General features: G+C 39.3%; 5 protein-coding genes and 1 long non-coding RNA gene across 6 annotated transcripts; 3 read left to right on the plus strand and 3 right to left on the minus strand.

Annotated features, from left to right (window-relative positions):
• Window positions 1-4821: 4821 nt before the first annotated feature.
• LOC135937068 (prolyl endopeptidase-like) lies at window positions 4822-8716 on the minus strand. The gene is made up of 11 exons (XM_065480148.1): window positions 8427-8716; window positions 8093-8280; window positions 7956-8038; window positions 7755-7897; window positions 7541-7703; window positions 6927-7127; window positions 6683-6868; window positions 6368-6630; window positions 5510-5990; window positions 5161-5217; window positions 4822-4887 (listed from the first exon to the last, which is right to left on the minus strand). The coding sequence occupies exons 1-11, from the start codon at window positions 8714-8716 to the stop codon at window positions 4822-4824; spliced, it is 2121 nt and encodes a 706-aa protein (XP_065336220.1).
• Window positions 8717-11797: 3081 nt separating this feature from the next.
• Window positions 11798-15600, minus strand: LOC135936179 (prolyl endopeptidase-like). Its single transcript, XM_065478904.1, has 11 exons — window positions 15311-15600; window positions 15061-15248; window positions 14924-15006; window positions 14711-14853; window positions 14492-14654; window positions 13899-14099; window positions 13659-13844; window positions 13344-13606; window positions 12511-12991; window positions 12140-12208; window positions 11798-11863 (listed from the first exon to the last, which is right to left on the minus strand). Exons 1-11 carry the CDS (start codon window positions 15598-15600, stop codon window positions 11798-11800), a joined length of 2133 nt encoding a protein of 710 aa, XP_065334976.1.
• A 21184-nt stretch (window positions 15601-36784) lies between these two features.
• Window positions 36785-38080, plus strand: LOC135936200 (uncharacterized). Its single transcript, XR_010574292.1, has 4 exons — window positions 36785-36986; window positions 37041-37258; window positions 37361-37439; window positions 37515-38080. It is a non-coding gene; the product is annotated as an uncharacterized LOC135936200 (long non-coding RNA).
• Window positions 38081-39628: 1548 nt separating this feature from the next.
• On the plus strand, window positions 39629-42214 carry LOC135937388 (putative ankyrin repeat protein RF_0381). The gene has a single exon (XM_065480539.1). It carries the CDS (start codon window positions 39629-39631, stop codon window positions 42212-42214), a length of 2586 nt encoding a protein of 861 aa, XP_065336611.1.
• A 10525-nt stretch (window positions 42215-52739) lies between these two features.
• LOC135937389 (RCC1 and BTB domain-containing protein 1-like) lies at window positions 52740-53910 on the plus strand. Its single transcript, XM_065480541.1, has 7 exons — window positions 52740-52762; window positions 52859-52947; window positions 53007-53194; window positions 53254-53378; window positions 53425-53522; window positions 53580-53710; window positions 53770-53910. The coding sequence occupies exons 1-7, from the start codon at window positions 52740-52742 to the stop codon at window positions 53908-53910; spliced, it is 795 nt and encodes a 264-aa protein (XP_065336613.1).
• A 12516-nt stretch (window positions 53911-66426) lies between these two features.
• On the minus strand, window positions 66427-67547 carry LOC135937390 (protein yellow-like). The gene is made up of 2 exons (XM_065480542.1): window positions 67236-67547; window positions 66427-67014 (listed from the first exon to the last, which is right to left on the minus strand). The coding sequence occupies exons 1-2, from the start codon at window positions 67545-67547 to the stop codon at window positions 66427-66429; spliced, it is 900 nt and encodes a 299-aa protein (XP_065336614.1).
• Window positions 67548-71200: the final 3653 nt, after the last annotated feature.

Consider the following 71200-nt stretch of genomic DNA (forward strand, 5'->3'; position numbering starts at 1 on the left):
TGCTGAAAGGCTTACGGAATTAAAAGTAAGAAATGGATTCCTTTATAGTGACATGACTAATAATTTAAGCAACCACTTATTTAGAAATTAATTATCAATTTATTGTTTTAGATTAATTCCTCTGCTGACATGGAGGATATTGAAGAAATGGATGAGTTTCCGCTCCTTCCACAAATAAAATACGCATGGATTGATTGCGGCAAAAAATCGGCGCACGTCTTAAGGTGTTTCATGAAAAGAAACGGAGAGAGACTTCAGGAGTTGACTCTAGAGAATATTGACAGAAAGGAGAACATGACCTTTGGCGAAATCTTCAGTCTCTGCCCTAATCTTCAGGCATTGCAAATAGACTTGTGCACTTTGGTTGGGAATGATGCACCTGTCGATGCGATGCATCAGTTGAAACGATTCGGATGGTGCTCTCGAGAAATTCAGTAAGAAATTAATTGTAAAATATTTATCATTTAATCAGAAACAATCAAACATTTTTTTATTATCCTGGTTGGTATTTTATGCTTATTACACACGAGGGGGCATGATTTTTTGAATTTGTCAGCCAACTTTAATTCGTAACCCTGGAATTCCTTTTGTTAGATTTTTCATTTTTCACTTTAATTTTAAAAAAGTTTCTTTTTGCTTTTGTTTTTAATTTGAAGTACATGTAATTTAATCTAAACAATAGAAAAATCACGAAACGAAGGCAGGCAGGACCCATGTTGAAATTTCAAGATGTATTTACACATTTTTCGTTCTTTTACCTCGTATTAATTTCGATTCATTGCAGAGAATCATTTGATAAAGCCGCTTTTTCGAGCATTTTGTCTGCACCGCTGCTGGAATACGTCAAACTGGACCATCCCAATATTGACTTCAGCGACAACGCCGCCGTCATTGCTCGGATTGAAAGACGCGAAATTTTGCGGAATCTGAAGAATTTTCAAATGTATGGTATTGGTAACGCGAGACTCATGTTCATTGATAACGATGATAGCATTGAAAACTTTTTAAACTACTTCAAAAGTTACACAGAGTTACAAAGCGCTATTCTAAGAGCACTTGCTGCTTAATCATCGATTGCATATTTTTAATATTAAAATAAAAATGTTGTCCCAATTATAAATATTAATGTACATTTATATGAAATTACCTCATCTTTCCTTTTTATGCAATTTATACAAATGATTAAAGATATTTCAGTTAGGGAAGACCGAATAAGATTTAATAATATTTTGCTGAACACATTGCAACTGACCAAAGCGCTCATTGCCTGAGTTTCTTCTCTTCTTTACCTGGGATGCCCTAACAACCTTTTCCAGGGTACCCTGACCTGAGATCCGCTCTCAGGCCGATTATTGAAGTTTTTCAGGGGATTTAGAGCACATTGGGTATCCTCGGTGGCAATTTTTCACCCTTGCCTGTCACCGACCTTGCTCAGGTTGCGCGACCTGAGATCCGGTCCAGGACTGTTTTAAGTCCTTCGAATTAAATACCAAAGGAGTGCAAGGATAAAAATTAGAAGCTGCTCAACATTATGACTTCATTTTACACGGATTTATTTTCCAGGCAATTTTGTGTCTCAAAAATTTGACAGGAAAATTCCGATTTGAAAATAAATAGTATTTATGTGTGTTTCTTCTGAGCCTCCAATCGTATTTTGTAACATTCAACGAGCATATTATATAATTTTTAAGATAACTGTCTATTGTTTTGAGTTTTGTTATTTGAAGGTCACGGGAAACCTTATAAAATGTGCCAACAGCTATGACATTAAATTTAGATTTCTAACAAAAAAATGGCCCATAATTTTTGCTCTTCTTCTAGAATGGTTCTCGGAATGTTACATATTATAAATCACAAAAAGCAAAATCATGTGTCGTTCTTCTGACAAAAAGTAATCTAAAATTGATTTCAACCCAGGACCGATTTCATGCGAGTAAAAAAGTGTGTTAATTATTTTTAAAGCAAAATTTAATAGACGAACATATCTATATTTTGCAAAATTTTTGATCAATTTGAGTATTTCATTATCCCTCATACTCTTAATAAGACACTAATTAAAACCTCAAGGCCATGCTTCGACTAAAATACTTATTTTTTTTATTTCTATCAAAAATATGTCCCACAGTTCAATTTGTACAGGTCGGAATGTTGCATCAAAAAAGTATTTAATTATACAAACAGCCAAAATGAATTTCATCCCTGTTACAAAATGAGAAGTAATTTCAACCCAGGACCAATTTCTTGCGAGAAAAAAGTTGTTAACAAACACACACCAGTCCAGCTGTTGGGGTTGTGGAAAGTCTTTTTCAGCTTCAAAACAATCCATATGTCGGCTCTGCCGCGGAAAACTGGAAAATAATTACACAACACTTTCAAACAATTGTTCGTCTCTGCAATCGTTCAAATCACCTCAAAACTTGCCAACTTTTCGTAAAATCGCAGCGTGCTGAAGGAAGGAAGGAAGGAACTGAATTGAAAGTGAAAGGCCATTTGATTGCGTAAAGAGAAGCAGTCACGTGATTGGCTGGGGATAAAAACTCCTCAACTAATCGAATCCTCACCTATTTGCAAATACTTTAACAATTTTCAATTTTTGGCGCGAAAGGCTTTAAATGTTTGCTTGGCAGATCAACAATTAAATTATTTTGAATAAATAATATTTTTTCGTTATTTTTCCTCAACACACTTTTCAGGAGTTTATTCTTTTGGTGCGAATCAAAATAATAAACCAATGCGCAAAATTGTAATTTTGGCTTTATTTTGAAAACAATATTTTAACTGGAAATTAACAGTGTCCTCTTGATTTAACTTTTATTTCATCAATTTCAATATTAAAATGTTATTTATTCTTTTTTAAACATTCCAAATGCGTGTTTTCATTTTGAACGCGTTAAGACCGATACAATTCTTCAAAATGTATTATTTTACTGAACCCGAGCGAGCTCTAATCCTCTTACCCAACATCTGGCTCGATCCATTCACCTGCCTCTCTTCCCTCTTCTTCACTTTATTCTCGCTCTCGCCGTTCTTTCAATGCTGGACAATAACCTTTTATTTCCCTCGAAATCGACCTTGCAGCCCCTAGCCAGCAGATTGAATGAGCGTATTTGATGCTCAGCTTGTCTCGTAAATCTCTCTCTGAGCTGCAAACGAATGCAGTGCAGCAGAAAAAATGTGTTAAATGAAATTGACTTCTGTGATATTTTAACGATTAAATGCAGTGATTTAGTCGGGGTAAATTTATACGGTGCCTTAAAAATCATCTTGTCTTTATGATGAGTTTTAAGCGTTTGGAAATTTTCCAGTTTTTCCCAGTTTCGAACGAAAGTGAATGGGACGAAGAATTCCGGAAGTCATTAACGCTCGAATGCATCCGCTACCTGCCCAATTTAAAGGTTGTGGGAGATCCCAAGTATTGTGTGGACATGTTGCCAACTTGCTTGTGCTATGAATCCATGGCAACAACAGACCAAAGCAAACTGAGATACTTGGTGCTCCGCGTGGACAGAAAAATTCTCTAAATTCCCTGACGTCGAATATTTGCATGTGCGTTAAAGAATTTTGGCTGTTACTTGAATATAGAAAAGTAAAATTGTTTTATTGCAGATCAACTGGGTGAACCAAAATCAACCACATTTAGGATTTGATGTGCCCGAACTGTTGGAATTTGAGCATCTAACTATCCTCACTATGAGTGGCTTGGCTACAAAGTATTCTGTCTACATTAAGCGATTCCTTAAGGCCTACGGAGAGCGCATGACACGCCTGACTCTCGCATTTAAATCGCATCCGATAGATTTCGTCTGGCTTTTTAACATGATTTGCTGCAGCTCTTTTGACAATCTTAAACTGCTAGCTATGACCAACTTAGACGTCGAACCCTTTACGGTGACGATGAAGGAAGGAAGGCGCGGGAATTGCCAGCTGGACTGCGTGGTGCATCAACATTTTCGTGAATTCTCTTGTGAATCGCTGAAAGAGCTCAAGTTGGAGTTCGCTTCCGAGCAGTCGTGAGTAAATTTTGTTGACTCACTGCATAATTATACTAAAACGAATATTACACAGCTCTAATTCATGCAACGTATGTTCATCTCTCCAAAATCCTGTCGGTGCCGAATCTGGAGAAAGTGAGTCTGATCAGAGTTCCTACCACTCTTGATGAATTATGGGAAACGATGCTTTTAGTCACAAAGCGTGCTATCCTGGAATTCCTCAGCTGCCTGAAATATTTTCTCCACACGATTGAAAATGATATTTTCTAACAAAAAAAATGTAAAGTGCATTCACAAATATATCGATTAATAATCTTCCTTTTTTGCAAAGGTAAACCTGTTCAAATGGTCTTGCAAATCAAAATTATTTATTGCTTCCGTCAGGCGTTGTTAAGGTGGCAAAACTTGAAAACACTAAAACATTCAAGTTGGTAGAGTGTCCTTTTATAAACATAGTATTCCTCATCCGTCCAGCCTTGCAAATATTCCTTTTGAAAGGCCTTTTAGTAATATAAGGTTAATTATCTCACATTGTCGCCGATTTTGTGTGCAGGCGTTTCTGAAGTTTATATCAATGTATTTGGGAACATAAATCTGGGACGCTTTTTTGCGATCCCTTAGATTTCCTGTTCTTGCGCTGGAGTAATTAAATAGTTCTTTTACACGAAATACTAATGCCCTCGTTAACTTTCATCGCTATCATTTTTTTAAGGAGGCAGCCGATCGCTAAATCAGCATAGCAGTTTTAGTTGAGCTCAATTCATTTTTATTTTCTTCCTTGCATGTTTTATGTTACATAATTAACAAGAAGAGGAAAGCTAATTGTAACTCAGAAAACGCACTGGATGTTCAGAGAACGCCCGATGAATGAGAGAATATCCGTCTGCTCTGCAATCTGAAAGAGGATTTTTAAATTTAAAAAATTGGATGGGTCCATATCAAGAAATTATAGAAATCTTAAACTTTTACTTGTAAAAGTTTTGAGGCGTTTTTCAAGTTTTAAACTGTCATTGGCGTAATAATTTTTGAATTTTAGCACCTCAATTGAAATTTGATGAAGCAATTAATCTGTAATCGCAGTAAAAATAGTAAATAAACCGTGGCGCCATTTTTTTCTACTTCAAACACGAATTGGATTTGTTTAAAATTAAAAAGATTTGGGTCTCACCCGTTTAGCAATGGGTGTGCCGCCGCCATGTCCAGCCTTGATGAGCAGCGGATTCGTCTGAAACAGATACAAAAGAAAAATATCCGATTTCAATGCTGTAGGTTTTGGTTTTCAACACGTCAAAAGCAAAAAGATTAAGTAAAGTGGTAGGATTGAGTCTGAAATTGCAGCGGAAGGGCCTTAAATTTAAATTTATTACAGAAATATACGGTGGTGCCATCTGTTTGAGGGTTTACACAACTGATAAATCACCTGGAACTGCTCATCGACATTCCTGTCCCGAAAAAAAACCTGATTCTCATATAACCACTAATATTTCTGTTCAGGATCTCTCCCGAACAACACTCACCTGGGAAGGGTGGTTGCGCAGGGTGTGCTGCAGCTGGGCGATGAACTTGAGAGAGTGGAGGGACACGACGCGGTCGTCGTGGTCGGCGGTGAGAAGCAGCGTGGCCGGATATTGCCTCGGAACATCTTCTTTCGGCGGCACCTTGACGTTGTGCAGCGGCGAGATGGCCAGCAAGTTGGGGAAGTGATCAGGGTCGTCAGGGCTGCCGTATTCGGACATCCACGTGTGGCCGATGGTGAACTTGTGGAAGCGCAGCAAGTCGAGCACGCCGACATTAGAGATGACGGTGCCGAAGAGCTCCGGCCGCTGGTTCATGCACGCTGCCACCAGCAGGCCGCCGTTCGAGTCACCCTGGATCGTCAGACGGGGGCTGCTCGTGTAGCCCTCCGAGATCAGGTACTCGGCCGCGGCCTGGAAGTCGTCCATACCGTTCTGCTTGTTCAACAGTCGGCCAGCGTTGTGCCACGACTCACCGTACTCTCTGGAACAAACAGTTGTTGGTTTTAGATTAAATATATGCCCTAAATATTGTTCAAATCTATCTTTCTAAGGTGTATCATGTTGGAAACACCGGTTCTCGTTCGATCATCGAAGTTAAGCATCTTTGAGTGCTGCATAACTCTACACTGACTTGCTACTTGCTGGTTTGCCCCTTTCCAGCATGCGTGATTTGGCTTCACGCGACGTACATATGTCTAGCGTTTCAAAAAGTCCTTGGTGCGGAGGCAAGTAGCCCGTCAGTGGGCTGGGTCCCTGTGCGACCTGGTGCGCCCATGTTATCCATTCGCACCTGGGTTTCAGCATTCGTGCCCTTCCTGGTCCTTGGACAGGGATAAAAAGAGCAAAAAATTTACTCACCCTCCGCCTCTGATGTTGGCGAAGACAAAGACTCCGTTGAAATGCTGCAAGAAGACCAGTCTCATGGCGCTGAAGCAGGGCGTTAGGCTGACGTTGAAGCCGCCGTATCCATACATCAAGCATGGACTGCTGCCGTCCTTCTTCAAGTCCTTCTTGCGCACGATGAACATGGGCACCTTGGTGCCGTCCTTGCTCGAGAAGAACACCTGCTCCGCCATGTAGGACAAGGCGTCGAAGTCCTTCAGCTCGGTTTTTATGTACAGCTGAAATTGTAAAATAATTATTTAAAGCATTTTTCTCAAAATAACTCCGTACCACAGGCTCAATGACAGGCTTTGACATGTCACACATGTAAAACACCCCCGGCGTCAGGAACGAGGAGAAGCTGAAAAAAAACTCTGGGTACTTCCTATTTTCCGAAACGCTGGTCACCTTGCCGAGGTCCAAGGGCAGCTGCGTGATCAGATTTCCGGTGGCTAAATCTCGGATTTGCAGCACACTCTGCATTAAAAGGTATCAATTAATATTAATTTAAAAATAAAATAAACAGAGGTTGAACCGTGACGTCGTGGATGTAGTGAACGACGAGTTTGTCTTTGTTCGAGAGGACGGCCCAGTCGAGCACGTCCTTCGGGTGCTCAGCCACCAGGGTCCTCCACTGGTCCATGTTCGGATTTTCCAGGTCGATGGTAACCAAACGGTAGTTGGGCGCGTCCTTGTTTGTCTGGAAGATGAACTTGGACCCCACGTTTGTCACGTACTGGAAAAATCAATTTCGATTAAAACACCTCTTAAAAAGTTAACTTGGTTTTCAGTATTTTTTATTTTTATTATTTGATTAGAAAACCTTTGTGCAACTCGGAATTTGTGAAGGCTAAATTGGTTTTTCTTTGATTAAAATTCAGTTTCTTTTCATATCGTTGACCACGACCCCTTATTGGATTGGTATTTGATTGGACGCTAATTTGGGAGACCCTAACGATCTGTTCCAAGGTACCATGACCTGATATCTGCTCCTTGGCCTGTATTTTATGCTTTTTGGAGCACATTTGGCGATTTTTCACCCTTTCCTAAGGATTGTTCGTTCCGGTTTTGACTCTTTTGGTCAATTTCTCCTCCACGACGGACGGTTGAATCCGTCTTGGGGCCGTTTATTCTTTAACGATGACTAACCTCATATTCAGAGTCCAATTTGTCCACAATTTGGGTGAGAGGCAGCAGTCCTTGAGGTCCATCAGGCAGAGAGCCGATCTCGGCAAAGAACACCAAATTATTCTTGCCTTCCTTCGTCGGCCAGACGAAAAGATAATTGCCGCAGTGGCTCACATCAACAGATCTGATTGACGAAATAATAAATAACTTAAATCAGTTAAATGGTGAGTCGTACATTATGAAAGGCGGCTCGTCGGGGAACTCGGCAACCAAAACGTCCTCCGACTGTGGGGTGTTGAGCCTGTGGTAGAACAGCTTTTGGCACATGGTCGACTTCGTCTCGGAGCCGTCTGCTTTTCCCTGCTCTTCCGGATACATCTGATGTAAAAAAATAAACGTGAGAAGGATTGTTTATCTTCAATTGAAAAAGCATTACGGCATAGAAAATTCCTTTGTTGTCATGCGACCACGCCAACGGGGAAGACTTGACCTTTTCCAGCACTTCTGGATAATCACGCCCTGAATTTAAAAGATTAATAAATATAATTATTTAACCAGTATTTTGTTTGTTGCCTTTTTCGGTGTCTCTAAAGTGGATGGTGGTCCAGTCTGAACCGCTTTGGCTCAGGCCGTAGCACATGGTTTTGCCGTCCTCGGAAAACTCAGTTTCAGTCAGCGCCACTGTGCCATCCTCGGAAAGCTCGTTCGTGTCGAAAAACACGTCGGCATCGCCGTATAAATCATCCTGCACGTACAGCACGCTGAAAAAATTGTAGAGGATTAAAATCAAAAGATAGGTCCGAATCTTAATTAATAATTCATCGTGACTGGCCAGACCCTTACGGCCGCCATTTTGATGCGCTAAATATACAACAACTGCTCTTCCATTGGTCATTAGAAAAATCACCCCTGATTCTGGAGGCCGGAGCTTTTGTAGAAGTAGTAGCGGTCGCCATGGCGCGAGGGACACGAGTATTTTGGAAAGTTCATGAGCTGCGTGAGGCGGCTCTTGATTTGCTCCCTGTAATTGAAGTTTTCCAGGTACGGCTGGGTAATGGCGTTCTGCTTTTCCACGAACTCCTTGCACTCGGATGAGTCGGGATCCTCGAGCCAACGGTAGGGGTCCGTGATCTTGGTCCCATGGTAATCGTCCACGACGCTCTCGTCTCTCCTGGCAACCGGGTAGTTGAAGGCCATGCTCGAATCACGATCCTTCACGTTGTCCACTTGCTGCGGGGAAAAAGAGGTTTCAAGAAATTTGGAAAAAAATGAATCAAATACACTGTTTAATTTTGAAGAAATCGATAATTTTAATAGGAATTAAAAAAGCACGTAATGATGATACAATATAAACTGGCCAGTCCGTGCCTGTTTTAATTTTTTGGTACAGCCGTACCTGAGACGCTCGCATGCCAAGCAGTGAAGCCGATGGGGGAGAGAAAAAATTAACTGACAGGTACGCAAGCCGCGCGCATGGAAGGAAGGCAGAAAATACAAAAGTTTGAGAAATAATTAAGATATTTAGTACTGCGTTGCGATCTGTATAGTTGTTTATCGTTTATACACATATCAAATTACAGTCAATTTAAAATTTGTATGAACAATGGATCTCAGAGAAAACAATTATTATTTAAGCGTCAGTGCAACAATAAAGGTCTACTTTTTATAGAAGCAATTCGGATTTTAGAGAGAGAATGGGACGAAAGAGGTTTGAGAAAAACCTTATAGACTCATTAATTGGATATCAGAATAATTATTTAACATAATTATTTTAAATGAGATTTATTAAGAGACTTACGGAGAACCGAAGCTGCAAGAGTCGAGAAAATGTGTTGATAATAACAGAGGGCCGACGTATGCACTGCGCTCGACGTTCTGACTGACAATGAGCTGCAGCTGCAACGAGAAGAGAGGGGCTGCGCGAGAAACACGTCCGGGGTGAGTTCGCTCTCTAGCAGTATTTTGTTTCTACAGGTATGTAGATTTTGATTCTTAAAGTACAGTAAAGGTCTTATAGCTTTAAAAGGAACGGTTCTAATATACATTTCCTTTTTATTTGCAACCTTAGCAAATAAAAATAATTTAATTTATGACTCAAGTTATGTCAAGCATTGTTGTAATTGAAATTTAATTTTAATAATTCAGAAAAAAACATAAGTAAAACAGTAAAAACTGACGAAGCAAGAATGAAAGAGATCATTAACGAGATGAAATATCAAAACTGCTTGCACTATATGCAATCGATAGAATTTTTGTTGTTGATTTTTATTCCGACGCGCACATACGGCGGCTGGTGTACATAGTGGCTGCGATTTCAGAACTCCAAGCGGCTTAACCGTCACTTTTTAAACCGCAAAAATTCGTCTATCCGTTAAAAACAACACGTTCACACAAAAAACATAACCGCGCAACTTCAGCCAGGCTCGCTCGCTCAGCTCGCTGTATGATCGGTGCTGCCGCCAGGTGACCGAGCGCTTGAATGTGAGAAACCGCGCGCGTCAAATTTTTCTAAGTTCCCATCGCACAGGTCTTGGCCTGCAAGTGGGCCAGAAAATTAAAATTTTCAAAAAATTGTTTCGGATGATCGCGAATTATACATTTTTAGAGCTTTTAAGGCCAGTTTTCATTTTGGAGTGTCTGACATCATAGTGATGTCAAACAAACATCCCAGTAATGTCAGTCACATGTCAGAAAATGAGTTGGGCAAAAAAAATTAAAATTTTCAAAAAAATGTCTCGGATGTGTGCGAATTACACATTTTCTGAACTTTTGAGGCCATTTTTATCTTTGGAGTGACTGACATCACAGTGATGTCAAACAAACATCACAGTGATGTCAGTCAGATGTCAGAAATTGATTTTTCAAAATTAATAATATTTTTTAAAATTCTGACTGGATGTTCTTTTTAGAGCACAATAGAGTCCCAAAACCTGTTTGGATATAATTTCTCACTTCTAATTTGGATTTTAATGCAAATGTCATTTTCTGTTATCACGAAAGTCAAATTATGACATCATAGTGATGTCTGAGTGACTTTGTGTGCTACCTGGGTGTTGTTGGTACATATGGTGGCTCTCCATTTCTTCGCTTTTAATACACGTTCTTAATGCCTACAAATGAGTTTAATTGAATTAATCTGCTTTTAGAATTCTACACAACCTTGTCGTTAATCGCGGTGATAATGTAAAACCGTCTTTTTTGGCGGTTTTTTTTTTTGGTGTCGACCAATCCAAAGGTTCCACGAAAACGCCGGCGACCAATCATTAATACTGTGGCGCTGCCGTCTTGATCTTTTAGGCGAACGCATCGTCAAAATCAGCCAATCAGGAAGCCGCTCATCCTTCCTCTGATTGGTTGGTTGCATTCTTGTGGCTCAGTTTGATTGGTTTGCTCAAAAACCGCCAAAGTAACGGTTTTTACGTTTCCGTCGAATTTCAGCACGTTTTATTAAATATTTCGCTTACTTTGAAACTGATTTTTGGCATTTTGGCAAAGAAAAGTTCCGGTTTTACATTTAACAAAGGCAAAAATTCACACGTGTGAAAATAAATTAATATTTTAAATTACTGAAATTAATCTGCGTGCCTTAATTCAGGGCCAATGGCTATTATAAAAGTGAAATTTTGATATGAAAGACCTTAGGAAATGCAATATTTTACCTTCAAAAAAAATGTTATAGCTGAAAGAAATTCCAGAAAAATCGGAATCAGCGGTCGACGGAAACGTCCGGCCCTACTCAATGCTGAGCAACAATTGAAAAGAGGGGAAACGGTGATGAAAGAGCGTTAACTCTACCTGGGAGGGATCAATCCATTGTATTTATTCAAAGTGAGAAATCTCTGCTATTTCAAGAAGGAAAAATTCCATAAAACCTTTCTGACAGCTGCAACTGCTGCTGCTCAAAAAGGAATTTTAGGAAAATTCCTAAGCTACCTGAAATATTTTCTCTTTCTCCACACGATTGAAAATGATATTTTCTAACAAAAAAATGTAAAGTGCATTCACAAAAATATCGATTAATAATCTTCCTTTTTTGCAAAGGTAAACCTGTTCAAATGGTCTTGCAAATCAAAATTATTTATTGCTTCCGTCAGGCGTTGTTAAAGTGGCAAAACTTGATACCTTCGTTAACTTTCATCGCTATCATTTTTTTAAGGAAGCAGCCGATCGCTAAATCAGCATAGCAGTTTTAGTTGAGCTCAATTCATTTTTATTTTCTTCCTTGCATGTTTTATGTTACATAATTAACAATAGAAGGTACTTCTAAGCTTTTTTGACTCAGAAAACGCACTGGATGTTCAGAGAACGCCCGATGAATGAGAGAATGTCCGTGTACTCTGCAAACTGAAAGAGGATTTTTAAATTTAAAATATTGGATGGGTTCATATCAAGAAATTATAGAAATCTTAAACTTTTACTTGTAAAAGTTTTGAGGCGTTTTTCAAGTTTTAAACTCTCATTGGCGTAATAATTTTTGAATTTTAGCACCTCAATTGAAATTTGATGAAGCAATTAATCTGTAATCGCAGTAAAAATAGTAAATAAACCGTGGCGCCATTTTTTTCTACTTCAAACACGAATTGGATTTGTTTAAAATTAAAAAGAAGATTTGGGTCTCACCCGTTTAGCAATGGGTTTGCCGCCGCCATGTCCAGCCTTGGTCTCTACCTTGATGAGCAGCGGATTCGTCTGAAACAGATACAAAAGAAAAATATCCGATTTCAAAGCTGTAGGTTTTGGATTTCAGCACGTCAAAAGCAAAAAGATTAAGTTAAGAATGCTTAGTGGTAGGATTGAGTCTGAAATCGCAGCGGAAGGTCCTTAAATATAAATTTATTACGTGAATATAAGGGACGCCATCTGTTTGAGGGTTTACACAACTGATAAATCACCTGGAACTGCTCATCGACATTCCTGTCCCGAAAAAAAACCTGATTCTCATATATAACCACTAATATTTCTGTTCAGGATCTCTCCCGAACAACACTCACCTGGGCAGGGTGGTTGCGCAGGGTATGCTGCAGCTGGGCGATGAACTTGAGAGAGTGGAGGGGCAGGACGCGGTCGTCGTGGTCGCCGGTGAGCAGCAGCGTGGCCGGATATTGCCTCGGAACGTCTTCTTTCGGCGGCACCTTGACGTTGTGCAGCGGCGAGATGGCCAGCAAGTTGGGGAAGTGATCAGGGTCGTCAGGGCTGCCGTAGTCGGACACCCACGTGTGGCCGATTGTACACTTGTGGAAGCGCAGCAAGTCGAGCACGCCGACATTAGAGATGACGGCGCCGAAGAGCTCCGGCCGCTGGTTCATGCACGCTGCCACCAGCAGGCCGCCGTTCGAGTCACCCAGGATCGTCAGACGGGGGCTGCTCGTGTAGCCCTCCGAGATCAGGTACTCGGCCGCGGCCTGGAAGTCGTCCAGACCGTTCTGCTTGTTCAAGAGTCGGCCAGCGTTGTGCCACGACTCACCGTACTCTCTGGAAACAAACATTTGTTGGTTTTAGATTAAGTATTGTTAAAATTCATCTGTCTAGGGTGTATCATGTTGGACACTCCAGTCCTCGTTCCATCACCGAGGTTAAGCAACTTTGAGTGCAGTCAGTAGCTGGACGGGTGACCACGCATAGCTCTAGACAAACTCGCTACTTGCTGGTTTCCACCTTTCCAGCATGCGTGATTTGGCTTCACGGGACGAATGTCTAGCGTTTCTAAAAGTCCCCCTTGCGGCCTGGACCGTCATCCGTTCACGGTGCAATTTAGACCAGGGTTTCAGCATTCGTGCCCTTCCCGGTCCTCGGACAGGGATAAAAAAGTAAGAAAATCACTCACCCTCCGCCCCTGATGTTGGCATAGACGAAGACTCCGTCGAAATGCTGCATGAAGACCAGTCTCATGACGCTGAAGTCGGGCTGCAGACTGGCGTTGAAGCCGCCGTATCCATACATCAAGCATGGACTGCTGCCGTCCTTCTTCAAGTCCTTCTTGCGCACGATGAACATGGGCACCTTGGTGCCGTCCTTGCTCGAGAAGAACACCTGCTCCGTCATGTAGAACGAGGCGTCGAAGTCCTTCAGCTCGACTTTTCTGTACGGCTGAAATTGGAGAATAATTTTTTAATGCTTTTTTCTCGAAATAACTCCTTACCACAGGCTCAATGATAGGCTTTGACAGGTCACACGTGTAAATCAATCCCGGCGTGAGGAACGAGAAGAATCTGAAAAATAACTCCGGGTACTTCCTATTTGCAGACACGTTGGACACCATGCCGAGGTCCAGGGGCAGCTGCGTGATCAGATTTCCGGTGGCTAAATCTCGGATTTGCAGCAAGCTCTGCATTAAAAGGAATTAATATTCTTTTAAGAATCAAATAATCATGGGTCGAACCGTGACGTCGTGGATGTAGTGAACGACGAGCTTGTCTTTGTTCGAGAGGACGGCCAAGTCGAGCACGTCCTTCGGGTGCTCAGCCACCAGGGTCCTCCACTGGTCCATGCTCGGATTTTCCAGGTCGATGGTAACCAAACGGTAGTTGGGCGCGTCCTTGTTTGTCTTGAAGATGCACTTGGACCCCACGTTTGTCACGTACTGGGAAAATGATTTTGATATAAACATCTCTTAAGAAAGTCAACTTGGCTTTCAGAATTTTTTTATCATTTTATTCGAAAACCCTTGCGCAACTCGTAATTTGCGAAGGCTAAAATGGTTTTATTATGATTAAAATTCAGTTGCTCGTAAGATTGTCGACCACGATCCCTTATTGGATATTAATTTGGAGACCCTAACGACCTGTTCCAGGGTACCCCGACCTGAGATATGCTTGACCGATATTTTATGCTTTTTTGGACCATATTTGGTGATTTTTCACACTTGCCAATCATCTTCCTTCCTCAGGTATACACTCTTTTATGGTCAATTTCTCTTTCTCGACGGACGTTTGCACCCCTCTGGAGGTCATATTTCCTTTAACGATGACTTACCTCATAGTCAGAGTCCAATTTGTGCACTATTTGGGTGAGAGGCAGCAATCCTTGAGGTCCATCAGGCAGAGAGCCGATCTCGGCAAAGAACACCATTTTATCCTTGCATTCTTTCGCTGACATGGCGATCAGGTAATTGCCGCAGTGGCTCACATAAGCACCTCTGTTTGATTTAAAAAAAAATAAATAACTTGAATTGATAAAACGGTTCATCTATACATTCTGAAATGCGGCTCGTCGGGGAACTCGGCGACCAAAACGTCCTCCGACTGTGGGGTGTTGAGCCTGTGGTAGTACAGCTTTTGGTTCAACGTCGAATCTGTCTCGGAGCCGTCTGCTTTTCCCTGCTGTTCCGGATACATCTGATTTAAAAAAATAAATGTGAGAAGGACAGGTTTTTTCGGTTTTTTGTTAAATATAAAAAAACATTACGGCATAGAAGATTCCTTTGTTGTCATGCGACCACGTTAGCAGGGAAGACTTGACCTTTTCCAGCACCTCCGGATAATCACACCCTGAATTTCAAAGATTAATAAATATAATTATTTTACCAGTATTTTGTTTGTTGCCTTTTTCGATGTCTCTAAAGTGGATGGTGGTCCAGTCTGAGCCGCTTTTGCTCAGGCTGTAACTCATGGTTTTGCCGTCCTCGGAAAAATTAGTTCGAGTCAGCGCCACTCTGCCATCCTCGGACAGCTCGTTCGGGTCGAAAAACACGGAGGCCTCGCCGTTTAAATCATCCTGCACGTACAGCACGCTGAAAAAAATTTGATGCGTAAAATATACAACTGATCTTCCATCGGTAACCAGCAATATTACTACTGATTCTGGAGGCCGGAGTTTTTGTAGAAGTAGTAGCGGTCGCCATGGCGCGAGGGACACGAGTATCTTGGAAAGTTGATGAGCTGCGTGAGGCGGCTCTTGATTTCCTCCCTGTAATTGAAGTTTTTCAGGTACGGCAGGGTAATGGCGTTCTGCTTTTCCACGAACTCCTTGCACTCCGGCGAGTCGGGATCCTCAAGCCAACGGTAGGGGTCCGTGACCTTGGTGCCGTGGAAATCGTCCACGACGCTCTCGTCCCTCCTGGCAACCGGGTAGTTAAAGGCCATGCTCGCAACACGATCCTGCACGTTGTCCACCTGCTGCGGGGAAAAAGGGGTGTCAAGAAATTTTGAAAAATGAAATGATTCAAATAAACTGTTTTATTTAAACGAAACCAATATTTTTAATGGGAATTAAAAAAGCACATATTGACGATACAATGTAAACTGGCCAATTCGTGGCTGTTTTTAATTTTTTTGTACAGTCCGTGCCTGCCTGAGATGCTCGCATGCAAAGCAGCGGAGCCGACGGGGGAGAGAAAAATGAACTGACAGGTAACAAAGCTTCGCAAGGAAGGAAGGAAGAAAATCCAAATGTTTGAGAAATAATTAAAATTTTTATTGCTGCGTTGAGAATGTTGAGATCGCAGAGAATGATTATTTTATTCCAGAACTAGAGCTTCAGTGTAATAATGGTCTGCTTTTTATAGAAGCAATTTGGATTAATAAAACGAGGATTTAATGGGACGGAAAGGGGGTTGAGATACCGACATACCGACTGACTTTTTGATTTGATTTACCTACAATAATTATTTAAAATTTGATTTAATAAGAGACTTACAAAGAACTGATGCTGCAAACGGCGAGAAAATGTGGCGAGAATAGCAGATGACTAACGTGTGCACTGCTCCACGCTCTGACTGACACTGATTGTGAGCTGTAGCTGCAACGAGGGAGCAGAGGACCACCCACAGGTGACCGTTAAAAAGGTGAATGACCTGGCGGCTGCATTCCAAACAGGTGGTTTGGAAAGAAGCCGGCTTACAATTACTCATTTGCGTGTTACTTGGCCGGAAACAAATAATTCTGGAGGAAAATCGTAATCTAAGCTTACAAAAAGATATTTTGTGTCAGTTTGTTTCTGTTTTAAAGTATTTATAATCATGAAAAAACAGCGATAAAAGTCAAACTCTCTAAGCTCCCTGGAATTACCCACCCTAATAGATTCTCCCTTATGAGACAGCGAAAATTTGAATTTGAGCAAACAACCCAGACGATGGCGCCATGATTCAGATTTTTAGCAACGCGTTAGACTTTGACCACTCTTCCACCGCGTGGCAGCTCCCCCACCAACTTCTATTCTTTAGAATAAATTCGTAGTTCATCGCATATATTTTAACTTACAAATTTTTATTAAAATAATTACACTTTAAGCGTGAATTCCTCTATCATTTGACATTTTTTATTTTCATGGACAATTCTAGATGAAGGTTAACCACGAAATAAATGAGACCCTGCATCTTCATAATAAATGGAAAACCGGAAAAATCACCGATTTGACGAGAGCAAAACAAGAGGCGCTCGGCCATCACGCAACAATAAAAAAGGACGACACATATGTGTTTCGAGTCACTAGCTCGCAACTCGCAATAAAAGCGCGGCCGGGGGAACATCTATTTGTACAGAGCAAGCAATTAATTCACTCGCATGTTTCCCATCCAGCTACGCTTATCAAACTCTCCAACATCCTGCCATAATACGGTGGGAAAGGGGCACAGGTGCTACTGGTGCAGTCGAGGATAAGCTCTAGAGCCTAGAAAAAATTTATTTGTAGCGCCATCATCCGGTTGATAACTCAACTGCACAACTTCACCCACTGGGACGTCAATTTGGAGATTTCAACGCTTGCAATTGCGGATTATTAATTGTTTTATGTGCCTTTTGGCGTGCCGTACACTCATTTTTAAAGAAACAGTGTATGAATCAATTCTCCGTTTCTGTATAAGAGGAAATAAATATTTCAGCGATTAAATCACGATGACAGTCTGCTCGTCATAATGACACAATGTTAAAGTTATTAAATTAAAGTGAAAACTATCTCATCACCTTGCAAATGTTATATTCTAGAATTGCGCGGTGCTTGCATTTACCATATAGGTTTGATCTCTTTTAACAGAATCACGTTTTGTGGTGGACGTGATTTTATGAGTCTAGATGTGCTTGGTGTGCGCGCATAAAGGCAACGAAGCGTCACAAGCACTTCCGTGAAAACTGCTTTTCAGGAAACGCACAAGCTGACAGGAAACAGTCTCTCTGGTCGCTGGTGTTGAACATCACTTTTAACAGTGTGAAAACGCAACATGGTTGTGGCGAAAAGCCTCTTTATTCAAGTCCTGCTTCTGCTCTCGCTTCTCGTAATTGTTGCAGGTTTGTTTAGAATTTCTATATAATGCAGGGACTGGACAAACGTTATTTTCTTTAGAGGTTTGGGGTGCAACCACTCGCAGGCCGGAAGCAACAACCAAAACCCTGAAAAATAGAATAAGGAAATCGACAACTAGAACTATAGTCAAGCCAACGACCACCAGTCTGAAAACCGAGAGTCCAAATTATCCATTTTGCAGAAATTACAATCGAATAAAAAAGGTTGGTTCATAATTATGTTGCAAATATTTTTAAAATATGTTTTTTATTAAATTAGAAAGTGCAAGACACGGCACAAAGTGAAGGTTAACCATAATTTTTCTTTAATTTTACAATATTTAAATTTGTATACCTTTTATTCAAGATTACATCACAGGAAACCGTGGTAATAAATATCTAGGATTAAAATCAATCATAATAAATTTGCGTTAAAGACGTCATAACCGAAGTACTTGACGATCGAGACCGGCAGCTCGGAGCGTTCCACCAAAAAGGCGTAAAAGGATTGAGATTTGCCTTTGAAAGCTTTGACAAAGTAAACTACTCTCTATGCCGAGACGATGATTTAACTCGATATTTTCCCTTCAAATAGGTCGAGTACGGCAGAGCAGTGGAGGCGTGTTTGTACCGGAAACTGCACCTGCTGGCGCTCGACACGCCCGACGAAATCGCCGATTCGTATTTTTACTTTCGAGGACTAAAATATGGTAATTACACAGGTATAAAATTAAATTGAAAATTATAATCTTGCTTCAGAGGCCAGAGAGTTTTTGTGGACGAGTGCAGCGCCGTGTTCGAAGGGCGATCCGTTGAACAAAGCCACGAATTCGTGCTCCAGCGTCACCTGGTGTCCAAACAATGTGGAAACTCGGCTCAACTACACTTTGAATGTAAGCAACTATACTCGGCCCTACTGCATTATTTACAGAATTCGAAAGAAGAAATTTGAACCGACGGATTGCTCCTTTGAAGCTATTTTTTCCTGCGAGGTAATTCAAAATGGAGCTTCTTTCATAAATACATTTGCATTCTGGAATTTAGTCGGCGTGCACGAGGCCCATTTTACCGCCATATAATGAGTGCGTAAAAGATGTATAAGGAAATTATTTAGATTTAAATGGTTAAGGAAACAAATTTTTGCAGGAGTCCTTATTTCAAGTAATTGGCGGGAAAACGTATCTCAAAAGAGGTTATTCTTTAATTCTAAGTAGAAACATTTACTAATTTAAAGGCAGATCATGAGATCCGTGGAACGTGGGAGCGGACCAAATTAGGATTTTATTTCCTTGGAGAGAAATTGGTATTTTCAAACAGCTAGGTTTCCCAAGCAAATTAAAAATATATTCTCGAAGGTGAACTGGAAGGAGAATTGGATGACATGCTACGCACCAAGGATGGCTTTTATCCACTTTATTCACTTGCATTTTGAGAATTGAGAGCGGCCATGTTTGAATTGATGCGCAAAGAGCACAAGCCCAAAATTAAGGGGGATTTTCTGTAAAAAGATTAAATTTTAAGATGGAATTTATATTTAGGCAATCTGCACTGCCCTCAAGTTTAGCCGGTTGCGTAGCTACCAGATTCGGATCCGGCAGTTTGTGCAAATTTCACACAAATCGATCAATCGCAGCAGAGCCCAAAATTTTGGTTCCTTGCTTTTTAGGGTGGCAATGATTTTTGATAAAATGGCGGCACATTCCTGACTTTCAAATTACGGTTTTTCATAATTTCCCCATGCAACGGACCAGAAAGAAAATTCGTTTTTTCGAGATAATAAATATCCTGCATCCTTTTTTATGGTCCAAAGTGAATGCTTTTGCAGATAATATATTATATGTATAGCAACAATTGAAAAGGTAAACGGGTGAAATCGCATGCGGTGATTTGAATAAAAATTATTTTTATTTTTTTAAATAAATATAGTGTTATTAAAATTGACAAATTTATTATCCTAAATAAAATCGATGTCAGACTGAAAAATAATAAATATCCGGTTTTTTATTCTTGTGCAAGCAGCCGTCGACTTCGTCAGGTAGAATCACGTGCTTTGCATCTTGCTGAGCACTCCAGCAGAGCAGAGCAGGTTGCGCTTTTTTATTTTTTTAAATAGCTTCACCGTGCGCTGAAATCCTGAATCTCTGCGGCTTTGCAGTGGGACGCAGCCAGCCAAAATGCTCTTTCAATCTCGGATTAATTTGCTGAAAGTGCTAAATAATTCTTCCTTTATATATTTTTATTTTACCACCAATTTGAATTAATTAAATTTGTTAAATTAAGTTCTGATGATGAAATCTGTTCGAGAATGAAGAAAACATAGGCATAAATTTATTTAAACTGATTTTAGCAAGGAAACTATAATTTTGCAACACTTTGCGCGGCCGCAGAGTCATTTTGAACAGAAGGGCATGCAATCGGCCGAACAGTAGTGCAGCGCGGGATGCGTTTTCTTGTTGGCAGGAGAAAATATTTTTTGAAAAAGTGTTAAATGAATATGCAACCGGCGGGACTTTGTTTCTGCGCATGTTGCATACGTCTGCTCTTTAAATTCATTTTGCTGAAGACTCTAACGGCCGGACTCCAGAAAGTCCAGAAACAATGACCATTATTCTTAATTTCGTGCCACTGGAAACTGTAAACCGGAAGCTCCATGGATCACTTTTTACGTCGATTTATACTCGTTTTCCCGCCTCTCAGCTCAATAGAAATAATTCATAACGCAATTGTTTGTTTTAAAACTTTAATGATGTTCTATTTGCGTTAGAGATTAAAATAAAACTCAGTTTTTTTTCAGAGGTGAAATTTGGTATAAATTTCGTGCCTCTTTCAAATTATTATAGCTGCTTTTGTTGCATTTTAAATTACTCACCTTGTTTTTTAACTGCATTATTTTTTAAATATTTAACAAACTAATGCAAGTAGAGTGTTTAATTTAATCGCATCTACTGACCTTTAATTAATATCGGAAATTTTTTTTATCAGGTTGACAAATGGCATGTTTATTCATAATGTACTTTTTATATGAGTTGTTGTCCTTGTTATTCATGCAATAGTACGATTGAAAATATTTTTGAACAAATATTCCAATAATTGAATGAATAATCAACCGAGCAATTTTGGTAGCATCCAGGCACAAACAGGATTGAAAGTGGGTCTTGGACAATGGGAACGACGTCTTTTTGTCCGTTCAAATTGAGTAGGATATGTTTATTGTGAGAATGTTTAATTTGTTCAATGTAAATACAAGTTTTGTGTCCACTCAAATATGCCCTTTGGAATGTTTACACTGTTAGACTGATCACTATATTAAGCATGAACTGACACTCCTGCTCTAGTCACTTCAAATTTATTCTTTCTCGAGTTAAAAACGGGCAAGTGTCGAGCACCGCAGACATGTCTCCGCTTTTGTGCGCCATTTTCTTACTCCCCCTTTCATCCCTGGCCACCGCTGACGACTTCACTCAAGTCTACGAGTGGAAAGAATTGGACTTCGAGTGGCCGTCCAAGGTGAACAGGAAACAGACCTTGAAAGCTGGAACTTTCAAACCAGAGGAAATTTCTCCTCGTTACATGGCTGTCTACGGATCAAGGCTCTTCCTCAGCCTTGGCAGTTTTAACGGCATTCCGGTGAGTCTGGTGACTTTACCGACGAGCAGTGCGTCCAATAAACCTCCAAAACTCACTCCATTTCCTTCGTGGGACTTGCATATCTATGTAAGTATCAAAATTAAATGTTTTTCTTCGTATTATTTATTATTGGGATAACCGTTATTAATCTGCAAAGTGAATAATTATTGAGATTCCTTAATAATCCAAATTATTTTTTTCTTGGGCATATGTTTCTCATGCGTGGCGCTCGTGTCTGAAGTTTTCTGGTTAATTACACTTTTTGCAGGGAGACTGCAACAAAATTGAGGAAGCAGCAGGGCTGCAAGTGGACTCTGTTGGAAGGCTGTGGGTGCTGGACAGCGGTAGCTCCGAATGCAAAGCCAAACTTTGGACCATCGACCTGATCAACAACAATCAAACCAAACTAATTCACAGGTTTTCATTTCGCGATAACGTGCACGACTTGGTGCTCGAAGAAACAGCGGACGGAACCTTTGCCTACATCTCGCGGTGGGGTGAAGTACACCTTGTCGTGTTTAGTTTGGAGCAAAATGAGTCTTGGAAGGTGAAAACGCTACGAACACGTGTTGTTTCCATTGCTCTTTCCCCTAAAGACCGGGAACCGAGAAAACTCTACCTTGGCGAATATCACTCCGATGAACTATATTCAATTTCCGTCGCCGCTCTCCGCAACGGAACTCGAACTGCAAATCCGAAACCAATTGGAAAGTGGACTACAATCGATTCTTATAGAATGCTGATGGACAACCTTGTGACAATGTATTCCGCTTTTCTCTTTAATAACAGCATCCAATCTTGGAACACATCCCTGCCATTTCAGGAGCAGCTTTTTCACGAGGTAGGATAATTAATTAATATCTAATTTTGGTATTTGAAACGATAATATATATGTATCCTTTGTTTAAAATTTCTGCACACTGCAAATATTCCGCCATCTGACCGTTCAAACGATTAAATAAAAAATATTTTCTCTCCAATCTGCCAATTCAGTTAAAAGAACTACTAAATTATTTTCAATCAAAATGCATTGGAAAATATTAAAATTAGTACTTCCAATTAGTCGAGTCAAGTAATGGAAATTACAATAAATTCGGCGTGGAAGCTATGTTATTTGTGGCCGCAAATTTAACCATATTCTTTGGCTCAATTTATCCTATCTGACGTGAAATGCAATTCCATACTTTGATAACAAATTTACCTTCCTGCATTCCAATATTAAAAATTACTTCACAGAAATTCTTAATCATCGAGATAGTTGTGCTTTGCTTGATTATGTTTATTTATTATTTAGGCCGCTGGACTGAATTCTTTTTGGCCATTTACAATTGCTTTGGACCTAATTGGAACTATTTGGGTGACAGTAGAGGGTAGGAAGCTAAATCCGAGATATAGGCTTTTGGAAATCGCGGTCGGTGTGTAAAATCCTCCGAGGTCTAGCCAGGTAAGTTTCTTTTAGTGTACTCTTTAATAATTGGGATAAACAAACAAATAATCAGCCATATTATAATTACTAAAATATATATCAATATTTTTTAACATCTGGTCTGTACCTCCCGTCGGCTATGAGGTGCCAATCAAGCATTTGGAGTCTCTCAACTAACCACCTTTGGCCTTTTATCTCTTGACATTGGGCAGCCATTATATTACATCCGAGAAGGGCTAAAATCTCTCCCGATTCACTTTTTTCTCTTAATCAATAAAGCGGAGGGAATGTATTGCAGCTCTCAATTTTTGTTTGTTGATTTCCCTTTGATTTTACGATGGTTGGAATGTCTATGCAACACCATATATGTTGATTTATTTTGTTTCAGTTACGCTACAAGCCATTCGAACTACGACTACCAAACCAAAACCTCTTACTAGCTCAGAATGATCCAGCATGACTATTCCGACCACAACAAAATAAATCTTCGACGCCTGCTCAGGAAATTGGCTCTTTCTGAGACAGAAGAGGAAAAATTCCAATCCAAAAAACTCCAACGTGTCCAAGCAAATGTCTGACTTTCGTGACAACCATGATGACGTCAGCCCCATGGAAAGGGTTTAGGATCAAGTCAAATCTGACCAGGCCACTGCAACGCCCCCTTCTCGAAATCTCTAGGAGCAGCCGAAATATCTGTTCGCGATCATTGCAGACAGTTTATTAAAAGCGATGCTCGCAATGTTGAAGAGATTAAAAAAATCACATATTTACCCGAAACCAACAATTTTTTAAAAAAAATGTCCAAATCACTCTTAAATGTATTTCTTCGTGCTGGAAATTAATATACGGTTTCACTCTCTTAATTCAATTTTTTAAATCATACCACCTATTTTTTTCTTGTGAAACTGGGCATTTTGCAGCAAAATATGTTAAGTAATCAGAAAAAGGTTTCCTCTAAAGAAAGAATGTGAGAGAGAGTATTGTTCGGCAGTAAATATTCACCGAACATGATGAAAATAATAATCAGGAGTAGAATTTGATTGAGTCTTTCAAGTTGACAAATTGTTTAAGGTAGTTCCCTTATACTGAATATGAAAATTCATCCTGAATGTAATATTTCATTAGGGTTTTCAATAAAAAGTTTTTTATTGTGATGATTGAGTTTATTTTCATTTAAATATATAGGGTTCGGACTTTTAACTGTAATTCATGCCATTAAATGATTGAAAAGAAGTAAGAACAAATTTTATTATTACATAGATGCTTCAGTAAGAAAAAGAAATTGTAGCAGCAGGAACAGAAAGTGGACACCGATGGGTGGCTGAGGGTTTTGGACAAAGGTATAACGAGATTTGTCCGTCCAAACTGTGCAGGATGTTTACTTGTAAAAATGTTATATTTGTCATTTGCACATACAATAATGCTCTTTGGAATAAATGTGTTTACCATCGGGCAACTATTACTTGTGTCACTATATAAATATGAAATTGATGGCGTTGCTCTAGTCACTCCTTCCAAGCGTTAGCATCGAGCAAGTGTTGGACACCGGCAGACTTTACTTCGCAATTTTGACCATTAGATTAAGAGGTGAAAAACCGCGCTTGTTCCTTTTCTTCTCTGAGTCAGAAAATATATTGTTCAATCCTGCACGCAGCCCAAATTTATATCTGCTGCAACGTAAATCTTATAGTTGAAAGACGAATTTCAGAATAATCATTAAATAAAGAAAGATTTGTCCTATTAAAAACTATTTTCTATTAAATTCAATCGCATATTGCTCTGCCCGACTGTTCTTATTCTTCAATCACAAAACCTACTGATTTTGTATCAAATTAAAAAAGTTCCGGATTGTTTGGCGTTAAATAAAGCAGGGTGTGTTATCTTTTCGACTTTTTGTTTGCACGTCTTGTTATAAAAATAACCATTCCATTATTTCCTTGACTTTTGAGAGCAGTTGGAAGAGGCTGCTGGAAGGATGACGCCGTTTTTCGTCACCATTTATTTGCTCGGCCTTTCATCGCTGGCCACCGCTGCCAACTTCAAACCAATCTTCCAGTGGAATGAACTGGACTATGAGTGGCCTCCCGAGGTGGACAGGAAACAAGAAGCGAAAAATGGAATTTTCAATAAAAATACCGCAAAAAATATCAAGTTTTTCTACATGGCAGTGTACGGAACAAGGCTCTTCCTCAGCCTGCAAGAAGAAGGTCAAAATCTTCCGGCGACTCTTGTGTCCTTGCCGACGAGCGGCGCGTCCTATTCGTCCCCAAAGCTCACTCCATTCCCTTCGTGGGACATGCATGATGTAAGTAGCAAAGTTAAATGCTATTCATTGTACATATTAATGGGAAAAGTTGTTCTGCATCTGCAAAGAGAAATAATATGCAATTCACGAAATCTTGACCGGATTTACAAAATTACTCTTTTCTTGGCAATTTTTTTCTATGCGTGTGGCTCACGGACTAAATTCGCACGTTAATGAAGAGCCAGCAAGGAATTTTTGCTCATTTAAGGCTGTTTTATTGAGAGTTGGTCGTGAAACAGGACACGAATTAAAAATTTCATTGCAAATTCGCTGGTATTGGTCACGTCGCAATACTAAATAATATTTTAGATTGACTCGGTTTAAAAAGCGCAAATTCATTTCTCTTTTTCAGAGAAGGGGAGACTGCTACAAAATTTCAAATGCTTCAGGGCTGGAAGTGGACTCCGTTGGCAGACTGTGGGTGCTCGATGACGGTAGCGACAATTGCAGTGGCAAAATATGGACCATCGACTTGAAAAACAACGATCAAACCAAACTAGTTCATCAGTTTTCGCAAAACCACGAGATGCGCGACATTGTGCTCGACGAAACGCCCAATGGAACCTTCGCCTACATCTCGCGGTGGGGTGAAAGTCACATTGTCGTGTTTAATTTGGAAAGAAACGAATCTTGGATTGTGGACACGCCAGGGATCAAAATTTCTTCCATCGCCCTGTCCCCTAAGGATCAGGAATCGAGACTGCTCTATCTCAGCAAATCCTACACGAATGAACTTTATTCACTTCCTGTTGCCTTACTTCGGGACGGAACTCAATCCGCAAATCCGAAACTTATTAAAGAATGGACATCAAGGCCCTATAGAATGCTGATCGACAACCAGGGGAAATTGTTTGCAGCCTTTTTTTCGAAGAGTTACCTTCAATGTTGGGACACATACCAGCCTTTTGTGGAAAAGCGTTTATATGAGGTAAGTCACCATTTAAAAATAACATTTTCTTATTGGGAAAAATAGGCAAATTTCTTCGTTGGAGGTGCATGCAGAGTCAGGACGTGGAAACTAAAATAAGACCGTTCTTGAAGGCAGTTATTTTTTGCATCAATTAAGTCTATTAAGGCATCAATTTACCATGGTCGAACAAACATTATCCTATCTGACGTGAAAATAAAACTTTTCCACTATGTCAAAATTTGAACCTTATTTCAATAAGAAATTTTTAATTAGTCGCATTGATTCCGTGCATTCCTTTTGTTTTTAGATCGATGATCTGAATTATTATTGGCCCTTTACTTTCGCCTTAGACCCAAATGGAACTTTTTGGACAACAGTGCGGGGAGGAAGGTTTGTGTACCCAAGGTACAGGCTTATAAGGGCTGCAATTGGTGCGCAATCTTACATCTTCGAGGTCTCTACAGGTAAGTTTCCTTTAGGGTTTTCTTAATATAAGGGGCAGGGAACTAAATCAGAATCAACCTAATTCATATTTACTTTGAATATTTTTAACCTCTGCTCATTGTCAGCACATCCTGTGGGCTATAAATTCATTTGGTCCCAATTAACAACACAGAGTTGTCGCAGAAGAGCGACCATCTTTTCGCCTTTTTTTGGAAAGTTGCGCATCTCAACTCTCTTTTGCCGAATTGCTCAAATATCTCCCCCACTGCTCTTTTTTAACAAAGCGGTGAAATTTCTTGATTTTTTTACCCTGAAAATATAGGATATGACATAGATTTTTATGAAAAAATAAATGAAGTTCCTATGAATACTGATTTGAGATTCTTACGATATTATTTTCAATCCATCGCAGAAACAATTCACAAACACAATCCATTTAATTTCAATACAATGACATAATTGGTTGATTCAATTTAATTTAATTTATAGACGGTTGAAAAACTTAATGTTGATGTTGATATATTTTATTCTAGTTCGACCACGCATTCGAACCACCACTACATCACGGACCAGCCATTCCACCCCGACCACAACAAAATCTTCGACGCCTGCTGCTGAAACAACTGCTACGACCGAGTTGCAGGCGGAGAGTTGCATCCTGACAGAAATAAAGAACCAACATCAGCAGTTTCTAATCAAAGCTCTGATCTGCTTGAACGTATTTACCGCGATCCTGTCGGGATTGATCATTCTTTGGCTCATCCTGCATCAGAAGAGGAACTATTCCCCTGTGCAAAACAGCTTCGAGTCCCTGGAAATGTCTAAGTTATTTCGTGACAACCATGATGAGGTCAGCACCTCGGAAGAGCTGAAGGATGAATGACCAGGCCGCTGCCACGCCCCTTCTCCAAATCTCTGCTTCCAGCCAAAATTTCTCAGTCAGAAATCAGCGAAGAAGGACAAAGCGATGCCTGCAAGGCCACGGAGTTTCGGGAAATCTGGGTGGGCACCTCTTGATCGGAATCCAATAATTTAAAAACATTCAATCGTTCTTATGTGTTTTGAAAATAAATAATGTTTCAACCTACCAATTTATTTCTAATTCATTCCACCTATTTTGAAGCAAAACTTGGACGTCTGTATATTTAATAATTTCCGTTACATAGAACTGATTAAAATTAAGTTCCATGAACAATGGCAAAAGAGTGACAAGCAGGAACTGCATAACCAACCAAATAAAAAAAATTGTAACGCCGTTGTCACGTGCCGAGTAATATTTTCTTTTAAATGTTTCTGTAAGATACAGTTATGAGAGAAAGAAAGAGAAGAGAGAGAGAGAGAGTATAGTGTGTTCTGCACTGAAAATTTAATTAACCTGCGCATAGCTCTGCCCGACTATTCTTTTACTTCAATCGCTACTGTTTACACCTGTACGATGCTCTCTGTGTCAGAGTAGTTTTCATTGCTCAAGTAATCTTTTTAGATAAAAAAACAAGACCCCAATTTAAAAGCACTTTAGTATACTCGACTACCTGGACTGCATCGTGTAAGGATGTTTAATTTGTTCATTGTAAAGTGTGGTAACACTATCGTTGACTCACTCGCATACTCTCTTCAATAAATTCCATCGAGTGGAGCCCCCACTTGTCACCGTGATAAACAGTGAGAAAATAACCCTCGGATCACTCGAGAGTTATTTTCCCACACGTTAACAAACGGGCAAGTGTGGGAGACGTCCGAAGACTTATATTTTTGTTCCTTTTGAGAACAGTTTGAAGTGTACAGCAGCATGACTCCTTTTTTCGTCATAATTTTCTGGCTCGGCATTTCTTCCCTGGCCACCGCCAGCACCAACTTCACCCTAGTCTACGAATGGCCCGATAAATGGGACTACGAGTGGCCTTCCGAGGCGAACTGGACAGAGGAAGGGTGGGGCGAAATTTTCTATCCAGATATCACCGAGCCTAAATTCATGGCTCTCTACGGATCAAGGATCTTCTTCGTTATTCAAAAAAATGATGCCATTCCGGTGAGTCTGGTGTCTTTGCCGACGACCAGTGCGTCCCCTGCACCCCCGAAGCTCACTTCGTTTCCCTCGTGGGACATGCATGTAAGTAACTAAATTAATAAATAAATTGTGTACTATTTAAAAGGGGAGAGTTTTTGTGAATCTGCAAATAGAATAATGCACTGTGCTCTAATATCTTAATTAAATTTTTAACAAGGACACAATAATTAATATTTAATGAGGTGGCAAAGAACTTAAAATATTTTGGAAATCGTTTCTTGGAGATGAAAAATATAGTTTTTCTTTGCCAAAGATTTTCCTTTTGATCTCAAAACCAGATTTATCAGGTTCAGTGCAATTAAAATAAACTGACGGAGAAACCCCTGATTTGTTGAGCGTCATTCGTAATACTGGTCACAAATTTCAAGTTTTGTTTGCAGAAAAGCCGTGACGTCATGTTAAAATCTAAAATTTTAAGTTTGGCTTCGTTTTAAAAGACAAATCAATTCCCTGTTCTGCAGGAATTTGGAAACTGCAACAAAATTGAAGTAGCAAAAGGGCTGGAAGTGGACTCTGTTGGAAGACTGTGGGTTCTGGACAACGGTAGCAAGAAATGCAATTCCAAAATATTAACTATTGACCTTACCAACAACGATCAACCCAAACTAATTCATCAGTTTTCTTTTTACGGCGACATGCAAGACTTGGTTCTCGACAAAACGCCAAACGAAACCTTTGCTTATATCTCGCGGTGGTATGAACAAAACATTGTCGTCTTTAGTTTGGAAAGAAATCAATCTTGGACGGTGGGCACGCCAGGAATCAACGTTTTGTCCATTGCCCTTTCCCCAAAGGATCAGGAACCGAGACAACTCTACCTTGGCCAATGGAACTCCAATAAACTGCATTCGATTTCCGTTGACGCACTTCGCAGTGGAACTCAAACTACAAATCCAAAATTAATCGGAAATTGGTCTGCAAAACCTTACAGAATGCTGATGGACAACCATGGGATCATTTATGCCAATTTTTTCAACAGAAACTACATAAATTCTTGGAACACTTCCCAGCCATTTCTGGAGCAGCGATTTTTTGAGGTAGGTCACCAATTTAAAATATCATTTGAAAATAATTAATTTCGTTATAATTTTCCTCGGGTTTATGTAACGAGTATTTGGATCCTCTTTAAATTTATTCGTCTACTGAAATATTTCGCGATTTGACCACTCCGCTAATGTGTGAGCGTGTCCTCAGCCTCGATCCATATTTCTACATGGGAATTCGTGCTCATCGAGACCGTTCTTTGCTTGGTTTTAGATCGATGAACTGGAACTTTTTTTGCCATTTAATATTGCCTTGAACCAAAATGGAACTATTTGGGTGACGGCGATTGATATAATAAAAGAAAAGCCAAGATACAGGCTTTTGAAGGCTGCGGTCGGTGAACCATCCTTCGAGGACTCATCAGGTAAGTTTTCTTTAGTGAATTTTGTATAATTATAGAGGGAATCCAATTGATTCAACAATCCTGCTTTCATCAAATTTACTTGAAAATATATTCTTTGTGGACATTCTCTGTTCACTCAGCACATTCCATAGGCTATGATGAGTTGAATTTGTCCTAATAAAACCACCGGGCGGATAAAATTTGGCCTGAATGGCTGCTGAGGATCTTGGGCCCAATGTGGCCATCGTTTTGCCTCCTCTTTTCTTCAAAGCCACTGGATAAGTGCGAAAAACAGCCCGTTTAGCTAATTGAGCATTTGCAGTCTCTCAAGTAGCCACCTTTTGCCATTTCTGACATTGGACAGCCAGTAGTATATCCCCGAAACAATCCAATAGCTCCTTTTTCTTTTCATTGTAGGAAAAATATTGGAGCACTTATTCCTTTTATTTGAGCTAAAATAGCAAATTCTTTTTTAACATAAAATATATGAACTTAATTTTCCCGTTGCTGTTGGGACTTGGGACTCTTATTTAACTAATATTTAAAATGTCTGTAAGCTTATCATTTCCATTCACAGTAAAATCTTCAACGCCTGATGAGAAAAATGCTTCAACCGAGGTGCAGGAGAGCAGCACACAGACAGATAAATTACACCAATATCGGCTGTTTATCGTCATTCTCATCTGCTCCAACGTATTTACCGTGATCCTGTTCATTTTGATCATCTTGAGACAGAAGACGAACAATTCGATTCCGCCAAACACCAAGGAGGCCCACAAAACGACTATTTTTCAAGACAAGTCTGTCAAATACCACAAATTCCACGATAGCGTCAATTCGTTATACTCTTCTCCTGATCTAGAAGCAGTCGAAATATCACAGAAATAACTAAAATTTCTGTCTATAGCTTCAGCTATTAAAAAATGCTTACTTCAATAATTTGTATAGACTATTTGAGTATTAGTTTGAGTGTATTAAATAAGAAAAATATATTAAATATATTATTCCACGGAAAAAATGTGTTAATTACATTTTATTTCAACCGGCATAATTTCCACTTATTAGCTTTTTTTATTCACCGGACCGAGCATATAAAAATGAAAAATAATTAATCTTTATAAGAATTAAACTTAAAATTAGTGCCGCGTATACAAAAATTAAATTGTGCAGTGGAAATAATGTGTAGAGAGATACGTTTGTTTCGCTGGAGGAGATTGGCTGGTGCTGCCTCTGTGCGGGCGACAGTTGAACTTACAGCGGTGACACACTTGCTACAAAAAGTCTAACTCGCGACTCGCAAGAGGCGACACGGAAGCCAGCCAGCAGCACCGCGCGTTCACCACACATGAGCGATAAGCGGCGGCCGCGAGTCGCGAGTGTTTAGTTCCGCGCGGCGACCAGCGAGTTGCTCTCTCTTACAATTGCGAGGGAATAAACAGCTGCCCTGATCTTGGTAAGTCGATAGTTTTTAGGCTCATTTGTTCCCAGCTACGCAATTGATTAAATTCGTGCAGATGTTAGAATGGCATTGAGGCTAAATTATAAAAGAATGCGACTACTGTTTATTGTTATTTTTTATTTAAAACAAACGTATTGCACTTTTTATGGAGAGTTCAGCAAACACAGCAAAATTAATGGAAATCATATTTTTATTTATTTATTGGTAACCTTGATTAATTTTTTCCACCTTGAATTTAGACAGAGCTTTTTGGATTTAAATATTATTTGTCATCTGCTGTGACAAAAATGCGATTGACTTTGAGGGAATTTCCGTGCGCGCGGCGTTGCTCTCTCCTCTCTTCATCTGCTCAGCAGCCGCGCGGCTCATTGACGCATAAATCAAATTAATCTCTTTCCAGTTTAAATAGCAGGCATTCTCTCACGTCAAATAAATATTTTTTTGCGGAAAATCAGTAAAGAAAATAGAAAACACAGCAAATGGATTTCATATTTTATTTTTCATGCACCCCATTTCAGGATTTCATTTATTTCGTCTAAAATTTTCCCAAAAAGATTTCGTAATAAAATAATGTGTGCCGTCCGCTAACTGCTGTGATAAGATAACATTATTCGAACGGAAATAAGATCGGCTCTCCGACTTTTATCGTGCGCGTGTTTCTTCTCTTTGCTCATCCGCCGACGAGCCGCGCGGCTGTTGGACGCACGTAAAATAAAAGTCCTTCTACTTTTAAAAAACAATATTTCTCGTCAAATATTGCTTCTTGCCTACGCGGCGCTTATTTGAACTTTTGACTTGATAAAAGACCGTTTTTCTAGCTCGACCTTGAAACGAAAATGTGCCTCGTAAGCCGCGAGAGGCGAAATGGCAGCAGGGGCACCGCGCGTTCACCACACATCAACGAACGATAAGCAGCTGCCGCGGGTCGCGAGTGTTTGCGTCCGCCGCGCCGACCGGCGAGTTGCTCTCTCTTACAACTGCGAGGGCATAAACAGCTGCCCTGATCTTGCTAAGTTGAATGTGTTTAGGCTTTTTTGTTGCCGGCTCCGCAATTTATTAAAGTCGTGCAAATGTTATCATAGCATTGAGGCTATTTTATAAAATACTTTTTTTGTTACTTTTTTCTTTCAAATAAAAGGTTTTGAACTTTTTGCGGAGAACGAATAGAGAAAAAGGCTGCAAAAATTAATGGAATAACCATTTATTATTATTGGCTCTTTTAGCCTTGAATTATTTACAAACAGAGCTTTTCATCCGCGGACTGCTGCGATTAAAATGCGATTGACCAAATATTCAGAATGTCCATAAAACGAATGAAAACAAATCAAAAGAAAGCAGACGATTCTTCAACATCAGAACAAACCAAAAATAAAAACAATGGAAGCAACACGTGTGTGAAATAATGGCAAATAATGCGTGAGATTATACTAAAGGGTACAAAATATTAATCATTAAGATTTTCAATTCCATATATGCACCCCTTTATTCGTTGAAAGCATTATTTTGGCTGCTTATTAAAATAAACAAAAAAATTGATATCGTTTTCACTCCTTTAATCTTTGTGGGCGTGTCAGCTAAGGCATAAAATCCACCGGGCGTCTCGTCCAGCACCAGGTCGAAGGTCGAGAAGATTATAGGAAAGAAACTCATGAGATAAAAAAACGATTTTATTTTGTCATTGCATCGCACCTGTAAATCAGGGGAAAAATTGTGCAATTCGAGTTTCGTTCGACCGGAATATCCATTTATTTCTTAGCTTTGACGGTCAGGCATTTAATTTTTTGGCTACGCTTGACCAAGCTTATAAAAAAGGAAACAAATTATTTTAATAAGAATTTACTTTAAGGTTTTAGCGTATAAAAGAAATCAAAAAATGTCAATTAAATGTTGTAGGCGCACGGTGAGAAAAGTCTTGTTCGCTGGATGAGACACGAGACTGGCTGCTGCTGCCTCTGTGCGGGCGATCGAGTGACGAGAGCGAAAACACGTGCATCGCTTTTTTAAAAATAGAAAGTCCAGCGAAAAGTCTTACTCTCGCCTCGCGGGAGGCGAATCGGCAAGCAGCCGCTCCGCACGCACGACACTTCACAGATCGCTGCCGCGAGTCGCGAGTTTGCTCCTCCGCGCGGCGACCGGCTAGTTGCTCTCTCTTCAAATTGGGAGGGCAGCTGCCCTGAACATTTTCCTGAGTTCTCCGACTAGATGGCAGATCAACTACAAGGTAAGGCAATTGTTTTCAGGGTAAATTTGCAATTTACTATAATCGTCACTTGAAAAGTAATATTATAATTACTGAGTCAACGGGTTTTGATATCAACGCGAGGTTAACTTGAATAAAAGGCAGATATATATAATAACCTTTTTCCTTAAAATTAATGTATTGGACTTTCTGTAAAGTGCTCATTGTCAGAAAATATATATAAAAAATTATTCGAATTCACATTTTATTCGTCATGCAAAATTTTTCCTCTTTAATTTTTATTTTTCCCCTAAACCGTTGCTCAGCAAATCCCGTGGGGTCCCAATAACACGGATTGTATGGGGCCCAAGCGGCCGCAGGGGAGCTTGGGCCTAATCGTGGCCATGTTTTTGAATCCCCGCACCGATGTATTTTTCTGAAACGGCACGAATTCGTCCGAAAGCCACTGGAAAGGTGCGAAAAAAATTGGAGCATTTCGAATAGAGGTCTGAGCCACCCAATTTTTTCCGGCTGCTGGCTAATACACCGGCTTAGCCGCCTAAGTCTGGCGGCTGCGGCGGCTCGCCGAATATTCTCGGTAAATAAAAACGGCGTTTATGCAATTGTATTCGCAGCATTAAAATACCATCCAGCGGCTCGCAAAAACCGGCAGCAGCTGGCTCAAAAATTGAGCAAAAAGGCTCACTCATTGTCAGACCAGAAAAAGAAACAGCCCTAGCTGATACCTCCCTCTGCTTCGCCACTCGAGAGAATGCCGTCGTTTTTGCGAAATAAAAAAATGTTTGTCGTCCGCTGTTATTAATTACGATTAACGGGGGGCCATGAAATCGGTTCTTAGACTTTTCTTGCACGTGCGTTGCTCCCCATCGGTCGACCCGCCGCGTGTGTGATCGGCGAATATGTGACAGAAATAAAACTTCACCACGCCACTTTAATAAGGCGGTATTCTTTTTGCGGGGGTTGGGGGCGACGGGGGTGGCAAATTCGCCTATAAAACGCAGAATTTAACAGCGATATCATTTTTTGGCGATATTAAAATTAGGGTTTTAAATTAGTAAAATCATTTTTCTGTCGCGATTCTCTTCTGATACTATTCTGATCGATGAAAAGTGACTGTAAACCGAATTTGAAAAATTCCGGGCCGATAAGTGAATTACGGCGGAATTTTTAAAAATTCGGATTTTGCACTGATGGCAATTAGGGTCGGCGCAAATGCGCGCGTGGGCGCCGCGAAGCCCCTGGGCAATTTCTTTCGATTTTGGCAATGGAATCAGTACGAGGAAGTCGAAAGACGCTCAAATCTCGATTTACAGCAATTTCGCTTTGCTGAAATTAATTTGTTTGCGTGTTTTTGGGGCTCGCACATGAGTGTGTGTGCCGTTCTGTGAGCCAGCAGTGATTAAAATGGATTTAAATTTGGCAAAATTCGATTGTTCGTGCTGTCGTCGACTACAAACCATCATTCGACAGGGCTCGCGAAGGGCTTCGACCTAGCTTGCCCAAACGACCTTTCTCAGGGTTCCGCGACCTGAGATCCTTGCCGGTTCCGAATTTTAATGAAATTTTGGTCAGTTTGAGCATATTTGAAGGTGCTCGGTGCCGCCACCAACGACATTCCTAAGGTTGTATACCCTGAAAACTGTCATTACGCGGTTTTGCCTTTTCCGGCGTCTCTTTCGGTTTAATCGTAATTATTATTGCTTGTTTTAAGCGGATTTCGCACACGCGGAGCGGTGCAGCGTTCTCCTTGCTCGCTCGCAAATATATCTTTTTAATTCGACCGTTCATTGTATTGTTGACCACGACCCTCCATCAGACGCGTCTCGCTAAGATCTTTCACCTGGCAAACCGAAACGACCTTTTTCACGGTTCCACGACCTGAGATCCTTGCCGAGGCCGAATAAGAGTTTTTTTCGCGTTTTCTGGTGTGCGCCTCCTTGGGGCCCTGTGCCCCTTACCTAAAAACAGGTTGAAACTATTACCCCAGTCGAGAAAACATCAGTTACCTTCAGTCGAGAGAACAATAATAATTTATCCACGACCTTGGAGGTAATTAGTGGTTTTCACTGATTTTTTTCAGAGAAAATGCCTGACGGGCCAGCCAAATTAGGATATTTCGTGTCGAAAGACCAACAAAGAAAAAACGCAGACAAGTATGAACATCGTGGAAATTATCCGACATAATTTATATAAAACCTGAATTATTAGTGTTTGCGTGCTCGTCGTTCACTACAACTTTGAAAATACCAATGACGAATCCTGGATTCGGGAAGGCGATGCTCAGGACGTAGAGAATCTGGAAAACACCTTCAGAGTGAACCGGAACTGCAACTTCTGCAGTTGGTTGTCACCAGAAAAAGGGAAGTTGCTTGAACTTCTCTCCGATCATGAAAAATTATTAGGAAAATTTGGCTGTACAGGTAAAATAACGAAACAATTGTCGAAGAATGTGTTATATCGTATCGATTTTACGGATTTTACAGATGTTCCATCAGTGTTTATGCTTTACATTCTTTCTCACGGTGACACAGATGGAAAAATCTTCACAGACCACTGCCAGAGCAAAGACCCAAACGACTTTACTTGCTTCACAACAACGGAGATATTCGAGTCTCTGAAAATGCTGACTGGTTTCGAGGATTGCCTCAAATTAATAAACTTTGGTGTAAGGCTCTGCTTTCATCAATTAGACTTGTATTAAAACAATTGATTTATAGCCATGCAGAGGAGAACTGATAGACGCACTCTTTTACGCAAATGACGAAAATTTCAAGAACGAAAATTCTTGCCGAATTACCTACAGCCCTATGATGAGAAACACGGCTGTGTTCTTCTCAACAGTCGAAAGTAAAGACTGATATAAATAAAAATTTGATTCTCTAGCTCAATTGCAATATATTTCCCAGCGACCAAGGCCAAACGAGACCAGAAAGGAACAACATTCGCCTTCTTTATGTGCCAGGTCTTAGATTCGCTTGAAAAGGACGAGAGTCTCATAAATGTCCTGACATATATTCAAAATGAGAGTCACAAAGTTGCGATTAAAGAGAAAAGTGGACAAACTCCCGAAGTAAAGGTGTTTTCTCAGGACAGAAGTTTTGTCTTCTCAAAGTGAGTTTTCGTGATCTAACAGGAATTAGGGTTTAAAGAGATATAAAAATATGATTAATTATTTGTTTCAGAATTTCTGCAAATGACTCATCTTTCTCGACAGTTGAAGCAAAGAGTATCAAAATTAAAAGCAAACTCGAGTTTTACTCTTGGAAATCAAGTTCAGGGGAAAACTTGCGACGCCGCCTTGCGTTCCTAATTTCCGCAACGCCTAATGGGCAATTCAAAGAAATTAAAAGAGCATTGGCCCAAAACCTAGATTTTGAGACCAGCGAAAGAATGCTGAGAGGAAAGCCGTGGATGTCCATAAATGAAGGTTTTTCTACTTAATTATATTGAAATACTGGAAAAAATGCAATTCAAATTTTAGCCTCGAGGCTTGACTCCGATATTGGCTGCATTTTCCTTATCTTTTTTGGCCTTGTGAGTGAAAACAAGGAGACGAATGAGGTTTGCGTAGAAGTGGACGGTAAAGACACTACAATATCTGAAATACTGCGAGAGTTTATCGGGCCAAAAAACGACCAGTGGATAGGAAAACCTAAAATATTATTCCTTGTGAATCAGGAAACGAGCTCGTCTGACGCCGTAAGTGATTTTTTATTTAATTTATTTCTATTTAATTCCAAAATATCTGGCAAATTAAAAAAATGACATTTAAGTAACTCTCACCGTATTTGTTTTAAAAAGATCGGAAAAATGCAGTCTAACATGGAAATATCTGCAACAAATCACAGTGGATGGTTAGTCCTAGTTTTGCACAACAAAGGTAATTTTTTAACTACTCCAAATCACTAACGAGTTGCAGTATTTTTTAGACAGGAAATACATTTTTATCTTTTAGATGGACTTCAAAAGCTGATCGAAATCTTCAAGGGCCAAGAGCTGAAAAAGGAAAAAAGTCTTCAAGAACTGCTCGCAAGTCTTCTTATTTCCGAATCAAAAGAAAATAAGGATTTTCTTAACTCGACGCTCCAGTATCCTCTCAATTTTCCAGACTGGCCAAAGTCTTTTGTTGAACTTAGCTTTTCAGTTACAAATTCTCAAAAAAATAAAGAAAATTACGACTGCCTCGACAGCTTGGTGAAGGAATCAGCAACAAAAAACAATATTTGTCTCTTGAGTTCAGTCGCAGGAACGGGAAAGACGACAATCCTCAGGGAAATGGCTTTTCAACTCGGGAAACTAGATCCGGATTTACAAATTTTACGTATTTCACTCCCGAGAGTTTCGTTTGGCCCTTTGAAGAGGAAAGTGACCGAGTTTGATTTTCTCGTGAATGCCACTCATATTTCGAAAGAGGAAATCTCAAAGCAGATAGAAAACAAGCAGTGTGTTGTGATTCTTGATGGGTTTGATGAAAACCGTCGTGAAAACCAAGAAAAAGTATTAAAAGTAATCGAAGCTCTAGAAAAGAAGCAGATTTCCATTTGGATCGGAACAAGACCTCACGCAGCAGAAGCAATTAAAAAGCGGATATCAAACGCTGTTTTAGTAAATATTAATCCCTTGAATAAAAATCAGCAAATCAAGTTGCTTCAGCTGGAGACCGGCAAGAGTCGAGAAGATTGTGTATTATTCATCAAGAACTTTTCATCAGAAGATATCTTGAAAAATCCCTTGCACCTTTCTTTGGTTGCCAAGTATGGGGCCGAAGGAAACTTGTACCAAATCTACGACCAGGTTGTGCGACAAAAAGTGGAAGACTCTCTGATCAATAAAGGATTTGACAAAGACAATGAAAACATATTTCCCGGGTTATTCGACGAAGCTTTGAAACGTCTTCAACAGATAGCAAGTTGCCACATCACAGAAGTTGAACTAAATGATGCCACAAGAAAAGAGCTTGAAAAATTCAACTGCTATGGCATTGCCACGTTTGAAAACAATAAGGTTATTTTCATTCATCAAACTTTCGCTGAATTTCTTGCAGCCCAGCATTTTCTGCTTGAAATCGATGATGTTAGCGAAAGTGAATCCCGAACCAGTGCTGAAGATGTTGCAAGTGTATTTAACGTGCAATCATCATCGTGGTGCATAGAGTTTGTCGATTTATTCTATTCCACTAACGAGGAAAAGATTGAAGAGGACAGGACATCAATTCTTACAGTCATGAAGCTGAATCCTGATAGATTTTTTAAATTGATTGTTAACGGTGGTTGTATTAATATCTTCAAAATGATTTATCAAAATATCTGCTTCAGTAACAACCGAGAGGGTAATTGTATTTCTGTTGCAAAGGATAAGACTCTTTTGGTCGAAGCAATCGATGGTGCGGAAGAAATTGCAATCCTGCTGCTCGACACGGACTTGATCAACAGTGATGAAGAGCTGCTTACAATTTTACCTTACTTGTTGAAGTCAGTTGCTGAATCAAACGCATTTCTCTTCTTTGAGAAGCTGAAGACAAAATATCCTAGATTGCCAGAGATGATCCACTCAAAAAGATTTGTAATAGATGCTGGAGTGGTTGCAGCAGAGAAAAATCACGGTGAAATCCTTAATCTACTCCTGCAAAGCGGTGTCGACGTAGATTTTGTAAAAAGATGCGGACCAAATGAAACATTTTTTACGAAAATGGAATTTGGAAACGCTCTTCATTGTGCCATTTGGTTTCAAGCATTTAAAAGCGTGGAAATTTTGCTTAAGCATGGTGCGAGATTGGCCATAGATATAAATGTTGACAGTTGGGACCCATTGATGGTGGCTGTACAAGCAAATAACCTAGACATGGTCAAATTGATATTGGAGGAAAATATCAGTGGACTGCAACGCAACAAAGACACTTTTGAAATCAATGAAGTAAAATCAGATTTGAATGTTTTACATTATGCTATTCGAGAAGGGCGCAAAGAAATTGCAAAATTTTTACTACACAAGAGTCCTAGTTTGAAAAACGTGGAAAATGGCATTGACGGAAGTCCTTTACAAATTTCGGCTATAAATGGAAATTTAGAAATGTGTCGCTGGCTTGTTGACGAAGCAGGGGAAGACGTGAACACTTTACGACCAAGTGGAGAACCAAGAGATTGGTCATTGGACGACAATAAATTCATGGATTATTTCTTAATTCTGCAGAAGAGTGACATTAACATGACAGACGAAAGAGGAAAAACTGCTCTTCACTGCGCTGCGGAACATGGATACCTTGAACGTGTCCAGGAGTTGATCCATTCTGGCGCAAATGTTCAAGCTGTGGACGAAAATGGATGGAATGCTTTTCATTTTGCTTGCAAAAGCAACAGTGACCGAAAAAAAGAATTGATTCAATTGTTGCACACCACTGATAGTCTGCTAGCCAAGGAGAAAACCGGAAGTGGTCAAACAGGGCTGCATATTTCTGTGGAATTCAGAAAATTCTACTCGGTTAACTTTGAAAGTTTTCTGATCGAAGAGATTGGAGTTGACGTAAGAGCAAAGAACAACAAAGGCTGCACTGCGTTGCGAATTGCAGTGAGCAAAGGAGATGAAAAATGCATTGACTATCTGATGAAAAAAGATATCGACCTGGAAGTCGAAAACTATCTGGGGCAAACGTGCCTGCATTTTGCAGCTGAAAGGGGTGATTTAGAGGCTCTGCAAACTTGGATAGAAGTGGGTGGAGACTTCAATGTGGTTGACAAAGAAGGGATGACTGCGTTGCATATTGCTGCTGAAAGCGGACATTTGCAATTTGTGAAAAAGTTTTTAGCCTGCGCTGCTGAAGAAGCCAAAAATCCATATATTGGTGAAGGTTCTGTTGGATCCACACTGAAAGAGTACGGAACAGTGAACAGATGTGACATAAAAGGAAGGACAGCACTGCATCTGGCTGCTGAATCAGGAAATGTTGATTTGGTGAAATTGTTGCTTGAAAATAACGCAGATTTAACTCTAACGGACCTGGAGGGAAAGAATGCAATCCACTTCGCTTTTGAACACATAGGAATGTTACAATTCATCAATGAGAAGAACAGAAATCTTGTGAAACAGCGTACAAAAGATGAAAACACAATTCTACATTTTTTGGTATTGTCCTCTGCTAATAGAGAAGAGTGGGATGAAATCGCTCCGTGGATTATAGAACAAGTAGACGACACAATTTTAAACGCGAAAAATGCTGCTGGCGACACACCACTCTTACTGGCTTGCCAAACCGGGGTGTGGAATGTCGCCGAATTGCTGCTGACCAGAAATGTTGGTATCAATGTCGCGGACTGGTGTGGAAAAACTGCATTGCACTACGCCGCAGAAAAAGGAAACTTGAAATTAGTGATGCTGATGCATGAGAAAGGTGCGGATTTGACTCTAACAAACGACGAGGGAATGAACGCTTTGCACCACGCAACGAGACACTTTGAGATATTGTTATTTATTCACGAGAAAAACAATGATTTGTTGAAGCAGAGGTTGGAAAATGGAGACACAAGCCTCCATGTGGCAACAGGACCGTTGCCCAGTAACTCTGACGCAATTCTTTGGCTCGTTGAGCAATGCGAAAATGACTTGAACGAAACAAACAGCAACGGTGAAACACCGTTTCTGCTGGCTTGCAAGCGGATGAAATGGAATTTTGCTAAGATTTTGCTGGATAAAAACGTCGATATAAATGTGAAAGATAAAAATGGAAGAACGGCCCTGCACTACGCCGTTAGTTTGTTTAGACGCGATATAATTGAAGATTCATATGCTTATGATTTGGTGCAAGAGTTGTGCAAAAGAGGTGCAGATTTAGCTTTGACAGACAACGACGGAAAGAACGCATTTCACCATGCGATAGAGAACTTTAACATGGCATTATTCATTCATGAGTTGAATGGTGATTTGGTTAAACAGCTTTTGAACAATGGAGATACCTCTCTGCATCTGGCAATCAAATTGAACAAAGACAACCGGAATGATAAGCTCATTATTTGGCTTGTTGAGCAAGGCGTCGTTGATTTGAACGCGAAAAATGCTTCTGGCGAAACACCACTCTTACTGGCTTGCGAAAGAAGGTGGTTGAAGGTCGCCGAATTGCTGCTGACCAGAAATGTTGAGGTCAATGTCTCGAACAGGCGGGGAAAAACTGCAATGCACTACGCCGCAAAAAATGGAAACTTGTCTTTAGTGAAGCTTTTGCACGAGAAAGGTGCGGATTTGACTCTATCAGACAACGACGGGAAGAACGCTTTTCACCATGCGATAACAAACTATGACATGGCGTTATTCATTCATGAGTTGAACGGCGATTTGGTTAAACAGCGTTTGAAGAATAGAGATACCTCTCTGCATCTGGCAATCAAATTATACAAACGCAACAAGAATGATGACGTTCTTAATTGGCTTGCGGAGCAGGACGTCATTGATTTGAACGTGAAAAATGACTTGAACGAAACCCCGCTGATTCTGGCTTGCAAGAAGAAGCTTTGGCCCTGCACATTTTTTAAAATACTTATGTCTAAAAATGTGGATGTCAACATAAGAGACGTTAAGGGGAAGTCTGCTCGTGACTACATTGACGATTCTTGTCCAACTCATTTACTTCGAAGGTTTGATGAACTTGAAGAAGCGTCACCCAGCTAATAAATGCGAGTGAATTAAAACCGCTATATCTTGTTAACGCTCTTTTTTTGTCCTAATTTAGCACATTTTTGCTTTTCTTGCTCTAACAATTGATCCCTTCATGCATCGTCACCAGTGTAAATGAGGACTGAGAATGAATAATTCATAATTCACTCTTTAATTTAAGCTTGAAAGTACCAGATGAGCTAATTATATAGATTTCCTGGTGTTTTCTGAGATGGAATCATATTTTTAAAATAGAATTTAATTATAAAGTGCTTTATGAATGTAAATATTTAAATAAATTTCAATGACTAACATTTTCACACGAATCGGTAATTTATTTTGGACATTATTAGGGTAATATGTATGAAAAATGTATAGCACCGATTTTGTCTGTTAATTAATTACAAACATAATTTTTAGTTTCTGTACTATACTGGCGTTTAGGAATAAATAAACTGGAAGCGTTATTCAATAGAATTTGAAACGCTTGTAAATTGTTTTTCAAAAAATAAAGTATTCTCTTTGTGATACCTGTGCATTTATTTTGCAATATGAATCAATTAATATTCATTATGCAGAATTCCTGTTAATTTTTTTCAAATAGATGAAACTGCTAAACATACGTGCAGCAAATATCTCTATCCACCAAGAAATCTAAAAATTAATTCAATTTCTATTACAATCAATTCCTCGAAAATTAAATACATGGCTCAGCTTTCAACGCGAAAACAGCTGTTTCCACACTCTCATCTAGTCTCGATTATCCTGAAGGTGGTGTGACAATTTTGGAAGGGAAACCAATTTTGATTTTCCACTCAGCCACTGATTTCAAGAAGCCACTGTAACAAGAAGCAGTTTTCACACTCCCAGCTGGACCGACCTTGTCGATTGCCCTGAAGGTGGCGGGGAAGTGCAGCAGGCAATCAGGCTTTAATCACGAACACTCAAAAACCTTTGGATGTAACCGTGGGTGCATCTAGACGCGACAACACGACACTTTCTTGGAAATTGATTTTACTTGGGTAACTATGTAATTTTTAACTCTCGTCCTAAGAGATCAAAGTTAAGTGTTTGAGTTTTTAAAGCGTCTTATTCCTTTCCCCCATCAGCTCAATGTTTCCTGTGTAAATTCATTCGTCGAGGGAAGGTTATTCAATGTTTGATGGATAGATCGTTGATAAGCACAACATTGTCTGCAATGAATCCATCGACAGCCATGGATGAGAGATTGAAAATACTGCTCTCAGTTATGTTCCTTTATAATGAGGTTTTTATTTGTTCGATTCCTCCGTGATGATTAAACAGCCAGCAAACCCAGACGTTAATCAGAGACCTCGAATCTTTTCAGACTCAGAAATTGTTCGTGATGAGCCAACTTCCACGAGATACAAGGTCAAGAGGGGAACAAATGGCCCTGCAGAAGTAGAGAATCTGTGGTGTAGGACCAACCAAATGAAACCGAATTCACAAATCTCGCCAGAAATTGATCTTTTTATGGTAAGAAATGCACTTTTGTCATAGATAAAATTTTAATACGCATAATTGAAGGGAGGTGTCGTGACACTCAACAGCCTGATCTGCCCCAACGCGCGCCTGCAGAAGACCCAAGTCTTCGAAACAAGAATCACCGTTTTATGTACAAAATTGCCTTTTCCTTTTTTGCCTTTAGCGTCGAGCGAGCACTGTTTAATTCAAAGTAGTTTTGGCATCTTTCACGCCTTAAAATGTATTTATTCCAATCACGGACCGTTTGTTGACACCGCAACAAGTGGCATCTATCCACTCTCCAACCCTTGGAAGTGGCTTCGCATCGCGTCATCATTCCCGCGCCTCTGCTTACTAGTTTCCCCTCTTTTGCCTGTCCAATCACAGTAGGAATTTACTTTAATTTTCAAAGTCTCGCCCACGTTATTAACTTTATACCTTCAGCAGTAAGTTAATTAATGGCCGATTTCGCGATCGAAAGTCTTTTTGTCTTTGTTAGAGTCACTTTTAGTAATAAACTAAAATCAACACCATTTCTAATCCCAATCCTCTTTGTTTTTGTTCTTCTTCCTGACAAGCAGCATGATTTGAAGGAACTATAAAGTATTCCGAATATTTCATAGTAAATTAAAGGCTCACTGTGGAGAAGCCGTGTTCCATTTTAAAGATCATTGAATATTATTTATTCAAGTTTACCGCGGCTCATCCTGATTATTCTAGTGCCCTCACATGGCGCTTGACATTGAATAATTATAAGAATGGCACCTAGAATTATCATAATTTTTTACGAGAAACCTTAGTTCAATTGATCTTATTTGGGCCCTTCTGGCTTCTGAAGCAATTATAAAAAAAATAGTAAGAACTGAATAATATCTGAGAGACGATTACCGTGAGAGGCAGCCGCCGTGACGACGACCCAAGCGATCGACAGGGAAGCTCTAGCTGATCAGCACTTCGGGAGCCGTTCCAGTTCTGCGAGCTGTAAGTCAAGGGATCGAAGGGTACTTATCATATTTTTCGGTTTAGCTGTGTTGCAGAAATCGGCAACATGCCGTATTTGACTAATGTGAATTTCACAGATGAAAAACTAGAGCACAAAAGGAACGAGATGCTTTCCTACTTTCGTACGCTGCTTGGCTCGGGCGACGCCTCCTTTTCCTGACAGAAGGTTTACGAATTGGTCCAGGAGAAGATTGACCTGAACATCCTTCTCCTCGACTTCAGCTTTATCCGAAGACTCAGCAGCATGCAACTTTTGGAAGCAAAATAAAGAAGACAATTAACAATTAATTAGAATTTTGTATAAAAATACGATTGTTTCCATTTTTATATGCTTGAAGAGCTCGTGTATTAGAGCGTATACAAGAACAGATTTTCCCATCCTGTCTTTCCAGTTCCGGAAAAAATTATTCCGGTTGTTTCCAGTTCTTGTTTCAACTATTTGGAGAAAATCCTGTCCGGTCCAGTTCCGGTTAAAATGTTTCCGGATCCGTGGGAAAAACTGGAAAAACCGGATTCCGGTTCTTGGGAGCGGGGTTTGCAAAAAAATGCATTTTTCCGAAAAAAAATCTGCATTGCAAAAAACTTTGTGGATTTTATCGCATTTTTGCGGATGTTTATATGCGTTATATGAGTAAATTAACTTAAAAACTCGAAAAAGTAGAAAATGTTCAACATTCGTTATTTTTGCAGCTCCATGTCTCGATTTTGAACCATCAGAATTGCAAAAACTAAACACAATTGGACTAGGCCTAACCTCCATTGACCAGCTGAAAGATTTAGAGGTGCTGTGCTTACCCTTCAGCCCTAAGTTGCAATACTTCATCCCCCTCGAAAAAGTAAAACATTTTTTATGCTCCTGGATTTTTGTATTAAGTAGCATTTAATTAAAAAGTATTTTTCTGTTGAGGTTTTGAAAGAAAAGACAGGCTGTTAATTTAGAAGGAATTTAAGGTGCACTAAAATATTTTTAAGCCTTGAGGAAGGATGGAAGGAAGCAAAAAGTGTTTGTTTCACAATTATAACGATGGGGTTAAAAGGGGATGGTGATAAGCATCCCCACATATACTTTTGCTGGTTAGTGGAGATCGAGACGAGTCTAACGGTGGGTACTTTTTGCAATTCTGATTGTTAGAACCCGAGATTTTGAGGTGGCAAACCCAATTTCCGAAAAATGTCAGGATTTTTTAATTTTTAAACTGGAATTTCTCGTAACCAAATAATAACAACACTGAAATTAGAGAAATTTTCAGCCCCCTTTTTTGCTGCGGGACATAACTCTTTTTATTATTTGAAAAAGGAAAAACCGGAAAATCTTTTGGTTTATTGAAAATCCGGTCCGGTCCTGTTCCGTTTAAAATATTTCCGGTTCCGTGTGAAAAACCGGAAAAGGACCGGATTCCGGTTTCCAGTTTCGGTTTCCTGTCTTGGGATACGCTCTATCGTGTATTCAAGAACAGATTTTCCCATCCTGCCATTGCAGTTCCGGAAAAAATGATCAGGTTTGAAAGGTCGAGTGTGGCCTCTAAATAATTAAAAATGAGACAATATAATTAGCACACCAAGGGTGGTTTTTATCAAACAAAAGAGGCCGCGGTGAAATGAGTTTACTTTTGAAAGCCACCAGGAGGGCAGCACTTGCACTGGCCGAGAAATTGTGCATTTTTCATCGTCAAATTGATTGTCAGCCTTTTCTATAATTTTATTTTCAAAACTGGGAGCGGCCATGTTTGAATTGATGCGCAAAGAGCACAAATTAAGGGGATTTTCTGTTGAAAACATTAAATTTAAAGACGGAGTATATATTTATGCAATCTGCACTACAGTCAATTTTCGCCGGTTGCTTAGCTACTAGATTCCGTTCAAATTTATCACTGGTCAGTAGAGCCTAAAACATTTACGTTTCCTTTTTGTTTAGGGTGGCAATAATTTTTTTTTGCTCAAACGGTGGATAATTCCTGACTTTCAAAAGACGGTTTTCATGTTTTCCCCGTCGGAAAGACCAGAAAATAAACTCGTTTCTTTGAGTTAATAAATATTCTGCGTCCCTAACGATACAAAGTGAATGCTTTTGCAGATAATATAGCAACAATTTAAAAGAGAAACCGTTAAAATCACATGCGGTGACTCGAGACTCGAATAAAGCACGGGTCAACTGTTTTAAGGTAAATGGAGTGTTGACAATAGTGACAGATACATTGTCCGGAATTTAATCGATTTCAGACTGAAAAATAATAATTATCTGGATTTTAACGGACGATAATTTTACTTTTGGCTATAATTTTCACTCCAGCAAGTCCGTCAATTAATATATCTCTTGTTCGTAGCATGAAAATATTGAGAGTATTAAACAGAACCAGTTTGGATTGCACGTGTACTTTGCAACGTGCTGAGCAGCACAGCAGAGCAGGTTGCGTTTTTTTATTTTTTAAATTTCTTCACCGTGCGTTGAAATCCTGGATCTCTGCATCTTTGCAGTGTGACGCAGCCAGCCAAAATTCTCTTTCTATTTTGGATTAATTTGCTGAATAATTAATTCCTTCTGCATTGCCATAATTAACAGTAATCGCGGTGGATATAAAAAATCGGACTCTCTATGTTATTAAAAACTGCGAGAAAGACGAAACGCGAGCAGAGGCGACTTTGCGGATGCTGAGCGGCAATCACGGATGATCCGAAGAGAAGAAGAAGAAGAAGAGTAGTGCCCAACAGCCGTCTCGGGTATATCTCGCACCCTTTCGCTGGAAAAAATAAATAAGCATTTGCCTCCTCTGGTTTGATCAACACTCATCGTTACAAAGTGCTCTTTGGCTGGAATTAAATACGAAGAAAGTTTAGATCTTATTTCATTCCTTTTTAATATTAAAATGTTGTCTGTGTTTGACCTCAAAGGTTTTTGATTTTGCGTCGACTGCAGCCTTCAAAAGTCTATATCTTGGCTTTCCATATTTATCAAACACCGTCATCCAAATTGTTCCACTTCGGTCCAAGGCGAAATTAATCGGCCAAAAGGTTCTCAGTCCAGCGACCTAAAACCAAGTAGTGCAACGACTCATGAATGACAAACGGTGAATTTTATTTTTGGAAAGCAACGTATCATAGGGTCAAGTATTCCTTTCATTTGTGTAAGCAAAGGAAAAGTTTTAGGAGTTTGACGAACGATATCTTTTTATTTAGTGCACGGTTCTGTTTTATTCTGTTATAAAACGTTATTTTAAATTGCTAACGTACCTCATGAAAACGCTGCTCCTGAAATGTGTGGGAAGTGTTCCACGAGGAAGTGTAATTCTTATACAAAAAGGCGGCATACATGGTCCCGTGTTTATCCATCAGCATTCTATACAAATCCGTTGCGGCCCATTTTCCAATTAGATACGGTTTTGCAAATTGAGTTCCGATGCGAAGTGTGGTAACGGGAATTGAATATAGCTCAGTAGAGTCCCATCTGACAAGGTAGAGTTTTCTCGGTTGCTCATCCTTTTACTCTTGGGGGAAACGGCAATGGAAACAGCCTTGATTCCAGCCGTGTAGACATTCCAAGATTGATTTCTTTCCAAACTAAAGACGACAATGTGATCTTCTTCCCACCGCACGATGTAGGCGAAATATCCGTTGGGCGTTTCGTCGAGCACCAAGTCGTGCATCCATTTTTGAATTGTAAACCGATGAACGAGTTTGGTACGATCGTTGTTGAACAAGTCGAAAATCCAAAGTTTTACATCGCATTTTTCGCTACCGCTGTCCAGCACCCACAGCCGGCCGACAGAATCCATTTCCAGCCCTCTCGCTCGTTCAATCTTGTTGCAGTCTCCATAGCCCTGCAAAAAGAGGAATTTATTATCTTGAATCTTGACTGAAGAATTTGTAATCCGATGCGGCCAACCTGTAGCTTTCTCCAAAATTTAAATTCAAGTCCTAATTTAAAACAAGAGATTTCGTGCTTTTTGGAAAAGAAAAACAGTTGGAAATCCAATTTCATGAGTAAAGTTACAAACATTTTCGAAAATTAAAGAAAATTTAATCGATTTCCCTCAGTTTGTGACTCGTATAACCATGTACATGACCTCATTCGTTTCACAACAATTTTTTCCTTTAAATTATACACCGAATAGCCCGCTTTTTGCTACTTACATGCATGTCCCAAGAAGGAAACGGAGTGAGCTTCGGGGGCGCAGAGGACGCGAAGACTCGTCGGCAAAGACACCAGAGTCACCGAAATGCCAACAGTTCTAAAAAGGCTGAGGAAGATCCTTGTTCTTGAGACAGCCATGTAACGAGGTTCAAAATTCGATGGTTTAAAAGTTCCAACTTTCAGGGCATGTGTCCTGCTCTTCTCGGAAGGCCACTCGTAGTCCAACTCATCCTGCCACTTGAAAACTTGAGAGAAGTCGGCGGTGGTGGCCAATGAAACGTGGAGCAAAACGATGACGAAACAGAAAAGATCCATGACTCGAACATTTCTGGACTAAAAAGTAAGAAAAGGTTTGATAAATAAGCTTTTATTAAGAAAAAAAGCTGCGCGGAAGAAACAGAAAATCGAAACAAACATTAAACTTAGTTTTCTGCAAGATGAGCTAAAAAAGTGGCAAATAACTATCTCCCACGAAAACGAACCTGCTGGCTGGGTAAAAACTGAGGTGAAGCTGCACAACTAGATTGTAGAGAATCGAGTGTTTTTAAGAAAAGCAACAAAATCTCCTTTCACACCCGGAAATTTTTCAAGCGTTATTTGCTCCCGCAGGTATAGTCCAAAGTCCACTTTGGGTGTTACTTTTTCTACCGACGGCTCTCCTTATGCTTATAGAGGAAAAATTAGCAGCCACAAATGAAGGAGCAGGGCTGACCGTGGTTGAAAGATTATTTTTTAATTTAAATAAAATTTCTCTCGCTACTTGCTGGTTTGCACCTTTCCAGCATGCGTGATTTGGCTTGTGTCAATTTCGATGTACATACAAATTTCTCTGCACAATCTTCCTATACTTAATCTGTAATTATTAGCGTTTAATCCGACCAATCTTTGTAAATATATACTTTCCAATAAATCGTGGTGAATGTAGAGCATTTTAGTAGTTTAATTTTACTTGATCAATACCACTCCAAATATTTGAAAATATTTACATTATTAACAGTTGTGTCCATCTTCTGTAAAAGAAAATCGCATGCATCCAAATCAAGGACCCTTCTTGAAAAATTGATTTGGTTTTTGTCAACAAATTGAAGCAAACTCTAGCATTTCGTTATTTGCCTCTAAAAATAATTTATTTTTTATTTATACGAAGTAAATTGATTAATATGTAAGTTATCTGGAAAAATTGTCGGCTCTCCAAATAAATTTGAGTTTTCTAAAGCAAACAGTGCTTTTTCTGACGCCTGCAGATCGAGCAGCTTATGCAACCCGCAACAAGAGTGGCACGCGACTCGAGTGACTTCAGGGGCACGAATGGAAGGAGAGGGAAGGAAGAAGGCCGACAGCAACACCAATCAATGAATGAAGGACATTCCTAGGGAACGAGAGGAGGCGTTTAGGAAAAACTGCGCAGATTCGAATGTGATTTGTAAAACGGTTTTCTAGGGTGTGATTATAATTAAACAAAAAATAAATTAATAGAATAAACCCGTGCTTCAACGGTTGTCGGTGCAGGATGGGCATCTTATTAGCCTAGAATTAGTGCCTTTTTTGAGTCCAGATGGAAGCTCGCACCTTTCGTCAGCTCAAGCTTCATCCGGCCGCTGAGCGTCGCCCTGAAGCCGGACACTTTTACCAAAAAGGCCATCAGGTTAGTCGCGTGTCGTCGAGTCTCCGCCACTGCCAGATGGGCGAGTGCATCAATGGAGAATAATAATTAATAAATAATTAATGAGAATTTGAACTTACTCGCGGGCATTAGTTGAACAACTCGTTTTATCAATCTATTCTCCTTACACGCGAGTTGGACTTTTCAAGTTGACAATTGACATCATCGCCGCTCCTTCAACTTTGCTCGATTTTTGTTTGCAACATTTCCTCCAAAGCAACTTGAAAAAATATTCAAAACTTTTGCTATTTTAGTAAAATCGCTCAGTTTTAATTATTAGCAGATAATTCATTCAGATATTCTATTCTTTGTCACTTTTCTGCACAATTTGTCCTTTATATGGGCCTTGTCAAAGTGAGGAGATAGCAGAAAATTGAAAGAATCATTATTAATAATTACTCGAGGCAGCTACAACAGTCTCGGCGATTTTTAATTCTAATTGGTAATTTATAAAAAATATTTTAAATTATTAAAAGAGCTCACTTTGACTGGTTCCAAAGCACTTTTCGCACTTTTACTCCAGTCACAATCTCCTTTGTGGCGCCGTGTATTCTGATTATTTGTTTAAAATTCGATATCGGCAATAAAAGTCAGACAGTAACCGACCGACTCGTTGATTAACCTACGTCGGTGCCAAGAGAGATAAAAAAGCTTAATTTCTTGTCTGCTTCTCTTGCAAGCAGTGCTGATTGTGAGGAGAACTCGAATAGGTGCGGAGTCTGCTGCTGCCGCCGCGATGTCGGACCTCTTGGATAAGTGGCAAATATTTCGGGAGCTCAGCGACGAACTGAAGCGGAATATCAGGCTTGCGGTCGTATTTAGTAAGCTTTTAATTATATTCTTTACAAAGTTCTAACTTGTATAATTAAATCTAGTAGGAAAAATGGACAATATCTAAGTTAGCTTCTGCTGGTGCTCGTCTTTATTATTTAGCTTCAATTGTGCGCTGCTAAATTATATTACAGGCATTTCAAATGTTAGAGATTTGAGATTAAAAACTATTGTTGAACTAAAACGTCCATCGAGATGAGAAATTTTCGAGTATCTGAGAATACTTTGCCAACAATACCGATGAGCTGTTCAAAATGAATTCGATTGGACGGGATTTGTTGGCGTTGAAATTTTTAGGTGCCACTTAAATATGCTCAGAGTACTTGTTAATAAATGGAGAAATTCAAAGTTTGAAGCTCGGGAATGGGGGACGCTTTAGTTTCAACAAACATCCTCTCATGTGCGCCATTTAACATTCAAAGATGGTGGCGCAATTTACGTGACGAAAGATGACCAAGTTTTCGGCTTTGGGGAAAACGGAGATGGATTTCTTGGTACTGGCGACAAGCAACCACGCACAGAGCACACGAAAATTGAACAATTGTGCGGACAAAACATTCAAGGTGAAGTTTATTAAGGATAATTATTGATGTGACACGCAAAAAACATTTTATGTTCTTCTTCAGATTTGCAATTCGCATGTCTTACGTTTTTTGCGATTTCTGCTACCGGCTCAGTTTACGCATGGGGAAAAAATTATTACGGCCAGCTTGGACTGGGTACGAAAAAAGAAACCTTGATCCCAACAAAAATAGAAGGAATTTTGACAGCAAAAAAAGTTGTGCAAATCGCCTGCAGCTCTTGGCACACTCTGGTTTTAACATCAGATAGAGAGGTTTAAATTAAATAAATGTCATTCGAATTAATTTAAAATTTCCAAAAAACACACTCTAAAGGTCTTCTCCTTTGGTCATAACGATGAAGGGCAGTTGGGACTGGGACACAATGATAACCAAACTCTTCCAAAAAAATTGGACTTTCCTGCGGCTGGGAGACTTGTGACAGCCATCGCTTGTCTATTTAAATCATCTGTAGAACTCCTAGACTCAGGAGAGGTGAAAACTATTTTCTATTTCGGGTATTATAAATATTTTTCACCAGCATTGTGTTTTAAAGTGGAAGTTATTTATTATAGACAAAATGAAAATATTATTAAATTCCTAATCTATTATTTTATTGTATCATTCATTTTAAAGGTACTTGCTTGGGGAAAAAATGAAGATGGTATTCTGGGCCATAGTGCAGAAGCCGTGAAGCAGCAAAACATTCCACGCAAAGTGCCAGGATTGGAAGGCATCACAATTACAAAAATTGTTTGTGGATTAAATCATGTCCTGGCCTTGTCCAACGATGGAAAAGTCTATTCTTGGGGATACAACAATAATGGCCAGCTTGGAAATGGAACCGATAAACGTTCACACCGACCAACTATGATATCTGGAAATATTGGCAGGTAATATAAAAAAGACAAGCATCAATACCGATGATGAATGAAATATTATGTGACAAAAATTGGGCATTAATCAATATTAATTTGGTTTTTGGACAGGATAAGAGACGTGGCTGCCCATTACACTCGCCATACGAGTGCTGCAGTCACAGAAGCAGATGAAGTATTCGCTTGGGGTAAATTCAATGGTGGGATTTTGTGTCTATAAAAGTAATTAAATACTATCCATCACGAATTCAAATTTAAGGCCAAAGAAACTCAAGTCCGACAAAAACCTCATTCACATCACTGGATGAAGTTTTTGCGAAAATTCGAAATGGCACCGTTACATTCCAACCATTACGTACAAACCTTGATGATGAGCCAATAGAGGAAAAGAACACTGAAAACGAAAGTCACGAATGGGAATGGCTCAAGAAACATTTTGATGACGCCGTAATGAATATTACACATTTAATTCCAAAATTTATAGCACGATTAACCTTGCTGGACAGGAATCTGCTGACGTTGTTTTCGTGGTCGAGGGAAAGAAAATCCACGCGCACAAAACAATTTTGTTAATGCGATGCGCCGTCTTTAAGATAATGTTCCAGGGCAATTGGAAAGAGAGCAACGAAAGGTAATATTTTAACTTGCGAATTAACAAAAACTTATGCTTACATAAGAGAGCAAATCATCGAGCCTCACAGCTACGATGCGTTTTTCGCCTTTTTGAAATACTTCTACACCAACGAGGTTGATTTGCAACCAGATTTGGCTCTGGGTAAATAACTTTAATTGCAATGTTGTGTGTTTTTTTAAAGATTAACTGAAATTAAAGAGCTATTCGCCTTGGCCCACTTCTATCAAATGACTGATCTGCAAAAGGAGTGCCTGAAAATTATCAAAAGAGGCGTGACCATGGAAAACGCTGCATCGATTTACGATAAAGCAATTCTGCTTGCTGCCGAGGTGCCTAAATTTAAAATTTTAAAATAAAATGTCTGGTTGAGACACTTATTTCTTTTTAGGAACTCAAGGATTTCGTTTTCAAGTTCTGCATGGAGCATTTGACTGCTGTAATGAACAGTGATGGCTTCAAGCTCTTGAGTGGTGATGTCGTGAAAGATTTCGTCCTTCATGCTGTTCAAGAAGGAGCGTTTAAAAAATGATTATTACGCGGTATTCTCTGCTGAGAGAAGCAGATTATGTGTGTATTTTATACGACGGTGTTCTTTATCTACGAATTAGGACGCGTATTCACTCTCTAATCTTGTACTTATCGTGACTGCGCCTCCGTGAGCAATAATAAAGTTTCAATTTTTAAAAAATAATCATCAAATATTATTGAATTTTTCGTGGGAACATCACACGTCAGTAAAAATTGTGGGGAAGGATAATTTATTTTTTGGTTCAATCATGAAATTAAATAAACATTGCAGTTTCTAATCTTCCTTATTTTACACCAATTTCAAACTCATCCCTTATCTGATGACCGCTTCTTTGCTGAATTTTGACTTTGGACGATGCCATCACCGCATGACAACTAGAGTCACGCGAAATTTCCGTCTTATCAGGTGCTGCCATGCTTATCTAACATGGATGGCTGTTTAGTTTGATGGTTCGATTGATGGCTCTCCTCTCCATTCAAAATAAATGGCATGGCAGGCCCATAATAAGGAGACGCTTTCAGAACTAAGGAGGAGGCAGCTTTTCTGTATCAGAGAGATTATACGATTCAGAGTGGCTGAACCTGTTCTTTGTCGCTTGCACAGGAGAAATAACTGTGATAAGGTTCATCTATTACGCGCAAGGGACAGCCACTGAATTAAATAAATACCTGTTTATTGAATTCAGGTTATTAACTTTGTGCCTCTCAAACTGTAAGGTAATGTCTTCAATTTAATTAGACTTTAGTAAGAGCTCTTCACATTAAATAATTTATTTATTTATTGCACATCTTCGGGTCTGCGTCATTTTAGAAGTAGTTTCCTTTACACAGGCGTCGCTCGTATAAGCTTATCGCAGCTTAAATATTGTTTTTCATCCTTATCTGACCTTGTCTCCCCTTGAGTACAGTGCTGCAACAGACCATTTTTAGCTAGGGAGCTGGTATGCTATATGGGAATACTATTGGACAAGTGCGAAATAATTCGTATTAATGGACGATAATTTTCCATGATTTTCAAGATGGAAATGGATTCATTACACTAATCGCAAGTGAACCTTAAAGATGATCCTGAATACATTTCCAAAATTAAATCATGTTCACACTGAATTTTATAAATTGGAATGTTTTAACTTTTCAAAATTAACCAAAAACAATTGTTTTCAATTAAATAAAAAATTGTTGCACAATTATCATGTTGGCCTTTTTCTCACACCTTGCCTGCTTTAATTTATAATTTAATTGCGGTGGATGGTGGTTGAATTGTTGGCGTTCATAATTTTGTGACAGAAAAGACAAAAGCTGCTGTCCTGTCGTCAGTGATAAAAAGATAAGATATTAACCGTCGCATGACAACTATTGTTCTGGATTTAGCCACTGCGTTGCCATGGCAACAGAGATAATGCCAAAGCAAAATTTACAGCAGGCACGAGGAAATATTTCAACACTTATCGGTAGTGTTTTTAAATGCTAGAAAGATATTGCTTGAATTTTTCTTATATTGTACCAAGTATATTTTGAATTTTGGACATTTTGCCTAATCATCATGAGCTAGATTAGACGAAAGATGGCAAAATGTTTTGTTAATGAAAAGCCTCGAAATGCTCATGTAACTCAACAGGCTGGGCGACTCGCCACTTTTTGCACGGACAAATTCTGCATCGCTTTTATCTCAAATTCTTATCTGCTTGCGTTGGTCGAAAACGCGAGATGCTCTGACGGGAGTTATGTGGCGCGTGCAGTGGCGTCTTATCGCGACCCAATTTTTTTTATCTATCATCTACTTCATTTGTATTTTAGAGGGCTAAAGACAAACAGTAGTTTTTTTAACGCAGCAATTTTTCGCTGGTAATTGTAAGCCTAGATTTTTTTCTTTGTTTCTTAGAAAAAACAACATCGAGACTGCGATAAAATCTCACTTTTCTCAACGCTCTGCACATGGAACCGCCGACTTGGCTCTATCGCTTGCCAGTGTGCCACGCGTCCAGTGCGATTTGTTTCAGTTGGACCTTCCGAAGCCCAAGTCTACCGAGTGCTCTTCTTCAACTATTCTAGTGCTAGGCTTTTTTCTAAACCATTTCATCCAAAGCAACTTAAGACGAAAGGGTTTAATTGCGCAGAAGTGCAACAGGTCCCTTTTTTAATTATACAAGAGTTTGATCTTTTCTGCCAACATACGAAATTATTTATAATTTCTGAAACTATAATTCTTTGATAAATGCACTTCCTAAATGTTTGGTCTTTTACTCCTGACCTGGCAAATAAAACTGAGAACTTCTAGCAAACAAAGCAAACCACAAGCTTGATGTTCTTTGGACTTTGATCGTAAAAATAAATAACAATAATATCATCCATCTCCGAACAGTAAAAGAACGTGTTATTTGCTCTTGTTAAATATGTAGTCTCTCAACAACGCAAATGAAACACACATAAATGTTCAGGCTCTTTTAGTTAGAAATTAAAAAAAAATCTAAAATAAACACAACCGCATGTGCTGCGTAAATTTATTCATTGCCAAGACGACAGATTAAAGATTATGATATTTTTGTGCATAAGAGATTAAAATAAAACACGGCAGTGGTGTTTTGGAGGTGATTTGTCATTATTTAATTATTAAGTATACAACGGAATGAATGAAGGAATAACAAATCAAGCGGCGACTTCATTGATAGAAAGAAAAATTGAATGAAATTTACTTCACCTAAAATATATATCAGGGCTCCTAAACTCATTTTATTCAAATTATGAAACATTATAACTCTAGCCCCTATGTTCGGATATCTGGATGAACATCTAAAATTAAATTACAGGTCTAATTCAAAGTATATTTTTACAGTGAAATCATGAAAAAGAACATAGTTAATGAATAAGGATATGAAAAATCGGGTATTAATCAAAGCCTTTTGGTCAATGAAGCGGTGCTGTGATGGCGCCTTACAAATCATCTTCGATTTTCTCCGTCTTTAACATTTACATCCGCCTGTAATACATTATCTCACATGAATCATGATGGTTGAAAAAATTAGATGGGAATAGCTATTTTTCGAATAAAATTACCTGTTGTCTGAGGTTCGCTCATGTATGACTTTGCACCGACTGCGGCCTTTATTAACCTGTACGATGGCTTAGGCTCTGTATAATTAAATAAAGTCAGCCAAAAGGTTCCCGACGAGTCCAAGGAAAAAGTAAACGGCCATCCAGTTATCATCTTTTCAGCCTAAAAAGTGATCCGGACTGTAATAATTTTAGCTAAGACTAAAGGATAAAATACAAGAAATGAAATCGTACACGCAACTCTCAAATTTGAAAGTTTAAAAATGTTTATACTAAAAAAATCCATCTCTATAATATAATTACAAATTTCTTATTCAATTTGGTTACCTACCTCATGAAAATTCTGCGCCTGTTTTGGCTGGAATATGTTCACGGATATTATGATATTCTCCCACAAAAAGGCTGCATACATGGTTCCATGGTTGTCCATCAGCATTCTATACGAATTATATGTAATCCATTTTCCGGTTGGTCTCGGATTTGCAGTTACATTTCCGCTGCGAAGTGCGGAAACGGAAATTGAATAAAATTCATGGTTGAAAGATTTGCTGAGGTAGAGTTGTCTCGGTTCCTCCTTGGTGGACAGGGCAATGGACAAAACCCTCATTCCTGGCGTTTCCACAATCCAAGAATCTTCTCTTTCCAAACTAAATACGACAATGTGCGGTTCCCCCCACCGCGCGATGTAGGCGAAATATCCGTTGGGCGTTTCATCCAGCACCAAGTCGTGCAAGTAATTGGAAAAAGGAAAATGATGAATGAGAATGGTATGGTCGTTGTTGGATAAGTCGAAAATCCATAATTTGCTATTGCAATTTTCGCTACCGCTGTCCAGAACCCACAGCCTGCCAACGTTGTCCACTTCCAGCCCTCTTGCTTGTTCAATATTGTTGCAGTTTCCATATTCCTACAAAAATTAAGTATATATTGTTTCATTTTTTACAGTTTCTTTCCATATCGTGAAAATATATAAACATTTCCGACAACATTCGACTAAAAAGTGACTGAACGCATATATAATTTGATTGTAACTCTTTCCTATACACTTACATGCATGTCCCACGAAGGGAATGGAGTGAGCTTCGGGGACGCAGTGGACGCGTTGCTCGTCGGCAGAGACACCAAAGTCACCGGAATGCCATCTTCTTCTTTAATAAGGCTCAGGAAGATCCTTGATCCGAACACAGCCGTGTAAATAGGTGCAATATTCTCAGGCTTGAAAGTTCCAGCTTGCAAGGCCTGTATCCTTTTCGTCTCGGAAGGCCACTCGTAGTCCATTCCTTGGGGCCACTCGAAGACTTGCGTGAAGTTGGCGGCGGTGGCCAAGGACAGGCGGAGCAAAACGATGACGAAAAGTAAAGGATTCATGACTCGAACTTTTTTTTATCTAAAAAAAGGAATTGTTTGATTAGAGAGAAAGCTGGAGACAGAAAATAAAACAAAAAAATTTGAAATCCAACTTAAGTTTCCTCCAAGACGAGTTAAATTATTTCTATAGTATGAGATGAATAAAATTTTAAATAAAAAAGTGGCAAAAACTAGCTTTCAAGAAAACGAACCTGCTCGCCGGGTAAAAACTGGGACGGAACTGCACAGCCAGATCGCTGAGAGTCGAATGTCTTAGAAGCTACGAACTCCCCTCTTAAATAAGCAGCCTTTACCCAGAAATGTTTAATGCGCTCTTTGCTCCGCAGGAATAGTCCAAAGTCCACTTTGATGAAAAGGAAGAAAGGTTTCATGACTCGAACGTTTCTGAACCAAAAAAAGTAATAAAAATAGTTTGAATTAAAAAGCTTTTATTTCAGAGAAAAGCTGCTCGCAAGAAGCAGATTATAGAATAAAAATTAAAAATCTGAAGATAAACTTAGTTTTCTTCTCGACATGTGAATAATTTTTACAAAGTATGAGACGAATTTTTTAAATCATTAAGTGGCAAATAGTTAGCATCCAAGAAAACGAACCTACTCGCTGAGTAAAATCTGGGACGAAACTGCAGCTAGATCGCAGAGTTTAAAGTCTTTCAGAAGCAAACTGAACTCTCCTCTTAAATAAGCAGCCCGGATATGTAACATGCTATTTATTAATTGGTTTGTTTAGCGTATTTAATGGAGGGGAGCTTTGCATTTGATATTTATGTTTAATAAATAATTATATTTAACCGAAACACTTAGATCAATGCGTTATTTATTTAACAATCAATAAAATTCTTCAAAATTCATAAAAAAACTGCTTGATGTGACAAAACGTCTAAAATGCTAAGGGCGGATGCACGTCAGTTCGCTGGATATAATATATATACTCTTTATATTCATTGCTTTTTTTATTTGGCAGCGTCACATTTTTTATTAATTTTCAAAGTTGTGACGTAAAGTTTGCATTACTTGTTCTAATTGTGTCTTTTGGATCGTAAAAACAAACGCTAGCAATCCAAAGAGAGCTTTTTCTTTCCCACATTCAGACGTCATCTTGGATCTGCGCAGTGCGAACCAATTTTATCGCACATCTGGCCCTGCTGGTTCTTCTGATCGATTTTATATTTTCCGCCCACACGTGACGTCACACCAAGAGCCACCAGCGCCGTGTCTGGTTGTGAGGCGGCTTCTGAACTAACACAACCAAAAGCTGTGGCGACGTAAAACTGCCTCTGGCTACCAATATGACACCAAAGAGTGAAATCAACAGTATATATAGGTTTTTAAGTGAAAAAAATTTAAATTTATAACTTGGAGTGAATTTTTAAAATTAATGCCATTTTATTCATTACTTTATACTTCAACTAAGCCTATTACAAATATTAAACAAATGAGTGCGGAGCGCAAATCATTTATATAAAAAAGTATGTAATTTTGAAACAATTCCGACAAATCTTACAACAATTGTAAGTCCCGCAGTTTTAATATATAAAATGCACAGCATCTGTCAAAACACAAATAAAGAAATGTTTCTCCCCCTAGCCCAATACAAACTACCTGAATTCTTATGATGCTATTTTAAAAATCTTCCCAAATTCCTCTAATTTCCGCTCCTCCGAGTTAACTGACCATTCAGCTTGTGCGTCACTGCTCAAGGGGATTCTCGCTCGGAAATGTCGTTCGTGAAGCCACTCTGCGTTTTGTGCGAGCGTCCGACGGCGGACGGCGCTGTCCAGGCTGTCCAATTGGACAACGAAAAGCTGCAGACTTGGTTCTTGAACGTCTGCGGCTACGAATTTGCCGAGGAAATCGAAGAAACGGACTTGCTTTGCCATTTCTGCATCTGGCACGCAGAGTGAGCGGAAGCGGGATTTATTTATTTTTTGACTTGTGTGACGATTTTTTTAATTTTAAGGTTTCTGGCCAAGCATGATGGCGTGCTCGAAGCTTTAGCTTGGTGGCCACAAGATCCGGTCTATTTGGACGAAGAGGCAAAGGTGCTGCGTAAGAAATATTTAGGTACATGAGCTTGTAAATTTTAAATTAGTAAAAATACGACTCGAATAAAGAAGAAGAATGGATTCAAAATGAGCAAGAAAGTGATAACGGATTAAGAAATAAAATAACATTACACAAATTATAATAGATTGAAGAGTATAAAAAGTATAAAAAAAACTTATATTTAAAAAAATATAATGACGGTAAAAATTATGGTATTTTTGCCGTTGACGGTACATTCCGTCCATGAAATTTTTATCGAGCCTCGAGCCCCAAATGAATGTACTTTGTTGTTGTTAATTCCTTTATTGTAATTTGGTAGTTATTTAATTGTTACAGAAGGAAAAGCAGAGCAGTGCTGGGTGCAGCTGGAGAAGATTGAGCTGCCGAAAAGCGAGATGGAAGAAAATGCGGAGCACGAGGCAAATCCTGACGGAGAAAAGAGCAAGAAGAAATGTTTTTACTGTGGAAAAATTGCCGCGAACATTATTAGACACGTGAGAAAGATGCACGCAAATGCCATAAGGTGTGACTATCGTAAGTGTGTCACGTATTTCCACACCGTCGAGGAAAAGGACAAACACGCCAAGGAAGTGCATGAAAAGTCGAATGCAAAGAAGTTGATCAAGTGCAATATTTGCGAGAAGGAATTTCGGAGGTCCGCAAAAGTAAGAGAGCATATTATTCGTGTCCATGCCGAGTTTCGTGTAAGATGCAAATTCTATGGTTGCCCCTGTTATTTCAAATCCGAACCTGAAATGAGGGACCACTTTTATTCTGTCCACAAGGAAGAAGACAATGCAAAAGCCTTTAAGTGCCACCACTGCCAGTTCAAATCAAAATTTAAAAATAGCTTGTCGCTACACATTTCTCGTTTGCATTTTCCAAAATCGATGAAGTGCGACGAATGCCACAAAATTTGTGCTACCAAGCAGCATCTGGCAAAACATGCAAGAGAGAATCATATTAAGTCTCGGGTGTGTTCAATTTGCAATTCAGATTTTATCGTTGCTAATATGAGTCGCCATTTGAAACGAATGAAGTGCAAGCGCTGCAAGAATGCATTTGAATGCTCAGGTTTGTACAAATCCCACTGGAAATCATGCAAAACAACTCTTTTCAAATGTCAAAGATGCCCAAAGACTTATCAGGTTCATTCTCAGCTGAAATACCACTTGAAAAGGAAACATGGAAACCCCTCATGGCATGCTTTGCAGCACAAAAATTTTGGATTCAAGTGCGAGCCGTGCAAAAGGTACTACAAAAGTGCCGAATACTTGAAGAAACATTTGAATTACATTCACAAGAGACTGAATTTGAAGCATTGCGCTCACTGTCAAAAAAGCTTCACTCGTATTGAAAACTTGAAAAACCACTTGGCTATATGAAACACAATTTGATTGAACGCAAATTCGAATGCGGTGAGTGCCAGAAGAAGTTTGTTTCTTCATGTTTTCTGGCTTCACACAAAAGAAATGCTCATTCAGTAATCAAAAATCTGAAATCATGTAAGGTGTGTGGAAAATCAATGGGGGGAAATTCGATGAAAACCCATTTATTAACTATTCATGGCATTAGCAGTCCGTAATACCTGTCGAGAGCAAATATTCTCTGTTGAAATAAGTAAAGAGAATTGTTTTAGAGGGCTTTGGTTTCATAATTATGGTTCGTCTGCTACTAAAAATTTTGTTTTTCAATCCCTTCAATCATATAGGCGAGGAATTTCGATGTACACAGTCATAATTTTCTGCAAAATCTTCCTGTTCCCACATTCTGTATTCTCAATCTGTAATTATGAGCGTTAATTCCAACCAATCTATGTGAATATTATTATACTTTCCAATAAATCGTGGTGAAGGAACAACATGAAGGTTTAATTTACTTGACACTGCAAGCCAGCAGCCGTGCAGACTTCTGCTGGTTGACTCTTTCCCTTTCCCTCCCCTCTCTCACTGTTTCCACCCCCTTCCCCGGCCATGCTATCAACCCCGCGATGGCCCACTTCCTCCAGAGACCCGAATTGGTCATTCAGCTGATGCCCAGAGTAAAAGATCTCCGTCTACTCGCCTGACAATTGAACGATTTTGCAATTTTTGCATCACGTTTTGGGTGGCCAGAGCCATTTTGCAATCCGCTTGACATAAGTGCAGCGCAGACTCCGTTTTCTTGTTCGCAGGAGAAAATTTATTCAACATTCATCAAAGACCGGGATTGATTCATTTGAATAACTTTAAAATTGTTAAATGAATATACCCGCATAAAAAAATATCACCTGAGAATGTTCTAAGAATAAACCGACTTCGCCCAGGATTAATCTAAAAAATTAATTATATATGAACTTATGATACGGTTTTTCGTGATACTGGATTAATCTGTAGATTAATTTAAGAGAATAACCTTAGAATGTTCCAGGATTATTCTGCCGGGCTTTGTTTCAAAAAGCTTTAAAGAATGATCTTAGAACATTCTCAGAATATACTTATGGATTAATCTTGGGATTGATCTAAGATTAATATTTAGCGTATCAAATCTTTACATAGGATTATTCTTTTCGGTTAATCTTGGAACATTCTTTGGTTATTCTAATATCATTTTAAGATCAACATAAAGTGCGACAAAAATTATTTCTAATATGTTCTTAATATTAACCTCGGATTGTTCCTAGAATATACCAAAATCATTTATTATTGCGATTCATCTGGAATTATTTAAAAAATTACAAACTTCATTAAATGTAAAAAATATGCAAACTTTATTAGTTTTTAACCATATCACATATTACAGCTACAAAATTGTTTATTATACGATGCCAGCATCGCCGATCTTGAAGCCCAAACTGCAGAACTTTAACGGTTAATTACATCTTTTTCAGTCGTGCAAAATATCTGCGGATGGCTTGAAGCTAAAAAAAGGGGAAGCGACTCATAGAAAAATATAAATAAAAGCTTATTTCAATTAGTTTTGCTTGGAAAATGGAAGGTTCAAGTATTAAAAGTGCATGCATAATATTTTTCCATTTTCCTTGCAAAGCCAATTGAATCAGAATGTGTAATAAAGCATGCCTTTCTAAATTCTCGTAAGCGTAAAAGAAAAAATGTCACCGGTGATTTACATGGAAAAATTACATTTTTCATCACCGATTTACAGTTTCCGCCACCCAAACTTATTTATGGGGTTCTAATTAATAACTTAAGGACTGGCGAGAATCCCATATATCAAAATATTGGTGGCGAAAACTGCTTAAGTAGCGGCGAAAAGTGTAATTTTACCATAAAACCGTTGGATTTGAAAGTTGCGCGATCTTTTCTAATTTCTTTGGACGCTAATCTATAAAATGAGACTTACCCTGTTAACCGCAAGATCCAGGCCATCCGTCCGAGTCCGCGGGACGTCCGTGTTGTCCCATACTGGCGGCGTCCGGCGTCCTGCGTCCGTTAATAACTTAACTTTGATTTGAACGGCGGTTGACCGTTGACGCGTTATACAAAGAGAGCGAAGCAGGATTTTGTAAGTCGCTTGCTGCTGCTGCTCGCTAGTCCTGCTGCCACCGCCCGTCGCCCCTCCCCCGCTCCACAACAGAGGCAGGCAACAGGCATTCCATGCAAGTGCGTGCATGCATGTGCAGCCGCCGCAACCACGCGCACACTAAAATCGCCCTTTTAACCCTTTTTGTCCTTCTGACCTTTCTTTCAAATTTGCCCGGTTGTCGGTAGCATTAATTAAGACTCTTTGTGTGAAGAAAATAATTTATTCAATCGCATTTATGATTTTTACCCTTTTTAATCTGGGCAGATTCTTTGAAAAATAAAGGCATCATAAATTTTGTTAAGATAATGAAAAATTTGTTAGGTTTTAATTTAAAAATTGAATCCATCGCATTAATTAAAAAAATATTTGCGAGAAAAAATATTTTTTGTGATAACGATTTCAAAATATTTAACAATATGGCAGTTCATTTTCTTGATTAAATTACGTTTCGTACTTATTTTTGTGTTTTTAATTGTAAGAAAAATATCTAAGTTCTTCTCTTTTAGGGGTTTTTAAAGAATATTCTAGGAATATTAAAAAAATATTTAGAATTAATCTCAGAATGATCCATAGAATAATCTGGGGATAATCTATTAACTATATTCAAATTTCCCCTTTGGGATTATTCTAGGGATATTCTTGTAGATTATTCTCTAGATTGATTTTAGAACATTTTAAGGTTAATCTGGATTCATTCTAAGAAAATTCCAAAAATTATATTTTTGGATTAATATCAGAATGATCTAAAGAATAATCTGAGAATATTTTTTTAGATTAATCTCTAGATTGATCTTAAACATTCTTAGGTTAATCTCAATTAATACAGGATTAATCCTGGATCAATTTTTTGGATTAATTTTTTCTGGTAAATTTTGATTAATCTAAGATTATTCCGGATATTCCTGGGTTATATTTTTTTATGCGGGTACACTGCAAGTCAGGGGTGAGAAAATGACACTGCGCTGCAGTGAGAAAATATCACCCCGCCGCATGTCACTGCTGCGCGGTGTGAAAAACTCACCTTTGACACCCCATGTATAGTGACATACACGGTGGGGTGAGATTTTCTCACTGCAGCGCAGTGACATTTTCTCATCCCTGATTTGCAGTGTATGCAACCGGCGTGACTTCGTTTTTGTTCAGGTTGCTAACTAATTTGTTTTAAACAATTGCATGACAATTGTGCATAAGTGATCAAAATGAAACAAGGGACTGGTATTTTGGAGGTGATTATATTTGTCATTGTGTATTTATTGTTCTTCTTGCAAATACAACAGATAGAAAAAAACCTACTCCTATTAATTCTTTTTATTGAAAATGTTAAATTAAATTACAGGTCGTCACACTCCTTATAAGGATGATTTTTAAAATTAGGTCATTACAAAAGAACAGAGATCATTTAAGAATAAGAAAAAAATCAGTTTTTTTCTCACAGCCATGGTAAAGGGGCCGGAGCCGTGATAGCGTGGTATAAATCATTTTCAAATCCCTCTACCGCTATTTACTGTGAAACAGAATTCGGAAGAGTGAGCATTTCCATTTCCGCGGCTTCTGCGTTGCGATGCTCGTTGGAATTTTTTTATTTTCTCATCCTCAGGGTGAACCACAGGTTGACAATGCATAAGATGAGTGGCTTTTAAATATAAGGGTTTATCTTCTGTGATAAATATTAAACTTCATTTTTTCTTTACAATCTTTCCAATTATTTTAAATTGAATTTTGACTGCGGCTAACATGCAGCATTTTTCAACAAAGTTGCTTAATATTTGGCTATAGAACTCAATTAACCCGTAAAAATGGATTCGATCGAGCTGGTATCAAAATTTAAAAATTGAAATATATTGACATTTTCCTTTTTATTTAGCTTAAATAGAAAATCTGGTTGAACATTTAAAATTAAATTACAGTTCAAACCGAAGGTTTGTTTTTACTAGCAAGTCATCACAGCAACGATTCCTCGTCCTCCATTTCCGTTGAGACATGATTTAGGGCAGTTGGCAGTTCCATTTCCTCGGCACCAGCGTTGCGCTGCTCGTTGGAATTTTTCGAATTTCTCATCCTCAGGGTGAACCAGAGGTTGATAATGCAGCTCAAGACCAATAAGAAGGCGAGCGAGCCGATCAGAGCAGAGTAGTCAATTTGCCTTTTTCCGGTGAAACGTCCGTCTTCAATACATTTTAAAATATCACGCGATGGTTGAAAGTATTTCTATTTTTCCGAGGTAAATTACCTGTTTTCGGAGGTTCGCTCATGTATGACTTCGCACCGACTGCGGCCTTTAGTAGTCTGAACTTTGACTTGTACGCTGTTCCATTTTGCTCAGTCATCCAAAAGTTTCCCGACGAGTCCAAAGCAAAACTAAACGGCCAAGGGGCTTTCAGCTCTCCAACCTAAAAAGTGTAACGGACTGTTGTCATTTTAGAAAAGATCAAAGATAAAAATTGAAAAAAATAGACGCACAACTAATCAATTTAAAACGTAGACAAATGGTAAAAGTCAATCTCTAATAAAATAAAAAATATCTTATTTTAAATGATGACATAACATACGTCATGAAAACGCTGCTCCTGGAATGGCTGGGAAGTGTTATATGAGAATACGTAGTGTATCAACCAAAATGCAGTGTAAATGGTCCCGTGGTTGTCCATCAGCATTCTATATGGTCTTCCAGTCCATCTTCCGATTAGTTGTAGATTTGCAGTTCGAGTTCCGTTGCGAAGTGCGGCAACGGAAATAGAATACAACTCATTGGATTCTAAATTGCTGAGGTAGAGCTGTCTCGGTTCCTCCTTAGGGGAGAGGGCAATGGAATAGACCTTTATTCCTGGTGTGTCCACCATCCAAGATTGGTTCCTTTCCAAACTAAAAACGATCACTCCCCTCCACGAGATGTAGGCCAAGGTTTCGTTGGGCGTTTCATCTAGCACCAAGTCGTGAATGTCATATTGAAAAGGAAAATGATGAATTAGTTCGGTGTGATCGTTGTTGACCAAGTCGATGGTCCATAGTTTTGCGTTGCATTTGGAGAATCCATTATCAAGCACCCACAGCCTTCCAAACGAGTCCACTTCCAACCCCCTTGCAGCCTGGATTTTGTTGCAGTCGTCTCTCTTTCCCTACAAAAAATCATATTGTTGCCTTTTAGAACAATTTTTTTTACGCTTTCGGCACAATCATTAACTCTAAAGAGAAAAAATTAATTTTCAAACTATTGTTTCACATTCATACATAAATGTGTCTTAAGAACCTATTTTTTGTTTATGCCGACATCGTGAATGACATTGTTTTCAACGAGCACATTTGATTCTAATACTCTGCTCTATACCTATACACTTACATGCATGTCCCACGAAGGAACTGGAGTGAGCTTCGGGGTCGCGGAGGACGCGCTGCTCGTCGGCAAAGACACCAGATTCGCCGGAATGCCATATCTATACAAACTGAGGAAGATTCTTGTTCCGTAGACAGCCATGTAACGAGGTTGAATATTCTCTGGTTTGAAGGTTCTTTCATTCAAGGCGTTTGTCCTGCTTGCCTCAGAAGGCCACTCGTAGTCCATTCCATCGGGCCACTCGAAGACCAGAGTGAAGTTGACGGCGGTGGTCAATGAAAGGTGGAGCAAAACGATAACAAATGCGAAAGAATTCATGACTGTAACGTTTCTGAAATGAATAAAGTAGTAAAATGTTTAATAAAAATGCTATTTTATGACTGGTTTGTGTAGCGTATTGAATGGAAGGGGGGCATTCCCTTTGACATTTATATTTAATAAACAGAACCACAATTTCATCCTAAACAATTAGATCAATGTGCTATTTGTGTATTTATTTAACAAGCAATAAAGTTCTTCACAAACAACTGCTTGATATGATAAAAAGTATCCAAAAATTACGAACCTGCCTCGGTGGATAAAAAACACCGAAAGATTAAATTAATGGGTAATATGGCCCGATAAATGCGAAACATGCAATTATATTTCAATTTTTTTGGTTTTCTGCGCGTCGGTCCGCTCTGAATGTCTGAAAACAAGGAATATACTCAAAACAGCAGCCTCCTTGCTTTTATTTCACTTTTCCCAGCGCCACCTTGATGCTCTCCATTCATTTTCATTCATTTCCCCTCCTCTCACTTTGCTATGCCATTCATTGTCGCGTGCCTGACTGTTCATTTGGCTGATTTTCTCCCCACCCCGCTGACGTCTCACCAAGAGCCACCAGCGCCGCGTCTGAGTGGAGCAACTGCTGAACCAACGTGAGGCCCCTTCTCTTGGCTTTGGCATGAAAGCTCCGCCTCCTCTACCTCGTTCGTTCCCCTTCCAGCGGTATGCCATTCAAAGGTCAAAGTCGCGTGCCTGTTTAACTGGACGAATTTCTCCCCGCCCCCAGTGACGTCACACCAAGTGCTACCAGCGCCGTGTCTGAGGCTGCTTTTGAACTAACACAAACAGGCTGAGGCGAGAATGCTGCTTCTGGCGGCAACTTTAAAACCATTGAGTGAATTCCTGAGAAGTTGTGGTTTTTTTGTGTTTTTGAACTACGAAATATTTCAATTTGGTGTCTTTTGTTTATTACTGCAATGGTTGATTGTATTAATATTAACATAATTTACACTTTGAATGGTTCCTAAATGATACAGAAAAGAGACGAGGTTCCCAAAGGCGAGCAAATAAATTCTCACGAACCTTCTGTTAAAATATTATTAAATATTATCGCTTTTCACAGATGCTCTTTTGGGAAAAGGAAAAGGTCGGCCCTGAATCAGTCCTTGACCTGCAACCCTGGAGGGAAAGGATCGTCGACTTTTGTTGCGTCCACAGTAGATTTGCTAGTTTTTGCCTGCGATTTGTGGATTCAGAGAATGGTGACGTCAGCGGCATTGGGGGAAGGGGAAAGCAGGGAGACGCTGTAGCTGGCCGGCAGGCACGCGACCTTCTCAGGCACAGCTTGGAAGGGGCTGGAAGGTGATGGACAAAAAGTAATTAGAAATTGTTCTTCATTGTTCCTAAAAAATATATGATGCATGTTGAGGAAATGCGTCTGCACTAATTCGTGCATCCACCTTTCGTTCGAATCAAGAGACCAAAGTTTGGGGAAACTCGTGGACAAGCACGAATTCATCGTTTTTCTCGAGGTTGAATATCCAGAGTTTTGCAAGACAATTCCGATTGCCGTTGTCCAAAACCCACAAGCGACCTTCAGAGAATCCGCTTCCAAGATTTTAAATTTAAAAAAGTGAACCTTCTGAAACAAATTACTTCTGTTTGCACAGCAACAAAAATTACTGTCCAATGCTCTTAAAACGAGCCACTCTCGGTTTCGCACTCGTCTCTTTTGGTGTCGCGGCGTTTTCGCCAGCGCTGCTTTTATTAAAAAAATCAGACCTTCTCTCGCATCTCCTTTGATTCAGAAGCCAATCTTAAACATCGTGATTGGCTTTTAAAAAACATTCCTCTCCACAGGTTAAAGGACTGGGTGGCAACTGTAGTTTTGCGACGATTTCTGATGTGTAATAAGATCAGTCAAGTCGCCGCAAGTGAGTGCGCGCCGGCGGAAAGGAGAGAAAAAAGTCAGAGCAGCGATCTCGCTCGCTCTATCAAAAGCAACGCGAAAACGAGCCTTGGAAATCTCTGCGTGCGCCAAATAAATATTCTCTTAAAGAAACGTGTTCTTGTTGTGTGCGAGACAAGCTGCTAATTTGACTTTTAATCGCAGTACTCTCGAGAGCAAAAAAAACAGGAACCGCGCCTTTTTCACTCTTCTCTCGCTCCATCCAACCGACCAGCTGCTTGGGCCAATTAAAACTAATTTAATTCGTAAAATATAAAAGCGCCTGTCAATTCTAGATTAAAAAATATTAATTAATTGAAAGTTAATCATTGGACAGGTGTTTTCGTCATGAGTTATTTCAATTCACCAGCGCCTTCCTGGTATTTAGCAAACTCACCTACGGCGCCGTCCAGCTCTACACCCTCGCCACCCTCCAACAAGCCAAGCTAATTATTTTCCCCATAATTGGTCAAGGTGCTTCCAAGGAGCAATCCAGAAATTGCTGCTGCGCAAGAATAAGAATTTTTAATCGCAGAATTTGATGAGGAATGCAAAAAAGAAAATGCCGAAAATAGCTTTCTGACTTATGACTAGGGTTACATGAGTAGCTAAATCCTGATAAAGATTAAATAAAATTCGATTTTTGCAAATAGAACATGAAAAAGTCCGGTTAATTCTTCTACTCGTAGAATTGCTTTGAAATTGCGAGCCAACGGGCTTTTCTTTAGAGCAAGTAGTATATCGTGAATATGCTTTCTCTTAAAATAAAAATCGCAGACATTGCTAGCCTTCAGTCACCGCCATTTTTTTACCAGTTTGCTTCCACAGCAATCAGTAGGGCTTTTTTACTCGTAAATTTAATATTTTTAAGCTGTTTTAGGTGTTCTGACAATTAAAGTTACATTGCCAATGCCGTGAATAATAAATAAATGCAATTTAAAACCAGAGCGGCTTCCAAAACACTAATCACATTCGAATATGCGCAGTTTTTCCATAACGCCTGCTTCTTCTAGCTGGGAATGCCATTCATTCATTCATTGGTGGCGCTGTCAGCAGTCTTCCTTCCCCCTCCTCCAGTCCATTCATTGCCGCTGACGTCACTCTTGTCTCTGGTCGCGTGCCAATTTTGTGGCGGGTTGCATAAAGAGGAAACCTTCATGGTTAATCGATTTATGTAAAAATATTCAAGGTGGCAATCATCGAGAAATAAAAATCTGTTGATTTTTTTTAAATATTTTATTAGAATATCAAGTTACAAACGTCGCAGAAATTACGCTTGACAATCGATTAAGAAAATTGAAAAATAACAAAATATTATTAGAATTGCCGAAACTTTGCTTTTACATGACGTGCTATAGAGTGCGTGTTTACTCGACTTGTGAGGAAAAAATTATTGCATGCGAAAGGACACAGTTTTAAGTGTCAGTCTTGCTAAACAAACTTTGCATAATTAAAAACTTTGATTGTTTTCTCCGCTTTAATATCAAGTTAGCAGATATTTCTCTACATTGAAAAAATTGGAACAGCTAAGGGTTTTCTGTTGTCTTTGCCGTGTGTTTTTTACTAAATGTCCTTCATTCTAATTCTACTGATTGAAATTCCGCAAAACTAGAAAGTTTCCAGAACTTTGTTTTTCAAATGAGAATATCTTTTATGTTTAGCCAGGAAAGACAATGAAACGAATTTCCTTTCACACTGATCACATTTGAATTTGCGTTCAATTAAAAGGTGGGTCATGGCCAAGTGGTTTTTCAAG

The sequence above is a fragment of the Cloeon dipterum genome, chromosome 2 (genome assembly GCF_949628265.1).
Source record: "Cloeon dipterum chromosome 2, ieCloDipt1.1, whole genome shotgun sequence".
Classification (NCBI taxonomy): Eukaryota; Metazoa; Arthropoda; class Insecta; order Ephemeroptera; family Baetidae; genus Cloeon; species Cloeon dipterum.

Excerpts from the sequence above, each read along its gene's own strand:
- LOC135937068 (XM_065480148.1), bottom strand. The coding sequence starts at position 8,716 with ATGGCCTTCAACTACCCGGTTGCCAGGAGAGACGAGAGCGTCGTGGAC. Across the intron at positions 8,039-8,092 it reads CTTTAGAGACACCGAAAAAG|GGCGTGATTATCCAGAAGTG; the intron begins GCAACAAACAAA and ends TTTTAAATTCAG. Across the intron at positions 7,704-7,754 it reads GACGAGCCGCCTTTCATAAT|ATCTGTTGATGTGAGCCACT; the intron begins GTACGACTCACC and ends TTCGTCAATCAG.
- LOC135937388 (XM_065480539.1), top strand. The coding sequence starts at position 39,629 with ATGTGTCGCTGGCTTGTTGACGAAGCAGGGGAAGACGTGAACACTTTA.
- LOC135937390 (XM_065480542.1), bottom strand. The coding sequence starts at position 67,547 with ATGAATTCTTTCGCATTTGTTATCGTTTTGCTCCACCTTTCATTGACC. Across the intron at positions 67,015-67,235 it reads TTCCTTCGTGGGACATGCAT|GGAAAGAGAGACGACTGCAA; the intron begins GTAAGTGTATAG and ends GATTTTTTGTAG.
- LOC135937389 (XM_065480541.1), top strand. The coding sequence starts at position 52,740 with ATGATATCTGGAAATATTGGCAG. Across the intron at positions 53,379-53,424 it reads TGGAAAGAGAGCAACGAAAG|AGAGCAAATCATCGAGCCTC; the intron begins GTAATATTTTAA and ends TGCTTACATAAG. Across the intron at positions 53,523-53,579 it reads GCAACCAGATTTGGCTCTGG|AGCTATTCGCCTTGGCCCAC; the intron begins GTAAATAACTTT and ends CTGAAATTAAAG.
- LOC135936179 (XM_065478904.1), bottom strand. The coding sequence starts at position 15,600 with ATGGCCTTTAACTACCCGGTTGCCAGGAGGGACGAGAGCGTCGTGGAC. Across the intron at positions 13,845-13,898 it reads ACTACATCCACGACGTCACG|AGCTTGCTGCAAATCCGAGA; the intron begins GTTCGACCCATG and ends CTTTTAATGCAG. Across the intron at positions 12,992-13,343 it reads GCCAACATCAGGGGCGGAGG|AGAGTACGGTGAGTCGTGGC; the intron begins GTGAGTGATTTT and ends GTTTGTTTCCAG.